The 60,948-nt window shown below is 32.5% G+C and overlaps 1 protein-coding gene across 1 annotated transcript; it reads left to right on the top strand.

The window, feature by feature from the left end:
• The first annotated feature begins 1,444 nt into the window (after nucleotides 1-1,444).
• LOC129234544 (cytochrome P450 18a1-like) lies at nucleotides 1,445-30,097 on the top strand. Its single transcript, XM_054868559.1, has 8 exons — nucleotides 1,445-1,644; nucleotides 7,624-7,751; nucleotides 8,439-8,545; nucleotides 13,369-13,670; nucleotides 18,077-18,192; nucleotides 21,686-21,941; nucleotides 26,863-27,053; nucleotides 28,694-30,097. The coding sequence occupies exons 1-8, from the start codon at nucleotides 1,451-1,453 to the stop codon at nucleotides 28,870-28,872; spliced, it is 1,473 nt and encodes a 490-aa protein (XP_054724534.1). The 5' UTR covers nucleotides 1,445-1,450; the 3' UTR covers nucleotides 28,873-30,097.
• Nucleotides 30,098-60,948: the final 30,851 nt, after the last annotated feature.

The raw sequence follows: 60,948 nt of genomic DNA, 5'->3' as shown, positions 1-60,948 counted from the left end.
TGGGGGAGGGGAGGGGGGTACAGACAGACTGACGGACCGACAGACACACATTATCCCATCTCAAAAAGGTTCTTTCCAAGTTTTAAGTTTTTGATATTTTTGAAATCATTTTATTAATTTTTATTTTATTTTATTTATTTATTTATTTATTATTTTTTTTTTTTGTATTTAGCGATATTTTTACGATGCACTAAGCCACCTTTCAGGTCTTTTTTCCCTTTTTTTTTTTTGACTTTAACGATACAGTAGGGTAGAAAGGAAGACAATACCGCTTTTTTTTTTCAAGCATAGGTAACAGGTAAATACATTTTAAATTTCAATAAATTTCACCTCAAATAAATTTCTTAAACAAAAACCTTTAAAATAAAACATAAAAAACGCTTTTAATTCGAAAGACTATTTCTTCAGTCTACAAGCTTGGTTCGCACTAAAAAGTATGAAATAAAATAACTAAATGATTTCTTGATTAAACCATCCAATAATTGCAGTTAGTCTCAGTATCTTTTTATTTGGATGAATTCTAAAGCAGTGAATGAAATTTAAATTAAAAATTGGAAGCAGAAGAAATATAGGTGGTACAGTAATAGTTATTCGTACAAAGCTGTATACCATCTATTTGTTCTCTCAACTTTTCATCTAAAATTTTATTGTCTGCTTTAGAGTTAAACCAAATACAAAGATATTAAGATTAACTGCAATTTTTGAGTGTTGCAATCAAGAAATCACAAACAAATGTCATACTTTTTAGAGCGATCCAAGTTTATAGAAATAAATCTTTAGAACTAAAAATATTTTTTATATTTAAGTGACGTTTCTACCTATTTCCTTGCTATTTCCTTACAATTAACACAGCAGAGGCTCCCGTGGGTTAAATGTTTGGGAAGGAGGAAACTCTCAATTTTCACCGAATGAAACTCCGAACTTTGTCGAATAATGATAATTTTCCCGAATCGTCCGACAAAATTTGCCAAATAAGGAAATTTTTGGGAGGTCCCAGTGACTTCCCGTGACCTTCCATCGGAGCGCCTGTAAACTAGTCTGCAGCTAGTTTTTTTTATTTTTTTTTTTTAACAATTTGAAAAGACCTGGAGCAGGACGGTAAGTGATACAATGTGTTTCAAATCAAAAAGAAAAAATCCTAAATTACATTTTTTTTTCATATATTTTACTTATGTTTAGGGATCAGGTAATAAAGGCTGGGAACAGCCGCAAATGATTTATACGAGAAGGGATACATAAAAGTAAAATTATAACACAACCTATGAAAAAAAAAATGTTCCATCACATTAAAAACATAAATTGACAATCAGTGTTTTATATAACGGTTAAAGGTTATCAAGTGACGCTTTGATAACGAAATTCATCTGCATATAAGATAACGCAGTAGAGGGAGATATCGCTCTTAGCTCTAAAATACAACAGTAGAACATCAATCGAAGGAAAGACGAAAATGGAACTGACAACTATTATTCTTGTTTCAGCGTTTCTAGTGTTGGTGTCGTTGTGGTTCACATTAAGGAAAAAACACCCCAATTCGTTACCAGGCCCAGCAGGTTTACCAATTGTGGGTTATTTGCCCTTTTTGACAAGTAAACCTTACAAAAAGTTCGCGAAATTAGCAAAAAGATATGGCCCTGTCTATAAGTGAGTATTGTATTGTTCATATTATTGTATCCATTAAGTTCTCCTTTTTCTTGTCTATAAAGGGTGTGGAGCAGTAAGTTACCATCTCGAAGCCAGGGCTAAAGCAGAGCTACATGCAATACACCTACAGCCAGGTTATGCCATCCAGGGACAGATACCCGGTTGTCCCTCTCAGCGCCAGTGAAATGACATCTGCCTCCAGCTCGGTTATTCTGGACGGATGAGTCCCAAACAAGGACGAAGCTGCTGTCTCTTGGTGGTATAACCGGACTGCCGGTATATTGCATGTATAGAGGGTGTTGTTTAGGGGAAACAATGTAAGCATAAAATTCAAAATTGCTTCAAGTGAAAAATAGAATAAATTATATTAAATCAAAAAAAGGTCTAATGGCTGGAACATATCACGAGAGTGAGTGATCAAGATTCTGAAAAGTTAATGGCAAGGGCAACGAACGAGCAGGAGACCTAGGAAGATACAGCCGGACGAGGTTAGAAGGGAACATAAAAAGTATGAAAATGAAAAAATGGCTTTCTGAAGTACGAGACAGATTGTAAAATTTTTTATCCATCAGGTGTTTTTTTTTTCTGGATTTTTTTTTACAAATGGGACTTTAGGGACAAATACCATGAGGCATGAGGGGGTGTAATAAAAATGCCGGAGGAAACTTTATTGAAAACAACGGAATTTCAATTCAATGTAACATGTTCAGGTAGAAATGCATACGGGGCTGATTTGCGTAGTCCGCCAAACCGCCCCCATGCATGGCAAAGATAGGGCCTCTTTCTCCCATTCTTTATCTTTTACATTTCAGAATTTCTTTGCCGCCGACACGTTTCCTTGACTGAAAGTAGATTTCTCTTTTATACAAAACAATAATAATAATAATATGCGCATTTATTAATGTGCAAAATGAGGAGACCTTTTTTTATATCTGTATGCTTGATTAACCTAGATTTCATGCTATTAAATTTGTTGAAATTTTTAAATACATAATTCCTTTATTTAAATTTGCCGATGTAGAGTAGACCAACGCATTCGTCAGTTGAGGCAGTGAGAAACAAAAGGGGATCATTCTACGTCAAATCGCCTAAATTAAATAGTCGGCCGTGCCATCATGTTTCAGATTTTGTCCATTATTTTTTTACGAACAGATATCTATGAGAAAAGCCCAAATTAATTTTTTTTAGATTTTTTGAATGAAAATTACGCTTTGGAGAAGGTTTTTCAAAAATTCGATTTTTGATCATTTTTCGGAGTCACCGTTTTGGTAAGAATTCAGAAAATCTCTCTAATCTCTTTATTTTTCAACCAATTAAGTAGAATTTGGTATCAATTTCAAGCTGACATTTTTCTCTTTCAGTGTGAACGACAGAAAGTATTCTATGAACAGTTGGGTGTTGCCACTCTTTATCTAAAGTCAGATTTTATGTTTTTTCAATTGGGAGATTAAATAAGTTATATCTCCAGAGTACCTACTACGATCTGCATCAATTTTTTTTGTAACATATTTAAATCATTCTCTTGCTATGTAGAAAAAAGTAGAAGGGTGTTTTTTGTTGTTTTGAAATAAAAAAATAAAGTTTGTTTTGCAGAAAATACAAGTTTTCTATTACTTTAAAGCCCTTTTAAGCTTAAAAAAGGCCAAAAACGTTTCAGAACAATTAATACTGGACTCTCAAAGGATTTTTATCAATAGTTAATCGCTAAAAAGTTGTTTACTTTTGAAAATAATTGTGCACAAAAACCTCCGTTTCAGACTTCGTAAAAATAAATAAATAAATAAATTAAAAACCACTTTTGATTGAAAGTGTACTAAACATTAAGAATAATAATTTGAAGAACAGTATAAAAATATTTTTAATGAAATTATTTTGCTTTTTTTTTTTGACATTAAAGGATGGAAAAGAAAAATTACTGTTGAAAACTTTCCTTAGCATAATCTTGTTTGGATTACGTTACACCTGACAATGAAATTCCACACTTGCAGTAAATACTCCACAACTCTAGATTTCCCTAACGAAGATTATTTTTGCTGATTTAAGTATATTTTAAAACCTCTTTGAAACTTATTGATAAAAATTCTGACTTTTTCATCTTCTAATACAAAGGAAATAGTAAATTAAAAAAAAAAAATGCCGTCCTCACAAGCATGCCTTTCATTTCACATTTTATAATCGACGAAAGATATGTGTCGATTAACTTTCAAAGCGAAAGAAGAATGATGCATATTGCATGAGTATTGTATGAGCGGAAGATCATTGTCAGGTGTTACGTAATCCAAACAAATTTAGACTATGAAAACTTTTCAATAGTAATTATTCTTCCCCCCCCCCCATCTTTTATTGTCAAAAAAAAAAAAAAAGAAAAGAAAAAAGAAAGGCTAAATTATACCATTAGAAATATTTTTTATGCTATTCTTCAAATTATTATTCTTAATATTTGGTACACTTTCAAAGGTGTTTTTTATTTATTTATTTATTTATTTTTGCGAAGTCTGAAACGGAGGTTTTTGCACAATTCTTTTCAAAAGTAAACACCTTTTTAGCGATTAACTATTGATACAAATCCTTTGAGAGTCCAGTATTAATTGTTCTGAAACGTTTTTGACCTTTTTTAAGTTTAAAAGAGATTTAAAGTAATAGAAAATTTGTATTTTCTGCAAAACAAACTTTATTTTTTTATTTCAAAACAACAAAGAACACCCTTCTATTTTTTTCTACAAAGCAAGGGAATGATTTAAATATGCGACAAAATTTTTTTGATGCAGATCGTAGTAGGTACTCCGGAGATGTAACTTATTTAATTTCCCAATTGAAAAAAAAAATAATTTGAATTTTGACATCTTGAATTTAAATTATGTTTTTCGCAATCACGAGTGTGTGTATGTAGACGTGTGTGTTTGTGTGTGGGGGTATGTGTGTTTGTGTGTAGGGGTATGTGTATGTGTGTGTAGGCATATGTGTTTTTATCTATGTGCAGACATGAATGTGTGGGTAGTTGTGTGTATGTGTTTGTGTGGGTAGGTGTATGTGTGTGTGTGTGTAGTTTTGTATGTATGTGCGTGTGTGTAGGATATGGATGCAACCTGGAGATGGCTTTCGCTATAGGAGCAGCATCGTGAGGACCCGGTCGACGGTGATGCTGCAGAGGGTGGCGGTGGGAAAATAAAATCAAAGGACATCAAAACAGTCAAGTGAGAACAATAAGCAATCGGGATTGCTCAATAAAAGCTGACTTTAAATAAAGAGTGGCAACACCCAACTGTTCATAGAATACTTTCTGTCATGCACACTGAAAGAGGAAAATATTAGCTTGAAATTGATATCAAATTCAGTTTAATTGTTTCAAAAACAAAGATTTTCTAGAGAGGTTTTCTGAATTCATTCCAAAACGGTGACACCGAAAAGTGATCAAAAATCGATTTTTTTAAAAAAATCTCCAAAGCGTAATTTTCATTCGAAAAATCTAAAAAAAAAATAATTTGGGCTTTTCTCATAGATATCTGTTCGTAAAAAAATAATGGACGAAATCTGAGACATGACTGCACATGGTATTAGACGATCAGACGTGAAATGACCCAAGGATGTTAGTGCCAAAATTAAAACCTTGGATGTAATCAGTACAAATGGTAGGTAAACATCTCCTCTGTTATAAAGCTATTGCTGCTATAACAGTTGCAGCAGAATGCTGTTATACAGCTTGATTTAGGAAAAAAATTCAATGAAAGCCTACCTAGGTCTGTAATTTTTAACGCGTTTTACTCAAAGCTTAAAAATGTCCACTTAACTGCCACCCTTTGCTTCTCGCTACCTCAATTCACCTTTTGCATGAAAAATAGAAATTGCTTGGATAATGATGTTTAAAATCTATTATACCATCAAACGGTTTGATTTGGCATTGTTAGGATCTTTTATATCTCGAATTGCTTGCACCGCTGAGCTCTAAATATTTTTTATCGACCATTGTTTCATTGGTGTATGAAATAGTTTCTCACTTTTCCCACTCTCCTCACTCCACTTATTGTTACAATTATTACATTATTTTTTTTTAAATGAATTATTAATTTTCTATTGACAGAAAAACCATAACTTAGTTAACTGATTTTTAATAAGCATCACTAAAACGGAAGTGGAAAAAATGTTACTACTTGTGAAGTTAAAAATCCCAGCTTCGAATGTAGGAGAAATCATCCACATAAGAATCCAAAATATAATAGCTGCTATAATTTATGAGACAAATGAAAAATAGGCCGTATGGAATGATTGATTTCACTTTTTGAAAATACGTTTTCAATATAGGGGAGCCTGACGAGTTAGAGCCGCTATATAAATATATAGGGGCCTTATGACGAGTAAGTGAGTATTTAAGCATAATTTCAGTTTTAAAAAATTAAAATTACTGTTAAAAACTGCAGCATTTGGTACGAGACGTCAAGATCATTTTTTATTCATGCATATAATGGGGTCGTTTCCAAAATCAAAAAGTATTTTTTTCTGAAAGAGCATGCTTAAAAACATAGGATCTGACCATTTTTTAAATAGATTATTTAAGTTTAATATTTTTTAAAAATTACTTAAATCGGTGCGCTTTCATTGTTTACACTTATGTCGTGTGACATCACAAATGATGAAATGCCATTCAATGTTGCCATTCACAGAAAAAAAATTAATTCGCATCTTTACTCACGTGCATTGGCAACGATATGGTTGATAGCAAGCGTAGAGCGCAATTTTATTTCGCTGCTTGATTATCATAACGTGGAACCGTAGTAGAAAGATGCGGCAAAGTGCATCATTTGTGACGTCATCAAGATCACGCCTTGTTTGAAAAATCGGACATTTTAAAAAATTAAAAAAAGAACTGTTGGGTAAATGAAAGTATTTTCTGGGTCCATGTCATTTTTTTTTGCTCAGTCTGTCCATTTCAATGACTAAAAGTAGTACTTTTGGCCGAAGGAAACCACCCCATTATTAAATTTTGAAAAGGAGAATTTTTGTGGTTTTGCTAAGGTCTTTTCGGGGTTTGAATGAAGAAAAGTGGAGCAGCAATCTAGTACCAAGTTTCTACATTGCAGGAGTTTTGGGTTATAACGGAACAACAATACTTACACGTATAGATTTTAACATACTAGGTTTCTAATGAGTCATTCCCAGAAAAAGTCAACCGCTTGCCCCGCACGTGATAGTTTATATATTTCACTGAAAAGTAATAATTTTAAAGAGTAATGACGAAATTTATTGCTTAGGACATCATACATAAATTTGTAATTTGTTAAGCAGAAAATATTTGCTCATTGATATAATAATGCATTATTTTTAACTAGTGGTTCCCGCACGGCTTTGCCTGTAGTAGAAAAATTAAAAGGTCTTTTTGTTCGCCTGTATATTTACAAATAATGTATGGTGAGTTTTCTCGCCAATTGGCTTGTACCCATGTTAGGGTTCCCCGTTATGATACTTTCGTAATTTACTCGTCCATCTTATGATAATTTTGTTCTTAAAATTGGAGTAGAAAAAGAACCACATCGAATTTTTGAAAAACCGCTTCGAGGTGCACACCCCCATGCTACAAACTAACTTTGTGCCAAATTTCGTGAAAATCGGGAGAACGATCTAGGCGCTATGCGCGTCACAGAGATCCTACAGACATCCTCCGGACATCCAGACAGAGAGACTTTCAGCTTTATTATTAGTAAAGATGACATAAAGGCGTCACGTGCGAGACAAAATGACCGTTTTCCATGGAATGACCCCAATACGGTTTAATAAAACGTGTTTGGGGGTTGTTTTAACCCTAAACCCCACTGTTGGCTACACCTTGGAGTTGAGATATGTAGAAAAAAGTATTTACGTAAGTTATTGTTTCAAACTTCGTCCACCACTTCACATTTTTGGGTACCAAAATTTTCATCGATTTATGTCTACAAAATGTATAAAAGTTATAGAAAAATGATAAATGAAGAATATATTGTCTTACAGGGTGCGGCTCGGAGGCATTGATGTCGTTATTCTGACAGATTACAATTCGATCAAGGAAGCCTTTGCAAGCGATGCTTTCATGGGAAGGCCTACGGATAGCCCTTTCGAGTTTAGCGAAGGATCAATAAGTACGATCAAGGACATTTTCTTTCTCCATTTGTTGATACTTTTAATGTTTATTAAAATCAGGGGGATAAATCAATCGATAATCGGGGGATATAAGGATCAGTACGATCAAGAACAATTTCTCTCTTCATTTGTTGATACTTTGAATGCTATTGTTTCAATAAAATCTGTATAAAAATATTACTGAATAAAACGTTGGATATCTTACAAAAGTAATAGAAATATTACGAAAAAAAAATGCATTTACCCCCGCACATATATTTTCGCTTCGTTATGGAGACATGTTTAGAGTCACACTGTGCATATTACCGGCAGTAAATGAAATGCCGGCGCTTTTTAGAATGCCTAATATCTGTACCTCAGAGTCAGATTAACGCAAGTCACATAACCGCTACTTTACAGGAAAGAGGGAAACCGTTAGCCTGTCGCATACAAAGGATTAGACTTGCGCTCTTTAACAGTAGTAAATGATTACAAAGGATTTTTTGCGTAGTATTACAGATATGAGGTCTTAAACTCGGATATTCTGCAGAAAGTCTAGACACTTTACAAAACGTCGTATTTCATACATTGCCGGTACTGTATGTAAAATAAGCTTGAGTACTTGCATGTGATACTTTAAAAAACATATCTGAATCTAATAAACTGAGTTTAACAGAATTTTTTTTCTAAAAATTTGTTTTCTTTAGGAACTGGTGCTTTTACGGATATGGCATGGAGAGACCAAAGGCGCTTTGCTTTGAGAATGTTGAGAGATCTAGGTTTCGGGAAAACGAAAATGGAAGAGCACTTAAAAGTGAGATATACTGCATTTTATATATAGCTGAACAGAAGTATTTTTTATGAAATGTTTCAAATTAAAAATTACTTCATCACGTTAGAAAATGGGCCTTTCGCAAATAATTTTCGTTAAATTCAACGCAGAAGTTGCCATGTTCCAATACGCCAATAAATAACAGAAGAAACTGGGAACTTTTATTATACGTGTATGGAATTTTTAAAGTTTATGTAATAATCCTTTGTCTACACGAAGCTATCTAGGTAAAACGGAGTCACTTTACCTCTTTCTCTCTCTCGCTAGTTTTAATTGGACTCACTTCATATCGCACTACAGCAAGATATAAAACTAAAATCCAGGAAGTAAAATTACCCTTAAAAATTTATCTCTTTTGCAAACCTCAAAACCACTCCAAGTTTCGTCTGTATTTATCTATTAAAAGTCATGAGGAATTTTCATATTTATAGCTTACTGCAACGGGCAAAGTTTGACGGCATCTTATGTTGCAATGTTTAATTTGTCGTATACCATATCATTTCCACCGTTTATACTGTATAATATAAAGTATATATTGTAATATAAGGTACTGCCAAATTTCGTATAGCTATCTTAATACACAAGTATCAAAATAGTTTATTGCTTCATTAACACTAAACATATTCAGGGGGGGGGGACACCAAATAAATTTCGTGCCCAGGGCCATTCCACCGTCACGTGCGGGACAATTGGATTCCAGTATTTTACCAAAAATTTGTTATAAGGCTTAATATTTTTAACAAACTGGAGATATCACATGTTTTTATCTTTACCTTTAGCACAAAGAGACGTCAGACGTAGTTATAATTTTATTTTACATATTTTTGTTGCTTGAAAAAAATTAATTTGCAAGCTTCATGTGCGGTACATCTAAAGTCAACCTCTTATCATTTGTTACAGGATTTAGTTAACATTTCTGCTCTAATAAAAATCTGATGGCAAAACAAACTAAAGGTATTAAAAGTCAAGGCTCCAATATGTGTATGAAACACATATAATTTCCTAAGAAATGATAATTTAAACTGTTGAAAAAAATTATGATGCATAGCGTCACGTGCGGGACAGAGTTGTCACGTGCGGGACATTTGCAAATTTTATGCAAGAGCATATTTTTTGAATGTCAGAAACTGAGTCAATACGCAAAATAAAGTATTTGCTAAACACTTTATTCGAAAAAAGTATTTTAGTGAAATGTATTTATAAATTAACTAGTGGTACCCGCAAACTTTGTCCGTAATGGAAAAATTAAAAGGTCTTTTGGTTCGCCTGTATATTTACAAATAAAGGATGATGAATTTTCTCGCCAATTGGCTTGTACCCATGTTGCGGTTCCACGTTATGATAATTTCGTATCTCGCCAATTGACTTGTGCCCTTGTTACGGCTCCACGTTATGATAATTTCGCAATTTACTCGTCCATCTTATGATAATTTTGTTCTTAAAATTGGAATAGAAAAAGAACCACATCGAAGTTTCGGAAAATCGCTTCGAGATGCACACCCCCCACGCTACAAACTAACTTTGTGCCAAATTTCATGAAAATCGGTCGAAAGATCTAGGCGCTATGCGCGTCACAGAGATCCTGACAGAGATCCAGACAGAGGGACATTCAGCTTTATTATTAGTAAAGATAAAGAAGATAAGCTATTAAATGAACTACTAATGAACTATTTTGAACATGAAATGGAATATATTCTGAAGATTTGCTCATGTAATTTCACCGGCATTTATACAAAACTTCACACAGAAGAATGGCCTAGACGGAACTTCTTGTTATTTCATTAATACTTTTATTTTCTTCCTTCTGGAAATTTTATTTTTCTAACGCAGCTTTATTTCTTACTAGTGATACCCGCACGGCTTTGCCCGTAATAGAAAAATCAAAAAGTCTTTTGGTTCGCCTGTATATTTACAAATAATGTATGGTGAATTTTCTCGCCAGTTGGCTTGTACTCATCTTACGGTTCCACGTTATGATAATTTCGTATCTCGTCAATTGGCTTCTGCCGATGTTACGGTTCCACGTTATGATAATTTAGTAATTTACTCGTCCATCTTATGATATTTTTTTTAAAATTGGAATACAAAAGAACCACATCGAATTTTCGAAAAATCGCTTCGAGGTGCACACCCCCATGCTACATACTAACTTTGTGCCAAATTTCATGAAAATCGGCCGAACGGTCTAGGCGCTATGCGCGTCACAGACATCCAGATATCCTCCGGACAGAGAGACTTTCAGCTTTACTGTTAGTAAAAAGGATTATTTTTCATTGTCTTTGCACTATTAGATTTAAATTCTTCCGTCTCGGTTAAACAAGTAAACTTCGTTAATATTTAAATATTTTGTTCTAACTTCATAACAATAATAATAAAGTCATATTTTGAAGAATTCCATTGGGATAATGAAAACAATTCCTCAAAATCCCCGCACAGCTTTACGTATCCTATGCGTTGAAGGCTTTTCCTGTAATCGAGGAATTAAAAATCTTTCACTTTTGTTTATTTTTCTGCAATCTGTCGAGGAAATTTTGCAGATTTTTTTTTTTTTTTTCAAGGCTGATTATTGAACATGCGTCACTTGACATAAATTTTATTTTTGCGACAGACCGTGCAAAGCTGGGAGACGGAGCTAGTGAATAATAAAATTATCGCCTGCCTTCTACAGAAACAAGTATTAAGTAGCGAAAAAAAAGAAGAGGGAAAAAGGAAAACTTATTACAAAAACTATATTTGTTCCACAAGAAGTTCGTAACTAGAAAATATAAAAATAATTTTATTTTGTTACTATTATATTCATGCAGAGTTACATGTATTTTTGTTTTAAATAATCAATTCCTAAAGCAAATAACTATTAAAGCACTTCGAGTACTCCGTAATGAAGTTTTCAGAAATAAAAATATGTTCCTTATGAACGGTTGATTAGTTCATAAAAATAGTCGTACTTATGTAAAAAAAAAAAAAAAAGAGTTCTTACTCCAGAATAATATATTTTAGAATCTTTAACTATGCGGAAAAAAGTTTCGTTCAAGATTTTTAACTTGTAAATGTTTATCTTACACTTGTTTGTTTATCGCGTCACGTGCGGGACAGTTTTGTTTTCAGAATTTTCTCCAACTAAAATTTATTTAATGTTCTAAAACTGTCATAACATAAGAGTACTGCAATAATTAGCTTTAGAAATAACAAGTACACAAAATAAATGACTTTCCTTTTCATTCAAACTAAAAATATTCATCTTTTGCGTCACGCGCAGGACACAAAAATGAAGGTTTTTGTATGTGTTAGTATAGTTATTAGGACGTATCTTGGATCTTAACATTTAATAATACGAAAACAATAAAGTTTAGACTTGCCTATAAACTTGACTTTAAAAAATTCAATTGATTTTTTTAATGAAAATCACAGCTTCAAATTTGACGCTGAAAGGCAGCATGCTTGTTCGCAACTGGACTATTATCTTTAGAATAATGTGTTGCTATTCCAGAAAAAATAAACTTTGATATCTTACTCAAAACATAAAATTTAACATTTTAACTTTTCAATCACACCAAAAATTTTTCCTGAATAAAGAGTTTTAAAATTTACCATCGAGTTACCTGTTTTCATGGAATGACCCACCAGTGTCTTCAAAAATCATAGTCGCGCTATGCTCAGAACTATATTTTAAAATGCTTTTGGTTAAATACTATTTTCATGGTGTCGTACATTGCGCGTACAATTTCCTTTGCAAGTGGAGACTTCACTCTCATCTTACGTAAAAATTATGAGTTTAAAAAGTATAACTTCTAACAAGCATACTTGAGTGTATTTTAATTACCGCCTATTTTAAAATATTTGAATTTCGCTTTAAATAGTTTTAGAGATATCTTCTAACAGGTTTTTCAAAAAGATAATAATGAATTTCTTACCAACTACTTTCTGGAAATATTTTCCTTTACGAAATTTTGGTTACAAAAATACGCTAGCATTGAAACAAATTTTTCAACTCAGAAAATTAAACATTGATAAAATAAAAGTATTTAAACCGTATTAATAAAATTCTCAACCATTTATTATATACTCAATCTATTCAAACCTCCTTCAGCCACCTGGACCACCGAATGAAACCTTCTGATTGATAGAATGCTTCGACTGGTGGTTTGAAAGTCCGACCAGTCTGACGAGGTTTCAAAACTGTTGGTGAATAAGGCCGCTACTGGCCGGTAGACGGTTCAAGTGGCTGTTGGTTAACAAAGGCTCAGATCGGCTGGTGAATATGACCGTTAGATGACGAAAAACAAAGAAAAAAAAATGATTATTCGTACAAGTGCCGCAAAAAAGATTTTGTCTCTCAAGCTGCGGTGTATGATTAAAACGTTAGGTGTACAATAAATTTCTCATTCAAAAACATTGAGAAAAGTACACAACTTTCTTTGTTGGGCAGTTTTGAATTATATCTTTATTATTATTATTTTTAGTACTTAAACTTGTTGCTACGTGCACAAAATAATTAGAGATAATTAAAGTAATGATTAAGCCACATAGGAAACGATTGTGATAAACTAAATAAAAGTGAAAAATTGACTAGCTATGGCCAAAAAAAAAGAGAGAGAGAGACCCGAAAGAAAATTCTTGAGAATGCCAGGTCCCACCCAGAGCTGTCGTGCCTGGAAGGGATGAGGAAGGAGGGAGGAAGGAAACGATTCTACAACGATGGGAACGCTATGTTTTGCGGGCAACAAGATGCTAATTTATGTCTGTTTATTGTAGGAGCTATGATCTTCATTACCTCATTTATCCCCCCCCCCTTCTGTTTATTTCAGGATGAAATCCTTGAACTGTTAGAGCGCATGGATCAGCTGGAAGGAAGTCCGACCAAAATGTCTGACATCTTAGCTCCGAGCATGTCAAACAACATTGCTTCCTTGTTATTTGGCAGACGTCTTAAGTACAATGATCCTAGAAGGATCAAACTTGATAAGATGATCAGTGACGTCGGAAAAATAGCTGGATCAACTATATGGCAAATGTTCTTTCCTTTGATCAACTCTATACTTAAAAAATTACAAATAGGAAACAATGGAAAACTGACCCGTGCAAATAGGGAAGTGAAGAAATATATAGAGTAGGTAAAAATTCATTAATAATTTCACATTAATACAGTTCAGTTAAATGTGTCTAGGATGTGTTCACTCTCTTCTTTATAACAAAGTATTTTTACATTTTTAGTTTAATGACTGTCACATATACATTAGGGGGGGGGGCAGAAAAAATATTTGTTCGATTAGCAACTTATAATAGCAAAAACAAAGTTGTGTATTTCCGTCTTAAACATAGAAAAAATAATGAAAAAAATAATAATATTTATGTCTTCAGATCACGCATTGGCATTAAAATTTAATAAAAAGGTAAAAAAATAGTCAATTTTCAAATACTTTTTTATAAAAATCCAACGGTTTAAAAAAATCTAATGCTGTTTAAATGCTTCCTTTTAATACTCTTTCCATATATCTTTAAAAATATTTACATTCCTTTACAGTTTCGAGTTCACGCAAGAGCCGCAAAGTTACGTGACACTAATCAAAATTCGACGTCTTTAGCTTAGTAGCTTTTACCCGCGGCTTCGCTCACGTTGAGGTAGATTTTTTTTTTCTAATCGATTCAGGTTAATAATCAACACAGGCAGGGATCAAATAATTACTAAAAATTGGTTTGTCCCCAGTCAGTTTCGCCGACATATCCCCCTCCCCCATTAATATATCGAAAGGTATGATTAAAACTGAAAACCGAAGGGGGGGGGGGTAAATAAAATGTCGGCGAAACTAGGGAGACACCCAAAAAAGTACGCAATACAAGTCAGGAAAACGTATAGGAGTAGTAATGAAGTTAGTAAGGGTAATTCTTAAAAATTCCAATTCGAGTGAAGTCAACTATTCTTAAATAAAGTCAAACATTTCCCTTATAATCTCGATCCCCGTCCCATGGTGTCCAGCACTACGCTGGCTATCTAAATTATTGCATATTCTCCTTGCCGGAGAAAGGACCGGAGCTCAGGTGATGCATCCCTCCTGAATGAAGAAGGAGAAATAGGCCTAAAATGGCAATCGTCCCAAAATACGGTAAACAGTCACTACAAATGCTAATTTTCTAATAATGTCCCTTTAAAGTGAGAACATCAAATCTTTAAAATCCCCATCAGAAGGAAATCAACTGTTTCTAAATAACGTCAACGGTCCTATTTAAAATACCAAAAAGTTCAGATTAAAAATATATGATTAAAATCAGAGTAAGCACAAGTTTTTTATTTATTTTTATTTTTTAAGTTCCTATTTCAGTGAGGACAATAGTACAAAAAACTTCACATTTCGGAAAGAGAATCCTTTCCTAAAACTTCTATCAGAATGGTGATATCAGCGTTTTCAAATAACATCGACCTCCCTCTGAAGATCTCCGTCATGATTGATTCCAAAAATCTTCATCAGTAAAAGGTCAGATAGTATTAAAAAAAAATTTTTTTTAAGAACAGTATTCTCCATTGTTGCCATTCAAATATGGGCATTAATTCCACAAAATCCTAATTCGCATCCTTAATTTAAAAAAAAAAATAATAAATAAAAAAATAAACGTTTTGCAAAAATTTAAAATAATTCGCCAATGCGCTAACGTGGTCGCTAGACTGGAGATTCAAAAAAAAAAAAAAAAAGGAGTTGGCGGATTAATTTACATATTAATAGTAGCTTTAATGTTATTTGAGCATGTTGTTTTACTAATTTTGCGAATTAATTTTAACTTTAATACCTTACAGTATTTAATGATTTTTTTACAAAATTAATTTGGCGGAATTTTTACATTTAAATGAACATTTTGTAATGACTGTAGCGCCAAGATTTTTGAACACTCGTCATGACCACGTTATCGTAACACTGTCCATCAAATAAGTTCTAGAAATCCTTTCATTTAATTTCCTTTATTATTTTTGCAATGGGGTCGTTTCCAAAATTTTAAAAGTATTTTTTTCTGAAAGAACATGTTTAAAAACATAGGATCTTACTATGTTTCAAATAATTTGTTTAAGTTTAATATTTTTAAAAAGTTACTTAAATCGGTGCGTTTTCATTGTTTACATTTATTGCCGATGACATCACAAATGATCAAATGATATTCTGTGTTGCTATTCACAGAGCAAAATATTTAATTCGCATCTTTACTCACGTGTATTGGCAACGAGATGGTTCATAGCAAGCATAGAGCGCAATTTTAATTCGCTTCTTGATTATTATAACGTGGAAACGCGGTAAAAACATGCGCCAAAGAGCATCATTTGTGACGTCATAAAGACCACGCCTTGTTTGAAAAATCGGACATTTTAAAAAAATTGATTAAAAAATAACTGTTGGGAAAAATGAAAGAGTTTTCTGGATTCATGTTTTTTTTTTCTTTTTCTTTTTCTTTTTTTTTTTTTTTTTTTTGCTTATTCTATCAATTCAGTGACTAAAAGTACTACTTTTGACTGAAGGAAACAACCCCATTGGCAACAGTAAGAAAGATAAATCGTGATCAATCGTGATAAACTTTCATCTGCGCAATTGCGTGATTTTAATTGTTGAAAAATGACAAGAAAATCGCAATGATTTAAACTTTTTAACTGTTGCCATCTTGTGTTTGTTAACAAATAAATGTTTGTAATTATTTTAAGTAAGGCTTTTAAAATAATTTTCAATTTTTATTCTTTGCTTTTCTTTTGAGATAAATCGGGAATTCGCAACTCCAGCGCTCCAATACGCTCCCTTGAGGTGATTTATAAAATTAAAGAAAAAGGTAAAACATTGCGTTCCACGTATGTCTGTTGGTAAACATAGGCAGTTTGTTTATGAGTATTTATTGACGCATGTGTCTTAGATTGCTTTCAGCAACAGAAATTGTTTCCTCCCGTAATGGTATTCTCGAGCATCTCAAAATAATGTTAGTTTGCATTATTTTCCTCTAAAAAGCGAGTTGATTGTCGTAAACGGCGAAATCGTAAACACAAGAAAACTCTGGACCAACAAACTTTGCATTTGTATGAAATTAAAAACAAATATGCTGTTCGAAGCTTAGGGATAAACGTTATACCAGGTAAAATTTTTTATTGTTTTGTGTGAATTTTTAAGAATAGGGGGTTTTTTCCCCTTAAGCTCGAAAGAAGGATTTAATAACATCAGCATAAGAATTCGGGTTTTCATCTCCACCTAGTTTTAAAATAATTAAATTAACTAACCTTATTTTACTGCAGCATTTGGTTGGAATGGACAGTATGCAAAATATTTTCTTGAATATATTATCGTAGAACGAAATGAAAAATGTTCAACCGCGAGAAAGAAACTTGAAGAAAAACAAATGCCGAGAATTTTTATCGCCAAAATAGTGTGCCAACTTTACTTTATTGCTTTCATTCTCAGCTGAAAAGTTTCACCAAAAATTTGTTTAGAATTATAGTTTTAGCGTTGTCTCTCCTTGGCGAGAACTCGCGTGTCAGTTAAATCATTTACCGCATGTTAAACCGCTACGGCATGCGTTTGTTTTACCTTTTTCATCCGCCATTAGACGGTGGCTGCAGTGCCCCCTATAGTTTGTTGGAGTTGCGAATCGGGATGGTCGTCAAGTTTTGGCTTGTGTAATTTTATTTTTGTTGAGAATATTGCTTCCTCGTTAAGTATGGGAGGGGGGGCTCAGAATTATTAGAAAGATATAGAAGAAAGTTTCGTGAGAGAGATGGCCACAACATAGTAGTTTCGTACACTCAGATTTTCACTCAATGTCACAATTGCCTGCCTCTTCCATGGAGAAATATTCATGGCTAACAAAAAGATAAAATATGACCGCATACAGAAAAAAACAGCAAAAATATATAGAAATTTATAACACCTAAACAAAACACAATATTTATGCCAAAAAAAAAAAAAAAAAAAAAACGTGAGGTTATAGCGCCTAATCAACTGGTATGCTAAACAGCTGTTATAAACAAAGATTACACAATCTGAAAAATTTGAAAATTAAAAATTCCCATAACTTGATTCGTTAATTCGGGTGTACTTAATTCTGTATTTCAAACGGTGAATCAGCCAGAATATATACATTTAATGAACTATTTAATGGATAAAAGATGCAATAATAGACAAAGCGATGTCTGTACACAACAGATAAAACGTGTCAGATTGAAAATGTTCGTACATGCCAGTAAAACTGTACAGTTCAGAGCTCAGAGAGTATTCCAGTTGAATCCCTCCCCCCCCCCCCCCCCCTGTTTAACCCTTTTGGAGTCAAGAGAAAAGCTGTGCAAAGACCTATCATTTTCTTCATGGTCACTTGACAGGGTTTCAACCCCCCCCCCCCCCCCCCCCCCCCCCCTTGGTAGCCGTATTAAGCTGGCGTTTCCATTTCAAAAGAATTTACTGATCAAGTAGTCTTGTATGTAAAAATGAAAAAAAAAAAAAAAAACACTGCTGCTTGAAACTGGCTAGAATATCATAAAGTTCATAAACTATTTTTCAGGGATGAACTGGTGGAACACGAGAAAAGTCTAGACGTCAATAATATCAGAGATTTTATGGACTGTTACTTGCTAGAGATACAGAAGAAGGCGAACGATCCAACTACAGCTTTTCAAAGTAAGATGTTTTTAAATTACCACGAGGACTTTCCGAAAGATTGATTCGAAAGGTTCATATCTTGCTTACAGTAAAAAAATCCCTTATTCTAGAACATTAATAGCAATCGATATCACACAAAACACGTATAGAAAGCGCTGAAGTATAGTTATGAACTAGCTCAGAATGTGCAGTGTATAATTTGTTCAGGAATAGTTAAGACTTCTGAGCAAAATCAGTACTGGTTATTAGCAACAGAAAAACAAATAATAATAAAGGAAAAAAAATAGTTTTAACAATCTTTTTTTTTCTTTTTTTTCTTTGAAAACTGTCTTTAGTGACCGATCGATGATGGTATTGAAATTATCTTTAGATGTTCATCTCTACGTTAGATTTTGTTATAAAGTTAGCAAATTGTTCAACGAATTTGGTGTTCAATGAATATTAATATTGATTTGTCAATGTATCGTAATCGTGCTCTGTCGGAAAAATATTAGGTTAAATGTCGCGCACAGATTGTTATTAAGATGTTTTTTGAGTTAAAAATATAGCTGGCAAAAAATATTTTTAAGCGCAATTTTACAATTGTGTGTTTTGTGTGTTTAACAACGTTAATTTTATTTTTAAAACAAACTGTTTGAAGGATATAATAGGAAATATAATATATGGATATAATTGGAATAGGAAGGAATAAGGGGAAACTTGTGATTTCGAACTCTCGAAACGCCCTTTATAGTAGGAGCTATTTCGGATCTTGTGCAGCGCCAGAGGCGGCCAGTGGGGCTTATAAGTGCGGGGGAAATTTTTTTTTAGGAAGTTGAAGACTATTTTTGGCTATCTTGAGTGACTGGTGGCAGGGGGGAGGGGAGCTTCTGATGTTCTCCCGCGTAAATGTTTTTGAATTGTAGTTTTAAAAGCGCCATTTTAGTGCAGTTTTGTCAACGTTTGGAGAATGGAGAGGAGTTTCCGGGGTTGTTCCCTAATATTTTTTTTTTTTTTTTGAAATAAAGTCTAGTTAATAGTAATAATAATAATACTAGGGGCTCCGTCACCTGCTCGCTGCCGCTCACCAACCCCCGAAAGATTGCTTCGCAATCTTATTTGTTTCGCAAAGATTTAAATAGCCTGTTTAGAAGAATCAGTTACAATGCGCAAATTTGTAAATAAGAAAGAAGAAACAAAGGAATTTAAAAGACGTAACTATAGCAACGCCAAATAAAACATCAATAATTTGAATGGAGATGAGATTTTTCGCGCTTCATTAAAACGACTCGTAATTGTTTTTCCTTTGGAGATAGAAGATTAGTTTTTCGACCAAAAGTCGAGATAAATATGAAGTAAAAAATGTCGCTTTTTCCAATGATGTCAAAAAGGAAACTGTGGGACAGTTCCTTAACTTCTTACTGATAAATTTAATGAAGAAAGTCGTACCTAAATTTTAGCTAAGCCTAAAAAAATCCAGCTAAAAAAACTATTTGAAATTTGAAAAATAAAATCCGAAGCGCAAATCACCGGGGCTCGAAGTATTTTTGTACAAAATGTCAAGGCTGTAGGTGCTGTGGGGTGTCCTGGACGCAGACCTGACACAGACTTCCTTTCAAAATTTCTTTGACCTTACTTTTTTTTTTAATATAGAGAGATTAAAAAAGAAGAGGTATAGTCTGTCTTTGGTAATGTAAGGGTAAGGAAGGCTCTTCTTGGAAAAAAAAATCTGAAACTGATGTCTTAAAGACGCAAATTAAAGCCATTTTTAGCAATTTTAGAGCAAGGGGTTTGGGGTTCTTTCCAAGAAATTTTGCAAAGTTGTAAGCATTTTTTAAACGTCTTTTAAAACATTATTTCAGACTTCTCTTTTATTGACTTAAGGAGGAACGAAAGGGTTCGGAGGTTCTGAAACCCTAAGAACTGAGTCTTGAACTTTCTTTGGGGACTTCAAGAAAAAAATCTTCGGATTTGTTTCTTTCTTTTTTTCTAAATTGAATTCGTAAAACGCAGTTTTACGCTATTTAGAGGGATTCTCTTCCTGATTGTTACCCCTCAAACTGGCATCTTTATAAAGCAAATTTAGGTCATCTTTGAATTTAAGGGAAGGTGAAAGTGCGTTCGGGGATTTTCTCCTGAAAAAATTTCAAAATTGAAGTTTTAAAACAGAAATTTAAAACAATATTTGATGAAGTTAATTTTTGAGTAATCTCTCCCAGGATGTTTTGACATTAAATCTTAACGCTGCGGCAATCTTTGATGATGAAAAAAAATGCAGTGGCGGTCCCCCCTCCCTTGTCCCCCCCCGAATCGCCGCCACTGTGCAGCGCTGTGTGTTTTCAAATGGTCCGCGAGTCCCCTATCGCTCTTAGAAGTTCTGAAACATCCTGCATTCATAATTATTAAAACTAGCAATGGTAATAATAAAACCTCAAGAAATCTTGCAGCTGTTCTTATTAACCTGTTGCGAGTCCGGGACGCTTCAAAATATTCTTTCAATGACGACTCCATTCTAGTAAAAAACACAGTTTTTTTATTTACAAATATGAACAAGTGGATCGCTAACAATAAATATAAAATATCTATAGCAATTAAGCAAATATCATTAAACACCGTAAATACAACGGTAAACGCGTATTTATATCCAAATACGCAAAAACACGAAATCAAAATCACATCTAATTGACTTTGAAATAACAGAGCTAAAACAAGCTCTCTAGCACACAGCTGACTGTCAACAAGATTGAACTCCCATTGACACAGCTGCTATTTTTCCTGCGAAAGATTTGAAGATTAATCTAAAAATTCCTAGCACAACTTAGCATTTTCTATTCGAGAATATTCTATTACATTCTAGACGTTACAGTTGTCCATTTATTATTAGCTTTAAAATATTAATTACATGTTAGGTTCGAAATGACGCCAATTGTTGACACTTTGCAATTTCTAGCCAAATTTGGCAAAAAAATGTGGCCCAAAACGATTCCAACTTGGCGGTATCTTTTAAAATTTTCGCTGATACCACAGGCACATTGTTAAATGACGCGTAACAGGCAAAGTCAAGATAAAGGTAAAGTTTCAAGAACTACGGTAATTTTGTACGAAATTAATGTAATCAATGTTTTAGCAAGATTACAAATTCAGTGCATAAAAACGCTAAAAAAGACTAGTTACAAAATTTGTAACACGCCTAATCCAAAATAAACCAGTATAGATAAAAAATTAAGGCATGCCACTGACACGTGTTTCGTGGTTACAAGGAATCCCTGCTTCAATGCGACAATAAAGAGAGCTTAGGAATAAAGCTTTATCGGATGTCTTTATGTCCATTCGCTCACTTCTTTTTCATTGAAAAGCAATCCCTTAGACCCCCGAAACACGTGTCTGCATTTTTTTTTTTGCGAATTTGTTCTTTTTAACGTTGTTTAATCGTCTTTTACAAAAGTCTGTAGATATGCATAGACTTCGGATTCTTTTGCACTTGACTCTTAAATTTCGACTTGGGTACAGGTAATATTTGTTCTGTTTCCAGGGGATGTTCTGATCGACTTGTGTGGAGCCTTTTTCGGTGGTGGAAGTGAAACTGTTCGAATTTCGGTCGACTGGTTGTTACTGATTTGCGCACATTTCCCCGAAGTTCAAAGGAAGATTTTCTCCGAAATTCAAGAAGTCCTCGGACACGATCGCTTCCCCTCCCGAGCGGATCACGTGAACATGCCGTACACGGAGGCGGTCATTCTCGAAATGAACAGATGGAAGACCATCATTCCACTCAATTTGATGCGATAGTAAGACATTGAGTTTTTAAAATTGCTGGTTGGCGTCGGCGTAATTTGGTACATACCTAGTTATTTTACTATGAGTACAGCTATAGCACGGTTCTAGAAAAATCTGAATGTTTATATATCGATAAACCGAATCAGGCCCGGATATACATACCCACACATTCGGTAATGCGGGTGAGCCCACACCACTTAGGAGCCCACGGCCCGAGGTAATAAAAAGAAAAAACGTTTAAAGAATAAATAAAAAAAAAAACACTCAAATTTCAAAATGAAGAAAATATTTTTGCAATGTTTTAGTAAAAACGAGCTTACTACCCGGCGTTGTCCGGGTGCTTTTCAATGCAATATGTCTTCAAATGAATTCTGTCTAAATGAGCGTAAAAAATTGCGTTCACATCGCTCTTTAGGCTCAAATATTCAAAATACTTTAAATAGCACAGAAAATCAAGCATTTGCCGTAAAAGTAGCATCAAAACTTAAAGCGAAAAAGTATGAGGCATGTTTTCTGGGCTCTGTAGTGTCCACTGGTACGTTGTCTGAGGTTAAATCAGACGGGCGGTATATAAATTGTCTTAATGCAAAGACAAACTATTGTCTTTTGCACATCTTGTGGGACAACTTTTTACTTGATATTTCGAAAGAAAAGCGTTGTGCTGTCTTTGTTGGTTTTGCTTTCCCCAAGACATCAAAATATGCAACAGTATTTTTCACATACATTTTATTCGGAAATAAATCATTAAATGTCTCCTTAGAAAGAGTCGTGAGCTTACCAAAAAATAAAAGCCAATCCCTTTATCAGGCACAAATATATCAAAATAGTCTTCTTATACAAAAATATATGAAAATAGTTACAATATTTTCAGATTAATTCAAAATCATCCTCAATGTCCAAACGCTAAACAGACAGTCCATCGTACAGAAAATAAAGAATTCAGTCAGTGTTGTTAATAGATTGTAGCACTCCGTTTTACCGATTTTTTGGCGGTGTTTTTCGAATGAAGGTGTCAAGTCTTAGGCTATTTTGTATATTTTCAGGCAAGCACATTTCGCAGAAAACGTTTGCTTAGAATAAATAACTTTACAAAAAGTGTCTGCTCACTCTTTCCACGGTGATTTAGTGCCATGCCGTAGAGTAAAATTGGATAAGTGTAACTTGCTTAAAAAGACTCACGTCAGCTCCATTTTATTTTCTTATATTGACGTCAAATTTCTATTTTCGTATGTAAAATGACAGTTAGACAGTAATATTAATGTCTTGTAATGATTTGAAATTTGTCCAGATTTAAGTTCTATTTCAAATTTTTAAAACCTAATACTTGCCGTAAATGTTGTACATGATATCTCACACTGATGCAGCTAGAGAGAGCACGTATGTAGACGTCCTTTGAGAACATAGAAGTTTTAATTTATAGCGACACAGTTGTAGTGAGAGATGGGAATGGGTCCACTGAGTATATTACAGTCATTATTTTGAGTTACGTAAAACATTAAAAATGGAAGTAGGTGGACGCGAATTTTTGGAACGATCTATTTAAAAACCGTCAATTATACTGAGTTATAGAGACAGAAGTAGGCGTGCGCATTTTGGTCACTATCCGTGTTAGTTTTTTTTAAATTATTTGCAGGTAATGACGTTAAAAAAAGTCGTGTTTGTACTTAGAACTGTTTAATAGACAAATCTTTCGTTAATATTTTACAGAAACTTGTTGCATATTTTGTTCCCCTTTTCCACATCTTAAAAGCAAACGAAATGTATTTTCACGCGTAACGTAGTCTAAAAATTTAAAAGTTAAATGACTCAAAATTTTCTATTCCATAAATTTAATTCAAATATTGCTCCTAAATAATGTTCTTAGTCCCTCCCAGCAGCAAGAAGAATTACATTTGTGAGTGAACCCAACCTTGAGCAGGCAACATAAAGCTATCTATATCGAAAATAGGTACATTTTAAATACATTTATAGTTAGGGAGTGCGGGGCAAAGTAAAATGGTTAATATGACTGAGTTTTTTCAAAATGAACAAATCGGAAATTTTTTTAGAAAATTACAGTACGCAAAGAAAGAGCATTGTATTTTATAATAAAACTTGCTTTGAAACTGTTTTTTTATTTTTGGCATTAAATTTGAGTCTTCAAAAAAAAGTGGAAAATTTTTCACTTTTTTTATGGGGCAAAGTGAAAAATAAAATATTTTTCCAATGAAATGTATTCTATTCGATTATGAATCATATTTTTGATCAAAAGAATCAGTAAATGAAAGGTTGAATGAACAAATGAAAAGATAATGAAACAATAAACGAATAATTAAATGAATAAATCAATTAATATATGAAGAAAAATAAATGAGCGAGTAAAAGAATGAACGAATAAGAAAGTATGTGAATGAATGAACAAATAAGTGAATTACTAAATAAAGGAACATAAATAATTTAATTAATAAATGAAAACATAAGTGATTTATATTAAATGATTGAGTGAGTTAAATGAAACAAACTATTTCACTTTGCCCCATCCACTTTGCCCCGCATGTACTTGACTAATTCTACAATTTATTTAAAATACAAACAAGCTTAATATTAACTAAATAATACTGCATTGAATATTAGTAGATCTCAATTAGTATCTAAAATCGTTACAACAAGAACTTTATCATTTTATAGTAATAAAAATAATTTTTGACTTGCAGGAAAATATTACAATATGAGTACCAATTTTTAAAATTGCCTATATTACCAAATGCTTTAATCTTCAGAGGTATTTTTTTCTGACTGGAATGGACTACATATGTTACAATGTAGTTAAAATAATACCAGATAGGTGGAGCTAAAAGCAGAGTAAATATTTCAACATTTCACTTTGCCCCGCTATCACTTTGCCCATATTCCCCTACTTAATCGACTGCCCTTATGACTTGTTGATCGTGACAGAGAACGGAAGTCTCACTGGAGATTGTAATCTCTTGAAGTTTAAAGAAAGATCCATTGGGGTTACACGTGAGATACAAAGTGTTTCAACTCATCTCTATACTGTTAAGAGAGTTTAAGATATAACAGTGATAATTTTCTATTCACATCTTACTGCACTTCTTCAATGGCGGTTGAAATGCTTAATGGTAGTTACAAACGTTCAATATTTTTCGATTGTTTGCAATAACAGTTACCGAACTGAGCTTTTTAATAGGGAATGCAGCTTTGTTCAACTTATTTCACGATGAAGACCAAAAAGAAAAAACTTCATATTGTGGCGCAATACTTCATCATGCCCTTTTTACTAGCAATCTCTGTGTGTCAAAAGTTGCATCAAACCCGCTTACAGGTTTAAAATTGTTGCTAGTCGGCGAAGAAGCATCATCAGGTGTAGTTTTGCTCGAGAAACGTCATGACCATCCCCTCTCCCAGTAGAAAGACAAATTCCAGCTGCGCAACTATGCACAAAAGTGATTATTTTGTAATTTGTTTGCGAAATTAGTATTTTTTACCCCTGTTCTTTGATAGCCTAGAGCGATTTAACTTAGTTGAAACGAATGAGGTAAAGACCCGAAGTAAATCATGGAATAGTATAAAGAGCATATGCATATTGTTTTAAGGATCATCCAACATTACATTGTTGAAGATTGTACATGGATAATGAATGAATTATTGATATTTAACTAATTTTGGTATTTTCTGTGCTGTTCATGTGGAAAATACTGAGCTATAATTTCGTTCTTTTATTGCTGCTACGGAATTACCAAAAAAAAAAAGAGCATGCAAAATAAACAGATCCGTCGGAGACCGCAATGCATCCCTGCTTTGCAGGATGCAATTTTAAAAAAGCTGAACAGCAGCATTTCTTTTTCGTTCGGCTTTCTTGCCAAATGTGTTCTACGCTAGTCACGAATCGGCATTAACGGCCAACGTTGAAAATACATTTAGTGTTGATAGTATTTAAAATATCCCCTGGCGGTTATAAGTTGCTAATCATTTTCATTTGCTTGGAACCAATGTTCACAAATTTAACGATTCTTAATCTTTGAAGAAACTTCATTTGGGGCAGTTTTTACACCCAATTTATTCAGATCGAATTCATAACTATACGAAAATTCGTTCGAGTAGAAAAGATCCATTTTATGGTTAAAAACATAAACTTAAACCTCTTTGGATTTTTTTTTAATTTCAAAAACCAGCTTATATGAATTCCTGAGCATCAATTTACCTCTGTGTAAAATTTGGAAGAAATTCGACTAAAACTGGAGATTTGTATAAGGAACATACACACTCACAAACATACATCCGTTTATATATAGATATAGATTTAAGGAAAAATAGAAATTCAACACATTTTATTTAAGAATCTTAATCAACAGCAATAATTTTCCAGAAGCCACCAAAACGGGAATTTCAAACATTTTTTTTTTTTTTTAATAGAATAAAATATGTACAGAAAGCATGAAGAATCCCGAAGAAAGTTTGGTAAAATGAAAGATACTCCAGTTCTAAAAGATTGAAGGGTAAAAAAAAAAATAATAATAACTTCATCAAAAGATTGAAGTTCAGGCATTAACTCAAAATGAATTCAAAATTTAAATAAAAATACTGAAGCTGTAAAAAAAAAAAAAAATCACCATATGTAAAAAAAAAAAAAAATATTTGGGGTGTGAGAGGGGGGACAATTTAGCGGGCGTTTGGGGCCATGCTGTTTTTTTTTTTTTTTTCAGGGGGCCAAACGTTTATAGATCCGGGCTTCATCGGATTGTTTACTACCCTAATTCTGGCACCTGTAGGAAATCACTCTGCTTCGAGTTCACGTCATACTCCTCTCTCAAACCATCTCCGCGAGGAAATTCAGCAGATGGAGACGGTCTGAGGAAGGAGTTACGCCATCAATTCGAAGCGGAATGATCGCGTGGAGAAAACAACGTTTCAATATGTTTTGCACTTTTCTAGTACTCTGCAAGATACTGAGTTGAATGGATACTTCATCCCTAAGCACACTAATGTACTGTCAGTCGTTTGGGCTGTTCACAACGACCAAAAGCTGTGGGGAACTGATGTTGAAGAATTTAAGCCTGAAAGGTTCCTCAGCGAAGACGGCAAGAAAGTGCTGAAGCCCGATTTTTACATTCCATTCTCAATAGGTAGGTATTGTTACACTTAAAATGATCCGATAATTTAATGTAGAAGGAAAAACATAGTTCTTTGAACTCAGGAAGACATATAAAGTAGGGATGGTAACGGTTCAGATATTAGAAAAAGTTCTGAACTTTTTTGCCCCTCAAAGCCATTGTCCAAAAAACCTTCAAATCACGTAGTCTTAACATGAAGGGAAATGATGTCAATAAGGCAGAAATTGTCATAAAAAGTGCCTATACACATTACAAAAATTTCATTACGAATGCGAAGTGATGGAGTTATGACAAAACTAAGGTTTTTTTTCCCTCTGTCATATACTTCTATATTTTCGAGCAAAGAAACCTCACATTACTCCTTTAATAAAAAGTGTAAATCGCTATTGGAACACAGGAGGTATACTGTTATTTATATTACTGATCCTGAATATTAAATGGTTGAAAAAAAAAGTATCTTTTGACGTCTAATCTAGAATTTGGTTTGCTACGAGACTAGAGGAACAAAGATCTGTATATTTTGTAACTTTACTAAACTTTCACAGCTCGAAATTAATTCTGATTAAAAATTCAGCTTCAAAGAACGCGTCACTTACCTACAACAACAGCGGTACTTCTCCTTAAAAAAAAAACATAGGGGAAGAACACTATCACTTTTAGCCAATTTATTCTCAAAAACTACAAAACGCGAAAAATATTTAGGATGTTATGCTTACTAATTAAATTTAGTAAGTAAATTTAAATCAATAATTGTTAAGTTTTAAAAAGATTTTGAGCTGCGTCACTATAGTCCTTGGTGAGGATGTTATTATTAACTAAAACACTAAAAGTAATGCATTTTGGATGATTAAAATTCAAGAGGATACGTTCCATTATCGGAAATACAGCTTATTTTCCTTCGGCCGTTTTTGTAGCTTAGTGAAAAATGGTGGTTTTCTGTTGTTTAACAGAGCAACAGTGTTGTCGTAGAAGTGTAATTCTGCGACGTATATACAATATGTATTTTAATTTTTCTGACATTTAATATTTAGTTTTTCTTGAAACTGGACAATATAGCTATGAATAATCCAACAAGGTATGAAAAATGCACTTAAAAGTCTAAGAAAATGATGTTTGATGTTATTTTGTTTTCATTTTTAAAAATATTTTTCAATATTATGTTAATAATTCAACTGAAAGAATTTACCTTTTACTTAAAATACACCATCAGCTCAGTTATTCCATCCGAGGACTGCAGTTTCGTGCTTTTTAGCACTCATAAGCCCGGAATAGGAATCACATGAGCTGGTGGCGAAAATCCTCTTAAGGGAGCCAAGAGAGCCAAACAAACTGGTAGCTAATGTAGAATTAGAACACCAGATGAGTGACCGCAGCAATGGTGCGGTTCAACTCAAAGATTGATGGCAAGGCATGGTATTCTAATGGTGTTCTAATTCTACATTAGCTACCAGTTTGTTTGGCTCTCTTAAGAGGATTTTCGCCACCTACTCATGTGATTACTATTCCGGGCTGATGAGTGCTAAAAAGCACGAAACTGCAGTCCTCGGATGGAATAACTGAGCTGGTGGCGTATTTTAAGTATTTCTGCCTTAGCCCTGGCTTAGGGCGGTAACTTACTACAAAAAAATTTACCTTCTGTTTCCTAATTCCAGGCAAACGCCAATGTCCCGGAAAGGCCCTCGCCGAAGTCGAAGTGTTCCTCTACATAGCCGCCATTCTCCAGCGATTCGAAGTTTCAATGCCGCCGGGCAAAAAGGCAGACTTGGAAGGAGAGTTGGGAGCTGGACTTCAACCAAAGAGGCAGGGCATCTTATTCAAACGACGTTCATAGATTTCGTCCAATTTAAATGGTCAAATATTGGCCTAAATTCAGAGTTTCCTTAACATCTAGTTCGTCAAAGTTTTCATGCAAGCAAGTTACTGAAATGTGATAAAGCCTGTATAAATTGTTATTTTTTTTTCTCATAATGTTCACTCCTTTTCACTATTGTCTTTTGATATACTACTTATTACAGATGAATTCATAGACTACAGTTTAAAAAGTAATTTGTGTTAAGCAATCTTCTTTTTTAAAATTAAAATTAACGTATAAGTTAGCTAATTAATTACGTTGCGAGAATTGTAACCAACAATTTCAAATCAATTTTAACACTAATCATTTTAAGTAAGATTTTTTTAAATAAGTTTACTCTCAATAGATAAGCTGAATGAACTGCTGTTAATACTAGCGTCTTTAAAAATTTTATGATCTCTCACCCTATTTTTTTATAATTTTAGTTATTTATTTATTTATTAATTTATTTTTCATTTTCTGAAGCGGGAGCAGCAGGGGAAAACAAGAGTTCACATCAGCAAATGGTATAGTGCACCTCATGCTTTTTGGCATTCGTCTTCAGATAAATCTAGTCATAGTGTGGCAATCATAAGTTGAGGCATAACCTTGACAATGCTAGCCTTTTTCCGGAAAGTTGAATGAAAAGGATGCGTTATTGACACGGGTTTGAGTTGGAACACCTTTGCAAAACTAGTGAAAAAATAACCCAACTCACTTCAGCGCCAATCGTCCTTCTCAATTACCCCCAAAAGAATGAAGTATTTTCAATGTCACGCCTCAACTTATAAGAGTCACTCTATAAAAAGCAATTGAAAACAAAAGAAATCAAGGTTGCTGATATCAAGAATTTTCGTAACGAGTTTTCTTCGTGAAGCATCGTTGCTTGTTTATAATTTTTCAAGCGTCAAGTCGTGTATATACAATAATCAATTTTTATAGGTTGCCATGTGCCAACAATGATGAGGCGGTCTATATACTAGAAACAGAAATTCTGATATTTGTTTTCACTCCCAAGATCTTTTTGCAAGATCTCTTGTTACTGCTCCCAACGATACTAACACTTATAAAAGAAATCTTATTGATTTGGTGTATGTTCATTAATTTTTGTCTCTCTTTGAGAGGAATGAATACATTTTTTTCCTTAAAAAACTGAGAAAAAATAGTGGTATTTGGATAATTGAAAGTCAGTTCGATGAAGTTCGGATGAGCAGCGCTCCTAGTATTTGCAGCTCTTCTAAGAGTTACACCAAATTCTCACAAATTTCTCACCAGCAAGCATTTGAGCTTACTGTAGTTGTTATAATAATCGAACGGCATATTCACAGTTCTACAACCTGAATACGTCACATAGCGGTGATTTGAGAAACTAGGCGTAGAGTTAAAACATCTTTCGCGTCGACGAGGCAGAAATTCATTGGACAGGTCATAACCTACGTAAGTGGGTCAATCTTGGTTTTACTTATTTCAGCTGCCATTAGCCAGAGACTGTGTAACGCCTCTTATAGTATATTTGAAATGAGAATAGCTGACAAACGTAATGAATTATCGAATTGCTGTCTCAGACATATTCTCAAACTTTAATAGGTTTTATTATGAATTTTATACTTTACTAGTGGTACCCGCACGGCTTTGTCCGTAGTTGAAAATTAAAAGATCATTTGGTTCACCTGTATATTTACAAAAAATGAATGATGAATTTCTCGCCATAATGCTACGTGAATTTTCTCGTCCATGTTATGGTAATTTACTCGTCCATTTTATGGTAAGTCGCTCGGTAAATTGGGCTTAAAATTGGAATAGCAGAAGAATAAAATCGAATAAAAAAATCGCTTCGAGGTGCTCCCCTCTATGCTGCGAACTAATTCTGTGCCAAATTCCATGAAAATTGGCCGAACAGTCTAGGTGCTATGCGCGTAAAAGAGATCCAGAGATCCAAAATTCCATAGGCACTGACTTTCAGCTTTATTATTAGTAAGGAAAGAAAATACGCTTGCTATAATGACGAAACTTTTCTTGATGCAAGGGAAGATTTTTTAAGTAAATGATTTAAACTATGTTGTCGTACTGTTCTGTAAGTAAGAACTACGTTCGTTTTCAGAAATTTGCTTTCTAATCTTTCTGTACTAGTTTTAAACTCAATTCATTTTATCCTCTATAAATTATGCCTGTGATATCATATTCATTGTTATAATGCCAATTTTGTACTGTTAAATGTATAGATTAATAATAAAATAGTTTATGGTTCGTTTCGTGTATGTTCTTAATCAGGAATAATCATTCCAACATTAGTTTTTTTCTTTAAAAGTTTTTGCAACAAGAATCTGTGTTAACTTCAGGGATGCCCATCCCTCGCTAGAACCCCCTCCAGAAATGCCATGAAGACCCTCCAACATCAAGAGCCCCCTCCCCCAATAAAAGATAGAAGCACCCCTAAAACCAACCCCCTGTCCCTAAAATTTTCAATGATACAGTTGTCGCCGTGACCTCCCTCCTCCACATGTAGTTTGGCACCCCTGCCAAACTACATGACTGGTATTAAATACCGAATCCCCTGGTTTTAATGTACTGCACTACTAATAAGGTTCCAATCCTGATCCCGAATACCGCGGGAGCCCGCATAATATTTAGTGGGATTCATCCCGCGGGATTGAGAGCGAAATCCCACAAGTTTTCCAATCCCGCAAAGGTTTTCCAGACAAAGTTTTTCTTTCTTTTTCCGTTAATAAAATGAGTATTTCACACAAGTCGCATCTGAAGTTGCAATCACCTTCCTCATATATCTGCAAGAAGAGCAAGAAAAACTTTGTTTCTTATGATGAACGGTGGATTTACCATTTAAGAACGCAATAAAAATAGAGTATGTTTTCTGAGAAAGAATTGGTATTCTCATTCGAGGTTTCAGTTTTCACAGGTTCAGCAATTGAGAAAGGCGAAAAAATTATAAACGTTTCCACCATCACTAAAATTTGAAAGCCAGAAAAATGCGCTTAAAAAAAATGAGAAAGTGCTCTACAGATGGCAAAACCCGCTGGAGTAGCCTGAATGCAATGCAGCGCTTCTTTACGTCTAAAGGAATGCACGTAAAACCTTTAACTTACTAAAAGAGCACAATATTTTCTCTCCGAAGAAGAAAGCAATGAAAAACCTGGCATTATTTATGCTCTCTCATGTGTAGAAAGTGCCTACTGATGTCTTTATCACCGTGAAGCTATATAATAAATGTGTGTGGTATCTTGAAAATTATGTTGGATGAATTAGCTGAGCAATATTCGGCACGATTCTAAAGAGGTAACAGAAACTTGGATAAAACACAGGAAGACTCGAGACAGGCGTGACAGTGCAGTACGTTAAGGTGCACAAGTTTTAATTGTCCCATTAATGTAAGAGATAAAATTAGCGAAGTTATCCAAAAGCTTTTATTGAGACTGAGACTTGGTGAAACCAATCAACGTCCCCACCCCCCTCCTGCCGTAATGAATCAAATTCACTGATACAAGGACCAACGTTAACGTAGTAACATGGGTATACTCAATATAGTTAAGTTACAGCAATACACAAATCAAATAGACTTTAGTGATGGTTTTCCAAAACGTTATCACTTTTTCCCGAACTTTGCAGTTCTTGATCAAAACATGACAGTGGCGTAGCCAGGGGGGGGCCCACCGGGCCCGGGCCCCCCCCGAAATTTTCGTTATCGACATAGTAATATTTCATGTAAAAATGATTTTTTAAACCAACTTTTTCGTGGTGAAAAAGTTGGTTAAAAAAAATTCTTTGTATGACAGCAGTGTAGACGGGGGGGGGGGGGGGAGGAGGATGCAAAAAAAAAAAAAAAAAAAAACTAATACCAGACACGAACAAAGTGCATTATGTTTCTGTAAGTCAAGGAGAGAGGAGGCAATTATCCCCACCTAAAGTCCTCCCTCCCGAATCTCCGAGAAACCAAGGCTAGGAAGGACAAAATTTAAAGTGCTACGCCTTTGATATCAGCGCTTCAAGTCGCCTGAGCTATCCGTACTGGATCTTGTCGGATGACTTGTTGACCCCCCCCCCCCCCCGTCTGATGATGGGGATTCTTAATCGGTCTAGCCTGGCGTACTGCGTACTACCAGTCCAGTGTAGTGTAGAAGGGCCCTAAAGCGGATTCTTCAGTCTTCTATTGTAAACAACGGGGCCCTTTATGCAATGTATGCTCCAGGAATGACGGCGTCTAGATTGATAATGGCCCAGTTTTACTGCCCAGTTATCTGTCAGATTGTCTGCGCCACCCGCACTCTGTCCTCGAGCTGGACAATACAAAACAGATTGTACTAATCACCAGACCACAATACGGACCCTGCCCCTACCATGGAAGTGCTTTCGGCTCTTATGAAAGCGCAAATTACCCAAATCGACAACAACTTGTCACAGAAATCCATTGACACTTTCCCTTGAAGATTGATGCCTAATAAAACTTCCAAATTGTTCCTTCTTGGCTCGGTCTTTTTGTCCTGAAGCATCTACAAAAAGTATCCAGTGGAGAGGGATCGTTTTTCAGAAAACATTAGTTTAATCACTTTACAATAACGGAAGGCAGAAATTTATTTGGATGCAGTGGGATAAGAACCAGTCCGTTTTCGGTTCTCTACCTAAACACAAGTTTTATTTTTGATTCCGCTGTACGTTCAAGTTCTCTTTCAGTTCAGAAGGAAAAAGTGTGTACAAAGAGAAATTTTTGATGGATTCTACAAATAAATGAGGTAAATTATCCTGCAATATTTTATGAACTGCTAACTTTTTATTTCACATTTCATTGCTGTTATTCTTAAAAAAGAAGGGGTTGGGGGGGGGGGGGGGGATTTGGTTTCAAGAAAAAAATCATATGTTAAATTTCGAGAGGAGATTTATTGTTTTAGCTACTTTTACATTGAAAAATGCATATCCCATCAAGATTGTCACGAATAAAACATTTTGCAGTTATGCTTGAGGATAAGGAAAAAGATTCTTTAATTTTTAAAAAAAACCGACTGTTTAAAATTATTGAGCTTTTTATTTATTTATTTATTTTGAATTTAATTATTTTATCATATTTCATTCTTAAGAATGAGAGTTTGGTTTTGTCCCTCTAAGTTCGCAATTTTTGTACTCCTTATTTGCAAATAGTCGACAAAATGACTTTTTTTTTTTTAAGTATCGTTTTAACAAGTAACTAATTTTGCTATTGCCGATACCGCATTATTCAAAATTTACATAAACTAAAAAAAAAAAAAAAAATAGAATAAGTAAAAAAAATGGTTGATTGACACAAAATTTTTTTTCTGGCAGATGTGAAGCCATACAATAGTTTAACGTACCAAAAATGAAAATTAGGTTTAGCTAATAATTCTAGTTAGCTTTACTATTCAATAATTGATAATGAATTACCTTTCAGATTTAAAAACAAACACAATTTTTTTTTTTACAAACCATACGACAATTCAAATAAAAATGAATAGAGCTGCACATTTGACCAAACAGTTATTTTTTTTACTGGGGAAGTGGAGTGAGAAAACTTCAGACAAAACAATCTAGTGACGAACAAAAGAATTCATTAACGTATTACATAATATTTATAATTCAGTTTAATGTGAGTTTCTTTTCCCTAAATTTTATTTAAATACGTCTAAATATTTTTCTTAAGCATCATAAAATTCTTCGAAATATATTTTACCAATTCTACACTAACAGCGAAGTAATTAATGGTACATAATAGCCCCTGTTCTGTTTATTTTAGTTTTTAAACAAATATTATTTTACGAAGCTTCCTTCTTCGTCAGCTCTCCTCTAACTAATGAGATAATTAAAAAGATTAGTTTCTTTAGATTTCAATTTAGATATCAAATCTAAAGTTTTCTTTAGATCTCTTACAGGATTCTAAGAATAATTATAAAAAAAAAAAAAAAAAAAATTGAACTGCTGAATGAAGCCTTCTCGATATTTCCTTAGTAAACTAAACTATTTAATTTTGATCCGAATCTTGTTTCAATTGATCAAGGGTACATACTCATGAATATAGTTTTTATTTAATGCATGATGAAAATGATTTTAAACAATTTTATGGAACACACGCACACACACACACACACACACACACACACACACACACACATATATATATATATATATATATATATATATATATATATATATATATATATATATATATATATATATATATATATATATAGTATCACTGCGCTACCTGTGTACAGGGCCGGATTAGCCATAGAGCAGAAGTAGCAAATGCTACGGGCCCCGCGCTTCGGGGGCCCCGCGCCATGAGAAAAAAATTCCAGAAAAAACTACTTTTCCGTACTTTTACCCGTTTACATTTTTCTATTTAGATCTAACTTTTCTAAATGTTCAAGCAAATTAAAATTTTTATATTTTTCCTTAAGGCGCAGACTTGTTATGGAATAATACCATGTTGACCAGTATCATTGGTGCAGAGAGGAAAGTGGGAGGGGGGGGGGGGGGCTTTTTGCGTCATTTAGAGACGGTAGGTAACACTATCTTTAGTCACGTCAAAGGAAGCACGAAGGGGATGTGGGGGATCGCTGATTGCTTTCCAGAAATTTCTCTTAATTGAAGTTTTAAAACGCAATTTTAGTTAATCTTTCTTAGTGCTGGGAGAAAAAGCTCAGTTGGGTTAGAAAATTTTAAAAACTGACCTAAAAATTACAATTTTAGGCAATGTTTGGTAGTTTTATTAGAACGGATAATAAAGTTTTCTCTTAGATTTTTTTTTTTTTTCAAAAAGTATTTTATTAAATTTAAGGAATTTAGGGATCTTTCCTGAAACTTTCAGCTGTTCAAGCCTAAAAAAAGCAAATTTAGGCTGTTTGATTAGAGTAGAGGAAAGAGGATGGGGTTCTTTCCTGAAATTGTGTTCAAAACTGAAGTCAATTTCAAGCTATCTTTGGAAAGAAAGGGTTTGAGGGATCTACCTATAATATAGCTGAAAACAAAGTTTCAAGCTATGTGAGAAGTTTAGAGAAAGAGATGAGGAGCTGGAAAAAATTCTAACTTAAATTTTCAAATCGCGATTTTGGATTATCACTGGAAATGTTATCGGGCTATCTTTGGGAGGGGGGGGGATACGGATTTGCTTCACAAAATGTTGGAAACTGGAATCTTCAAGACGCATGCTATCTTTAGTTCTAACTTTAGGTAAAGAGTGGTTGTTTGGATCATTTCCTCCGAATATGGATAAGCTAGGGAAATAGGTGGCTATAATTTTTTTTTTAATCGAGACGGTTCAAGGATTCTCTTCGAAATTTAGTGCCTAAAATGCAACTTTAAGCAATTTTTTGGTGGGAACGCAGGAGAAGGAGGATTTTGAAATTCCCCAAGCACAAATCCTAAAAACATTCTTTGGGGCGATATTAGACAAGGAGGAAAGGGTTACCATCCAGAAAATGTTTGAAAGTGTCTTTCGTCTTAAAGCTTTCGAAATTGGTGTCCTGAAAAGGTAATAATTAGCCATCCTAAACTCTTTGCTCGCTTAACTTCATGTCAGTTTGTCGCCCTCAAAAATCGCCGCTCACGACACTACAAGGAGCAAAATTAAGAGATCATGACAAAAGAGAAGAAAAGATTCTTTGACTGTTTACACGTATGCTGAGCAAAATAAATAAATTGTTAATAGAGTATAATTTGTTGAAGAACTAAAATAATTGTGCGTGGAAGAAAGACTTTAAATCTCGTTTTTAACTATTTTCCTCTGAGTGGGAGGGAACTAAAAAGCTGCTGCCAATGCCCAGAACCAAACCCATTTCTTTTGCATCACCAAAGGAAGCTGAAAATTTTTTATTCGAACTTAAATTTCAGAAAATTTCAGGGATAAAATTATTGAACATAATCGAAAACCCGCTAAAACTGCTTTCTGGAACTTCAAGTTTTGAAAAATGTCCATGGGTGAAATCCCAAGCTCGATCCCTTCCTATAACATCATCTAAGGTGATCTAAAAATGCGTATTTTGGACTATAATTTCAAAAAATTTCTTTGGGATTGTACCTCTCTCCCTCCAGCATTGTTAACGATGGGCTAAAATGTACTTTTAAGGCATCAATTTTGTAAATTTTCCGGGTTGCGTTGGAGAGTGCCTGAACTCCATCCCATACAAACGTAACCAGCGATGGTCTACAATCACGTTTTCAACACTTCGATTTCAAGAAATCTCCAGGGGATGACTTTCGTGAACTAACCACCCCGCCCCAAACTCAGCAAAAATCGTATAAAATTACCATTTTAGAGTCTAAAAATGTTCTACCTAAAACTTAGTTTTTAGATTAATAATGGGTAATAAATTTGAAAATTTTCCAATGGGGCTTCCTTGGACACCCCTCTCTCTCTCTACAATATCATTAAAGATAATCAACAGTTTTCTTTAAGATTTCAATTTTAAAAATTGCATGGGGAGTGTCGCTGTAAATCCAAATTTTTCCCTTTAATTTTACCTAAGATGGGATGCAATCGCGTTTTTTAACTTCAGTTTCAAAAAATCTCCGAATAAAGAACTCTGAACCTTCTCTCTTCCAAATGTCATCAGAAGTCGTTAAAAATGAGTTTTCAGAATTGAAATATCAAAAATTTTCCGGGGGCAAGCCCCCGAACCTGACCCCCCTTTTTTTTATATATCGTTCAAAAATTGCGTTTTTGGAATTTAAAGCTAAAAACATGTAGTGATGGGAAAGACGAGGGGCAATATTAGTCGAAAAAGTGTTATAACCCTCGTAAAGCTCTAAAATCATATCCATATTTATGTATTCATGCGTGTTATAAATCCATCTCCCGTATCCATGAAGAAGTGCACAATTTTTTACTATATCATGTAAAAACGAGGGCCCCTTGGAAACATTTGCTACGGGCCCCGCGCTGGCTTAATCCGGCACTGCCTGTGTATGTGAAACCACATACTTTACATTAATCTTGATGTTATTTATCATCGAAAATATCCAGCACCACAAATATGAGTGCAATTAATTTTTATTGATTTTTAATGAATTATTAGTAATAATCTATAATGCGCATAATGCATGATGAAGTCTATTTTGAATAACGTAATTCGCGATTTAATGAAAAATAGTTAATTTGGTAGTACATTGATAAAATCGCCTGGGCCCCCCCCCGAATCAGAATCCTGGCTACGCCACTGAAACATGACCCCAGTAAGAAAAATATGTTTTAGAAGATGATGAAATTTATGGGGATCTTTTGCTAAATGATCACTTATAAGTAAATCTCAGTAAAACCAACTACAGTGGATCCACAGCACGCAATTTCATCAAACGGATTATTTTTTGAGCAAAAATCCCATCCCATTCGAGCGATGCGTTGTTAAGACGCATTGAACTTTTTTTAGGGCACATTTCTGAGTACCAAACGGTAGTAGCTAATAGAGATCTGACTCTACAATTGGTGTGCGAAACACGAATAAACTACTAATTCAAGTTAATAATAAAAGCGCAGTCCGTCCTTCATAAAAAAACGCAACTTTTTCTAGTTCACATTAAAATGTTTTGGAAGAATCCCGAAAGATTAACACCTTAAAATCTCTAAATCACGCGATATTCATTTCGGTACTAAAACAATTCTGTTCTAAAAGCAACTCTGTTTTAAATTTGCTCGTTTCGTGGAGATGGCAAGAAAAGCTTCCTTGAAAACTTACGCAGAATGTGTAACAGTTTTATGAAGTAATGCGAAAAACATTAAAATTTCATTTATCTGCCATGACATGTAAATGCCGTTTGTAAAACCTTTCTTAACAATAGCAGGGAGACACTAGACCAGGAATCGTCTACCTTTTCATGCCAATCACCCACTTTTGTAGCTATGTTAGCAACCAAATTTTCTTACCATCCTCCTGTTCCACAGTGCTGGTGATTCATAAACTTAGAGAAGTATCTCTACTTCGTGAAATTTTTCCTGTAGAGTTATAGTTTATGATTAATGTGGAAAACCAACGTAAATAAAGCACAAATTTTGAAGAAATTTCTTCAAAATTTGTGCTTTATTTACGTTGTTTTCACTTTAACCATATTGTAGCACAAAGCTTATATGATAATTTTTCATTTAGAGTTATAGTTTGTTATAACATACAATAGTTTTAAGTACTTACTAAGCCCATAACGTCTGATAAATCTTTTTATTTTAACTTTACATTATTTATAAAAGCATGATGAAGTCTGATGAAATTGTATGTGATCAGTTAAATTAATGAGATCCCTGACTTTAACGCTGTGGAACTAAGCATTGGATATCTTACTCAAGTTTTGTAAGGAGCAAATAAAGTTCTTCTGTTTCGGAAACATTCAAAGGCCGTTTCTTTCTTTGGTCATATGAATGACAGCATTAAAAATTGATTCAACAAGATATGATGGATTAAGGAAAGGTATTAATAAATTAAAGATTATTTTCCACGTATTTGAATATAAGACAGACGTTATTTTTTTATGTTGCCCCAATATTTCAGATTTATTTTAAACAAATTTATGTTTATTTTCTTCCACATATCAAATGTCTAACAGATCTTGGCAAGCTGCATAAACGTCTTCAGTATTTTCGGTGTAAGTTTTTTTTTTTCTTCTAGTTATACGACTTCACTTAAAAAGTCATTTTTCCGTGTTCAATTAAAGTTCGTGAAAGAAGCAAATTAGAATCATTAAATATTTTGAAAATAATACCTGTGAAAAAAAAGCATCATTCTTTAGTTGTTTTTAACTGCTGACACAAAGTTCTATTAAAAATTGCTATTAAAAAATTGTGTGCCACATAATAATGCTTCAAAATGAGTCAAAGATGTACCCATTGAAAGCCATCGAACTTCTGCTTGCAAAAGTAAAGTCTAAGAAAATCTTCACTGTTGTCCTAGCAAAGCTATCGAAGCCATTTATCATTTTTCGCATTGGATTTGATTTTGATTTGTTTACGACTCAAATTATTACATCAAACCTAGTTATTTTTTAATAATGTAATCGTTTTGAAAAGTTTTAAAACAATAGTTGTTTTTTTTCAGTTTAATGATTTTAAAAAGTCAATTAAATTGTGTGTAAAAAAATGGAAATTCTTGGGAAAATGGGACAAAACACTACCGCCAATAACAGAAAAACCCAAATAAAATAAAAATATGGACAGTAGGAACCAGGTTGACAACCACTGCAAATTACACTAGACACAAACATGGCTAGCATTACCAAACGTCTTTTGATTTTGAAGTGATAACTTCTTATGGGAGGGTAAACCGATTTGTGACATAACGCGCGTAACGGTGCAACTCTCGCCTGGCATTCCTTTCGTTCGCGCTTGCTCGGGGAAACTTTGTTTCTTTACTCTTTGGGTCAGCTTCAGGCGTTAAGTGATAGTAGAAAAAGTAATGAAACTATCAGAAGATAGATGATCGCTACAACATAACGCAATCTCCTAACGAAAGGTGAGCTTAATAATACAATGTAATACGAATAACATTGTAAACAATATATATTCAAAACAGCCTTTAATCTTTAAATTTATTTTCGAAGCAAAAACATTTTTGCGATTAGTTATACTAAAAATATCTCGCTTCATTTAGGGTTTTGAACTGTGATAAGGTGTACATATTTTAAACGAACTTCATCCCCGCAGACTCCGCAACGCGGGGGTTGGGGACGGCCGAGAAAACGAAAATTATAAATAAACATTTAATTTGTTCATCACAGAGAAAAATCTAAAATGTTTCGTAAGTTTGAGTGTTTCATCAATTAATTGTCAATGCCTTAATGCTCATAGTCTCGATTTTATTGATTCGGTCTCTCAACGCTGTAATATTCTTTTATTATGTGAAACATGGCTTGAAAATGATGATACCAAAATTATTCCATCTTTTAAACGTATTGTGCAATTAAAGCGTCAAAATATAAGAGCATTAGGCGTAGCAGTTTATCAGAATTATCTTGATTGCATAAATATTGTCACTCCAATTATAGAATTACATGTTAATAATGCTACAAGCTTTAATACGGCTACACAAAACGATATTGGTGAAATGTGTATAGTGGAATGTCTCAATGAAGCAAAGCAACAAATTATTATTGCCAATATATATATATATATATTTCCAAACAAAAGTATTTCAAGTATTATTCAATTTATTCACAAACAGCTTTTAAATTATACACAAGAAGGTTCTGCTTTAGTTAATGTTAATTTTTACTTCTCATCGAGCTAGAAATTTAGTATCGTTTCTACAATCCAAATTACAATTACAAATGATTAACAAGCCAGAAGAAGTCACTATAAGTCGTGGAAATTGATGCAGTCTTTGCAAGATTTTTAGATAACATACAATGCAAAAATTTCGCTGCTTATTATAGCTACCATAAGTCAATTGTTACTTTCATAGGATTAAATAATGATAATAATTTAATCCTATGAAAGTTATCACTTCTGCCGAGCGTCCCGTGACGCATATTTTTTCTTCTTTTTTCCCGCAAGAGCGACACATTCGGCAGGATATTTTATTGTTATTTCTAGGATTAGATGTCTTACTGTTGCTCTGAGGTGACGATATAACAAGAAATTTGAACTGTATTTTTACATTTTTACGCACCTTTACCATTTGGGGGATATATATTTTTCAACTTGTTCAATTTTTTGTAAAACATGAAAATAACTCATATTTTTTATTTATTTATTTATTTTTTACAGTTAACCAATCCCTTATAGTATTTCCAAAGCGATAAATATGTACTTACTTTTCCCAACAGAAGCACAGTAGAACAAATGACTTACATTCAACAATGGTCATATTGTTTTCTATTCTGTGTGAAATTATCTGGTGGGGGAAAGTGGTCAATGGGGTAAAGTGGTCATAAATCAAATAAAGAGTTATATATTCGAAATAAATGAGAGAATGAGTGTAAGTATTTTATTTTAGATTTTAACAATTAAGAACTATATTCTGAATTTGAAATTTTGAAACTAACAGTATTTTATTTAGTGAAAATATTTGTTTAGTGTGCTCATGAAGCATTTTAAAATCTGAACCCCTCTTTTAACTTCTTTGTAAAATTTTGTTTATTAAAATTTTTAGCAGATAGGTTGTATTGGCAGCCTCCCGAATGTCTCTAGAACACGTCTGCATAAACAACTAAGCTGGATTTATCTTATATAATATTTTAGAACAACTTAAGTAAGACTGGTTAAAGCAGTCATAGGTTAAGCTTAAAATATAACCTTCATTTAAAATCATTTAATCTTAACTTATAAGGCATGTATATCAGCTAAATATTAAATTTCCTGACCATTTATTGTTCCTAAGGTAAACTGAATTAAATACAACTAAGTTTGAATTTGATGTAGCATATTGAGTGAATTAAAGAAATATATCATAGAATTTTTTCTGCAACCACAGCTTTCAAATTTTTTCAGTAGAATAAATTATGCCACCCCCTTCCCCTCACACATACACAAAAAAATCATTTGTCAAATATCAGTTGAAAGTAGAAACTTAGAACTAGAAGTATTTTGCAAAAATTGAATAAATAGATAAAGCTTGATCATTTTTTCCCTTTTGTTTTTAATAAAGTAATATTTTTTTGGGAACTCTATTTCAGTGTAATGTTTTCTTATTATGTAATTTAGGTAGTTTTGACATTATTCAGACGCTATCTTTTATGTATTCTTAAAGAAATAATACATTGAAAATTATCACACCTTTACTGATGATACTGATGAAATCCAGGAGTGAATGTGATTAAAGCACCATAGTTGACCATCAAAAATGTATTTAAATAAAGTTAACATTTTCAAAAGAACTAGATGTGTTGAGCATTAAAAAAAATTACGGTTATTTATGATGGTTTTAGATCATTTTTTTAAACTAGGACGACTTTACCCCAATCCAGGTCATTAACACACACGAAAATGAAAATGCCATTGGGCTATTTAAATTATTTTTTTTTCTTCCAAAAATTCAGTGGAGCGTGTTCTTTATTAACGTAATGTAAAATAACTACAAACAATTTTGAAGTTTTAATAGAAATTCTTGTGTTTATTATTTACCTAAGCCAAAAAACCTGTATTTTAAGACCACTTTACCCCACCAGTCCCTACAGAACAAAAATTGCGTTTCAAAAGCTCTTTAACGTCTTTGATAGTGAAAAGTTACTCGGCAGACGATCATTTACATTACATTTTAGTAGCCGCTTGGAAGTAAAAAAAAAAAAAACGTTGAGAGTTCTGTAAACAAAAGTATTTTCTCTTCAGCAAGCTGCGAATACTAATTTCCATATATCCATATTGCTTGAAATTAAAATAAAAATGATTTGAGACAAATGACTGAAAAATCTAAACCGCGTACATATTTGGTCTAGCAAGTTGCAAATGAAATCGCTTATGGGACTTACATGATGAAGTGGAATCCGAAATATTAGTACTTGATTGAAAAAAATGCTACAACTTTTTTTTTTTGAGCAATCACATTGATTAATGTTCTCATTTGACTGTCCTTGACGTTACGCTGATTTTATTTTCCACCCGCCTTGCTCTGCAGCACCAACCGATGCTGCTTCTCTAGCGAAAACCGTCTCCAGGTTGCGTCCATATCCAACATACACACGCATACATGTACACACACACACCTACACATACACACTTGTGATTGCGAAAAACACAATTTGAATTCCAGATGTCAAAATTCAAATTTTCATTTATTTATTTATTTATTTATTTATTATTTATTTATTTATTTATTTTGAGAAATTACGCAGGCCAGACGATAGGCCATGTTTAGTAAAATCGGAAACTGGGGACCCGGTCCTTATGGAAGCCTGGTTTGCAATCGGAGTAACGTAACTTTTATAACTGTTATAAGGGAGGCGCGGGAGGAGGACCCGGGAATCAAACTGACAAAGAGCCCACCTCGACTCTCGGCGGCCATGCAATTACGATTGCTTATTGCTTCCACTTGACCGTAGTTCATGTCCTATCCTTTTTGAGGTCCCCGGCCTCCGCGCGCGGGTGATCCTCCAGAGCGGGAGCTATGACTCCTCCGACTCCTCGTTCTCGTTAATTGCCCCTAGTATCTACTTTTTATACCCGATTATCTCAAATTGCACACAATCCTCTTTAGATAGAAACAGCACCCAGTACACAAAATTCAGATTCCTGCTCACAACATCCAACACACAGCATCTAGCATCCAGCATAGAACATCTAGCGTCCTACCTTTGATTTCTAATTATGATTGTGATAGGAGTTTGTTATAGAAACAAGGAAACCAATGAGAAGGGTCCTACCGTAACTCGTGTTTGCGAAAAACATAATTTGAATTCAAGATGTCAAAATTATCCCACACCTATTTTTCCCTGTCCAAATCGATCAGCGCTTGGAAAATATGCGAATAACTGGAACATTACGCGTGTGATGAAAGTTGCTCGCTAGCATATTCAAATATTTGACTGAAGAAACATTTCTTCCATACTAATTCTCTAAATTTTCTTCATAAGTAATGCTTTGCACGTGCTGTTCTGTGATTAGTGCTTCTATTACTGTCGAACCCTGTGAATTATGCAAAGATAGAAAAAGTTCCTCGTGTTGACGTCATCGCTGCTCTTTGCGTATGCTTTACGACGACAGTTTTTTTTTTTTTTCTTTTACTTTTTTTTTCACATGCCAATCGTTCCGACGCCCTTTGTGATTTTCTAATATGCAGATCCATTTGCACAAGGAAAAAGTGGGTGTTACCTGTCGAAAATTTCCATCCCATTATCCGTAACCGTGACTATTGCGTTGCTTAAAATCAGAGCGAGCTTGATAATAGGAATGCCGGAGGGGGATTGCGCCGAAGGCTAGGACTACCCATGGAGTTAATTAGCACCCCCTGCTGCGCAAGTAAGTTTTGGGGTTGCATTATTTGGCGTATTCTCGCTTAGCTGGCAATTTGAATAAATCTAGTTTTTAATACAGTTAAAGCATGGGTTGAAGTTAAAATACACGAAGAGTTCAATATAGTTAATGACGCAGTTAATGCAGGGCTCAGCTACGTATAACAGATAACTCTAAAGATAGTTCTTTTTAATTTAAATCTGCAATGAACTTTCAAAAGTACTGCTGAAATATTAAAATTAAACGGTTTAGATGAAATTTTCACTGTTAACTACTTATTTTAATTGGAATATCTTAGCATGTTTAAAAAAATTGTGTATATCTTGAACAAAATCGATGCATTTTAACTGAAGGAAAGTATTTTCAGTGCAAAGTATGTGAATTAATTTTTAATGAATTAAATCATTGAACTTTTTTTGAGCTTCCTTCACATTTGAAAGTTTTAACTTCTAAGGTCGTGTTCGAATAGAGCAGCCAATTAACACTAGCTCACTGAGGACTATCCAGATACGTTCTATATAACATCCCTTTCTTATATACAGAATTTCAGGGGAGAGGGGGGGTGATAGGGCTGACTGCGCCACTGCAATTTTTAGGGGGCTTGTTTTAAGGGGTATTTTTTTACTTTTTTCGGGGGGCTTCGTGATAATTAGGGGGTGCGCCCTTGCTCCTAGGGAGTGAGCACCCCTGAGAATTTAGTTCTATGGAGTTACTGATTATCAGCGATCATATATGAAAACATTCTACAAACACTCACCGCATTTAATGAAATCAACCCCCCTGGTAAACCGTTATTTCCTTTCGAACACAACAATAACTGTGTCTAAATGTTTAGCAGAGACACCACTTCTATAGGCGTGCATTTCTTTATGTAAATTAGTTGTGATAGGGAAGTCAACCCCCCTTCCCTCAAAGAAAAAAAGAAGGAACAAGTTTTTTCCCATAATTTTAATAAAAACAAAGAACAATGGTGTGGGTTTGAACATAATACAGCCAGATTCAGAGGAATAATAAGCCATGATTATAGAAAACGCAATTTGCAATGCAACATGCCCACCTCTCTCCCTTGTCTCTTTCTTAAAAATTTAGGCGCTTACAGTCGAGCGTCACTGACGGGTACTATGAATCGAAAATTTTTGGGATCCCCTGATAATTGGTGCACTTGTCAATTTTGATGTTTTCGAAATGAAGGGGGAGGGAGGGGGGTAATTCCAAATTTTTCTTTAAAATCACATATTTCGGACAAATTATGTTCATAGAATTACCCTTGTGGTCAATTAGCCAGCGCCTAGCCCCCCCCCCCCCCGCCACGGAAACCCGAAATGCTTTCCAATTTAAAGAAACTTTACATTTTAAAAATAAGCCAATTCCCCCCCCCCCCCCCCCGAAATTTCGTAACTGCATTGAATTGAAGGAATCTAGAAATGCCAAAAAATGTGAGGACATTTTTAAATCTAGACCATCATCATGGGGGTGTCGGGGTGCGAATAATATTTTCTGGGGTTTCTCTATATATACCTAAAATGAAAATTTAATGCTCAAACAAATAAAAATAAAGAAAGAAAGAAGTTTTAAACTAGAAGTCAACTATTTCGATTTATAAGAAACAATAAAACCATCTACTGCTATAAATTATTATTATTTGAATTAAACAAAATCTATCAAAAACTCTTCCTATCCTAATTCATAACTGAAAGCGAAACCTTAAATTGCTGTTGTAATTAATTCTACCCAAGGGCGCCCATATACGGGGTAAGGGGGGCTCAAGCCCCCCTCCCCTAGAAATGAGAATTTCCTTGCTTTTAGTGTTTTTTTCTTTGCAAAAATGTATAAAAATTTCTTTTCCAATCATAAATGAAATAAATTATTAAAAATTTCACATTTTAATGTCTCTAATCTGTACAGAAATCAGTTTCCATGGGGAAAATATTCTGCTAAACCATGGGGAACATTTTGAGCCCCCTTAAAATTTTGCATATGGGCGCCCTTGCCAAAGACCAAAAAGGACCACCCCCCCCCTCTCCTTTTTTTAAATAATCGACTATATAATCTCGCAGTATAAATAATTCTGCCTATATTGTTTATAACTGCCACAAATAAGTAAAGTAAATTAAATTATGAGTTTGAATTTTTATTTTATAAATGATTGAAAAAATTCCATTATATGATCAGCATGAAATTTAAAATAAATAATGGTTTCTTAAATGAACCTATAACTATAGCTCCCTCTCTTCTGTTTAACAATAATGAACATACTATATTGCTATAGAAATGGTACGATTTGAATTTATGTTCTGTCAGCTTTTATCACATTACTGAATATTAGTCGCCACCTTTAGTTTTTGCATAGCATACATTTATGAGGCCTCTTTATGTCTAAAATGAGTTTTGTGCAGGGTTGGTATAAAAACCGGTTTTTTTGATAAAACCAAAAGAAAAACTTTTTTTTTTTGTTGTTGTTTAAACCAGATTTTTTTGGTTTAAACCGGGTTTATTTGGTTTTTATTACTATTCGTAAGAAAAGCAATTTTACTTTAGGAAAATCAGGAAGGTTTTATACATTGATTGTTAAGGACTGTTTAATATTCATATTTGTAACTAATTTCTTTGTAGTTAATTAAACAATTAAGAGTAAAATCTTGTAATTTCATTTCCTCATACTTAGAGATTTCTATAGGAGAATATTGTTTGATTTTTTTTTTTAACTGTTATAAAAAATACGATACATAAATGGGTCTTAATATAAATAATTAAAGAAATAATTTACTGTGATAGTTCAGACATTAATTACAAATAACCATTAATGAATTTTTGCAAATTAATTTCCTCTTAATCATAGCCATCTACTATAAATAAAAAAATTAACGGGTCACAGTACCTTTCAAACATTTTCTTTTAATTTATATAAATTTTATATTTCTTTGAAACCATAACATGCATACTTAATTTGTAATCAATAATTTATTTTCAAAATTTAAAAATATTGCCTACATTTTTTGAAAATTTAAAAAATTGAGGAAAATTTCAACTTTTTAAAATCCCTAAGGTTTTTTTATTTTTGCACTAATTTAAAAAACGTTTTTTGCAAAACGATCACTATAATCATCTCTAAAAATCTGTGCATTCATTTGCCTATGAGTTCATTAAAAAATTTTCTGTGATTAATTATGTAAAAAATCAAAGTTTTTTTTTTTGGTTTTTAAAGGTTTAACATGCTCTAAACATTAGAGTAATTTATAAAATGCTTATCCAATGCACAGTTTTGTCAAATATGTTATCCTAATTGCAAAAAGTATCACTTTAAAGCTGTATCTTCAATAGAAAAAAATCCTTAGGGATTCTAATGACATGAAAACACAAAAAAAACATCATCGAGAAAAAGCAATTTGAAGTTTTTCTTTTGCATAAGAACACATAGGGAGCATGGCCTAAAACCACTCATAACTTTTTAAATATTTGAACTAAAGCATTGAAACTTTTCCCCTGTGTTCAGAATAGTTTTTTGTTTTGAAATAAACAATAAAAATTTTTTTGCTCGTTTCATCATTTTTGAGGTACTGTAACCCCTTAAAGTAAAATCACACACTCTTAAACATGGAAAGTATTTTCATGTATCTATACTTAATACAACTTTAAAAATCAAAAGATCAACATATATTTTGTTTAAAGATTTAAAAAAGATAACAAATCATGTAATTTATTTATTTAATGTATCAATGACAACAATTATAGAAACAGGACAAGTAGGTTTTGAAAAAATTATTATGCTTCCCATTGCAGTCAGGGTACTCCTCAGCAATGCATTTATGAATACAATTTTTTTGGCAACGAAAAAAATTCCTTTTAATTAAAAGCCTTAGTACAAACTTAAATGAAAATGCTCTTTTAACATATTTTAATAATGAAGACTGTCATAAAAATTAATGTTTATTGATTCATCCACCATTCACAAATGAGGCTTTCATAATATTGGGATCAAAAAAGATCTTTAAAAAGTAAAAATGTAGCATTTAATTATTTTTATTTTTATAAGAGCATGGATATTTTCTCAGAAAGACAGACATGGATATTTTCTTATTCAGAGTTACATGGATATTTTCTGTTTTCATAATTTTATACATCTTCTTTTCTTGTCTTGACTGCATTGTCTATCGGGGATGCAAAAAGCGTGCATGTATAAATGCAATTCTATGCCTGCTAAGTTTTTTTTCTTGTCATTTAAATATTCTAGTGTTAAGATATTTTTACACTATGCATCGCTTTAATGATACATAATCTATCTCCATAAATCTTAAGTAATCAAGCAAATTAGGTAGTATATGAAGTTTTTGTTGAAATATGCTTTTTGGACTATTTTGAAATGCAAAAGACTGAATAATAATAATAATAATTAAAAAATTATAAAAGAGTTACTCGGATTTTTTTCCATGTAATTTTAGAAAAACTTAGTTGGTCTGCCTTGTATATTTATGTACCTAATAGAAAAGCTGCATAGATTTAAAAGAAGAAAAAAAATAATAATAATAAAAACTATTTAGTAATTATCTTAAAAAATATAAGTTTCTAAATTTATTAAATCTGAGATTTATTTATAAAGCTTTGCTAGTTACTTTGCATTAATTAGATTTTACTTTTTGCAATAATATGCAAAATTTATGAGAACAAATTGGGGCAAAAAACCAAACAACCATGGTTTCGTGTTAGGTAGGAAAGAGGGAATTTTCAACAATACTTACCTAGAGTTGTTTAAGTTTCCTCACCGGATATGTACAAGTGCTTTTATCTTTTTGGACAAAAAATTACCATGCCATAAGAACTAATATTCAGAAATTACCGTCTGTGAGATAACTGACTATTGCAGCTAAAATGTTTTATTTCAGTTCTGCATGACCGAATTGATAATTTTATTGCTAGTTAGTTAGAGGTAACAAATACAGTAGCATAAAAGTGATTGAGTCGACCTTCTCTATAAAGCGCAAAGGTGCAAGAAAAAATTTAGGGCCCTGTATTATTCCAAAAGTTATAAAATTTACAAAAACATTAACTAAGGCATGTTTATTTAATATAGGATTTTGTTTTTGATGTAAAGCATTTACTACTTCAGAAAATTAAGTTTTTTGTGCTTAATATATAAAATGCATTTAAGATTTCAGCACACATGTTTCACTGACAGTAATTATTTGGCAATTTTTATTTGCTGAAAAGAGCGCTCATTTACCATGGTACCAGAACACATTAAGAAAAGTTTTAACACAGCAAATACATTCAGGAATATTTAATGTATTATTTAGCATGTATAGTATAATGCCTTGTGCATCATTTGCACCCCTTTCGTTAGAGTAAAATTTCGTAGCAAACCAATTTCCAGAATTCAATCTTTGTTATAAAACTATTCAAAATTTTGGAACATTTTTCGAATTCATTTTTTTTTCTCTATTTCAATTATTAATGTGAAATCAAAAATAATATTTGGTCTACTTTTCATATTCTATTCGTACAGGCAGGGGTGGAGTTCCCTGAATCAATAACAAAATATAAGAAATTGCATCATCAAAAATCAGTTTAAAGATAGTCGAAATTTAGAGATCTTCAATAATATTTACAATAAAATAATCTTTACAGTATACTGACAACGATAGGGATAGTCACGTTTTCATGTGTAAGAGTAAAAGTACATTATTTTAGTTCCCCCGTCAGGTTGAAGCTCCACTGTATAACATCCGCCACACCTTCCGGATGGTGTGCAACAATATGATTATATAATAAAATGATCAGGATACATGGGTTATCAGGTCGTGTTAAGAGGTCTTTCCAGTCTTAGTCCCCCCCCCCATACAAGAGCATGAATATATTCCAGTTCAGACAAAAATGGCACTAGTAAGGTAACTTTTAATGTTCATTGTTTTTCAAACCTTATAAGTGATGGAATACAATTAGTACTTGTAACAATCAATTATAGTATTTAAAAAAAAACGAGTAATGATGTTTTTAAATTTTTACATGTGTACTACATTTTGTTTCGTCATTTATTGTTTGTGAGCTTAGATTAACATTTTTCCCCATATTTTTATTGAATTAATAATACTTGCATTGTAACTACTAATAATGTTTTTCAAAGGTATCTTTATTTACATATTTGGTTCTTCAAAGTTTTGATGATTAAGAATAATTTAATTTGAACCATACATTAATTTTTAAAAACTTTTTTAATTAGCTCATTTGCAATGCTAAAAATGATTACAGAAAACACAAAGACACATTGTAGTTCCTTTATTATCAATTTCTTTAGAAAATTATTATTTTTCTCGAACTTGAAACAAAGTAACATCCAATTTCCCTTAGCTTAATAAAATAATTCAATTTCTAAAAATTACAAAAGAAAATAGGATATTTTATAAGCACTTAATTTCCCTGTAGGAAAGCATTCAGTGCACAGAAACTGGTACATTAGGCACCACAAGAAATCAAACATTAAAAAAATACATACTACAGCAAATATCTTTAGTGGAGGATTTTAGAATTGCAGAGATTGACATTCACACAGCCTACATATAATGAATATTTAAATATCACAAAAGACCACAATATAAATAAATAATGAATAGTGAACATAAAACTCAAAAAGATACGTAGTTTACAATGCTTAACTTTAATTTGATTCTGGAGTAAACATCAAGTTAAACAGACAGAAATCAATAAGTAACAAAACCATTAAAATTCAAAAATTGAATATCAAATTAAGGAGAAAAGTGAGGTTGTTTCAACTGACACAATTTTAACATATTGGGGAAATTCTTGATGGCTGGAGTCGAATATTAGGATCAGCAGCTAGACAGCTTCGGCATTTAGTTTCGGTAGCTGCATGAGCTGAAAATCCAGGTTCCCGGTTTTCGATAAGTTTTGGCAATTGAAAGTTGATTTTAATGTTGAAAATAGGTAAACATATTTTTATATACAATAATACAAATAATGAAAGTTATAGTATAGTATCATACTGCAACTAATATTAAAAATGCAAAGTAATGACCCAATACATAAACCCTTCTGTTTCGCGAAGCTTGATCTCTGTGAATACAATGGGACAGCGAAAATTTAAGCTGCATGAAAATAAGTGCTTTTAAACATTATAATCAAAATGATAATCGCAAGTTATGCTGCAGGAGTATTAGGTATTGTACAAAATTATTTCTTTATTACATGCTACCATAATAATCATTTATATCGAATCATGTGTCAAAAATAAACTAAATTTCAATTTATGCATAATTTCAGAATCATTTACTATATTAATTTGCTTTTGAAGCAACCTTATTTAAAGTAATAATTATTTGCATTTACATTTCACAAAAGACATCCATTCTAAATTGGCATTAACAAAAAATAAATATTACAGTTTAAACAATGTCAGATATACAGTATTTCTCTACTTTAAAATAATGAGGCAACAATGAAATAACAAGAGTGTGTTCTTAGCAATGTGATTACAACAAGAAATGTAATACGTATAATATTTTCAAGTACAAATATTTTGGAAATTTAATATTCTTCATACTTAAAACTAGTGCTTTGCTTTCTTGTTTTTACTTCGTAACAATATACATTTACTAAATTTGCAAAGTAGTTAACTTCCAAAATGCAGATTAAAATTTCATAGTCATAATTCACAAGAAATATTGTTGGAAATTAGCAAAAAATGTGAAGAAACACAAACAGTGCTGATACCATACATTAATTTTCTTTATAAGACCTGTATAAGAGGATAAAGATGAATATTTAAAAAAATAAATAAATAAAGCAGGCTTTAGCCACAATATACTGCACACTTTTCAGGCAAGATGAAAATGCCATTCATACAGCAGGGTGTAGGTAAGCGTAGAATCTGGAATAAAGGTAAATTTCAAATTTTTTGGAGCATAAACAATTCAACTTCAAATTTGTGTCGTAGCAATCAAACAACTGAAAAGTATGCCAGTATGTAATGCTTATGTTAGACAAAGTTAAAACAATAATGGCACACAATTCAGTAAAATTAGCAAAGAAATCCTAACTCCGTCCCTCTATTAAACAGCATATCTTAGTAGATACAAACGGTAGACCTAAAAAAGTTAATGTTTAGTAAGTCAATAAATTACATAATTGATAGTAAAATATTTAATAAAAATAGAAAATCACAGAGATATATTCTAAATTGCAGACTATTAGACAACTTAATATTAAACTAACGATTAATAGTGTATTCTTTATTCAAATTTTAAATTTCTAATTTACATCAAAATCGGATGAAGTCTGAATTTTGCCAACTGTAATGCTTTATGGAGTACTCAAACCAAAGTTTATCTATGTACTTGGCCAATACAGGTCAGCTGAAAAAAAAATATTTTTAATTGTCGACAGCGTCTGCCAATATATATAGTAGGGCTGGAGATGTAGGAATTTCTACATTGTAATGCATCAGCAACTTTACATTGCGATGCATCAAGATGTAAGGTTTTTTTTTTTTCAAACTAAAGTTGCAGGTTTAAGTTTTACAAAATATATACAAGGTATAAAAATTATATATCATGCCAGGTACAAATTAACAAATTTCAGCACCAGAAATAAATTCATTATATTATAAAGCAGAACCAAATTGTGAAAAATATGGAAGAGAAATTTTGAGATTACGATGAGCCTATTTTTTCGATGCAAAAAAGATGTAAATGCAAGCTTTTATTATGCCACAAAAATAGAACTAAGTTGTTTCTGAAAATTAAAATATTTCATACTTGCATAAAACATTTATAATTGTTTTTTTTTTTTTTGTTTTTGTTTTTTTTTTGGGGGGGGGGGAGTATCCGCCCTGTGTGCATTTCTTGTTGCTGTTTTGCTGTGTAATTTTTTTTCAGGCAAGTGGCTATATGATAAACTTACTAGTACATCGGCATATCTTTCGTCTATAACTAAGAACACATGTGCAATTCTTACATGTTTCAATAGAAATGATAGTCTAACTTGTCCCACCTTTATTGTTAAACTAGATCAGATTGATACACTTCTAATTAAAATTAGAGTGAAAAAGCCGAGGATTAAACCGGAAGCAACTCTTTACCGGGTCTGTACTATATTTATATTAATATATCAGTAATATGCAGTCATACAATATATATTTTGAAAATTTTATATTTATAAAAATACTAATTATGTAACATCTTTAATATAGCTTCAAAATAAATATCCTGTTAAGTTGATCAGAAAAAAACGAAAATGTCTCACGACTGAGCACAAACCTATTTTTGAGTTATATAAATTTAAATGTAGCAAACTAAAGAAAAGTAAAGCAGTTAATGGTTAATTATGTCAAGTAAAATAAATAAAAATTTAAAGCAAAATATTCTAACAGGACATATTACAACAATCAATAAACATATGGTTTCAAATAACTTTTTCAGGTTTTAATTCAACATTTTTTTTTTGTACATAATAGAATGATCTTCGTGTGGTTTTTACCGGGCACATACATATAATCCAGTTTTATAGAGCAGAGCATATGATTAAAATAGTAATATACATCCAATATTAATAATAGTTATGTTACATTTTATTTTTGAAACATTAAATTATCCTATTCCATGTATGATTGTAAACATCATTTATACAATTATAAATTAAAGTACTTATGTTTCCATGAAAAGTACACTTTATTATAAAAAAATAAAAAACTGTGAAGATTTTAAGAATGTTGTTACTATTTTTTAGTTTGTGCTGATTAAAAGTATCAGATATTTACAAACCCTGAAAATAATAACATGCGATCATTCAAAATTCAAGTACATAAATTAATGTTGAATAAAGGTTGGCTAAACATTTACTATTTCTGCCAACATAATAATACTCTCAGTCATGCTCTATGTTCTACACATGACCCGGGGAAAGGACTTAATACTTTTTGAATTCACTATAAAAGAAGTTTTCTTCATTAATACGTTTTTACTGCAAATTAAATTTGACTGGTTTGTTCCCCTAATAACACTAAATAATTTTGAACAGCAACTAAGTATTGAATATAGTAAACATATTTAAATATTCTACAATTGCGCAACACATCATTTTATACAATGAATGAAAGTTGTAGTAGAGTATCAAAATACAAAAATAACTTACTAGTATCATAACATTCAAAAAATTTTTGAGGTAAAAATAACATGCAGATATTGAATTAAATTTTTTTTCCTCATTTTTATTTTTATTTTAGGGCACAATACATTAATCTTACTATCACTAACTCAATAAAATATGAAACAAAATCATAATGTTAAGTATTCATAAACATGTAAAGTCAGGTAGATGCCATATTTGAACCACAATATGGCACTATGTTGACTATCATGTTAAACTCGAATACTGTCTATATTGCAAACTATCTACCTCAAATTTACGGAATGAAACAAAAGAAAAATATCGGAAATGCATGAGAAAACATATTTTGCATGATTACAGTCAACTCAAAATATAGTGCTGATAAATTTATTTTATTTAGACCTATATAAGAGGATTAAAAAAAATTGAAATAATAACTAAATAAGACTTATTTTAAGGACTTACTGTGTTAATTTTCAGGTAAGACAATTCTAAGCAGGTACATAAATTCTGGAACAAAGGTTTGCTGGTTGGATAATCCAACTTCAAAATCCTGTTGTAGCAGTAAAACAAACACTGAGAACCGAAAAGAATGCCACTACGTAATGCTCATGTTAGACAAAAGTCATAACAATAGTGGCACACCATTCAGTCAAGATAGTGAAGAATTTCAAATGTGTCTCTCTGCATCATTTTTTCGTAGACCATTTGTAAACCTGAAAAAGTTATGATCAGCAAGTCAATAAATTACAGAAACAGCTAAATACTTAACAAAAGTAGAATATCAAATAAATCTGTTCAAATTTGCAGATTATTAGCTGTTTAGAAAGTGGCATTTCAAAAAGCAGTACCCTGCCCTTTTTTCCCTTTAGTAAAAAGTAAATGTAACATAATAATTCATGAAGTTGTAGCAAGCACAATGAAAAGAAAAAAAAATCTGCAGAAATATTTGATCATGAAAATATATATTTTTAAATACTTCAAGATTATTTAGCTCATGGTCACAGTTAAATTAGAATCAACAAAGCACACAGCTTAAAAGTAATTGTTTTATAATTGCATATGTATGTGCAAATGCATTTTACACTAAACACCTAGTTTTAATATAATTTTCAAACTAATTCAGAGCTTTTCGGCATTATTGAAAGAATTACATTTTATTTAAGATTTAAATTGCAGTTGAACTTAACTAGAAACAATTTTAACTGTGAACTGCTTCACAGGTTAACCACATGTTGAAAACTGGGAAGAAAAAAGGCTCAAGATTATCCAGCATTCAAAGTAATAAATTCATTACATTACACAATACATTAACTTCATTATCACCAACTCATTTAAATATTAAAAATAACCAGAAAAATGTTTATAAATATATAAAGAGGTAAGTGGTGTTTTTATGCTACACAAGTTAACTACCATGCAAAACTCAAATAATGTTTTTTATTTAAACAAAGTAAAAAACATCAGAAATGCATTAGAAAACATATTTTGCATGATTAGCCAACTTGTCGAAAATTTAATGTTGAGTTTTCGAGTAATATCATGCTTGTTTACATTTTATTTAGGTTAGTTTTTAAAGTAAATAACATTTTTTGCATGAAATTATAGCTCAAATAAATATACAAATTATCTGCCACATGTTCAAGTATGAAAATATATTTATAGATATGCATATTTTTAAAAGCTTTAACAAAATTTAGCTTATGGTTACAGTTCAGTTAGAATTAACAGAGTGCATAGCTCACAAGTAATTATTTTATAATTACATATGTGTAAATGCATTTTACACAAAAAACCTAGTTTTATTATAACTTATGAAGTAATTCAGAGCTTTTAGATATAATTGTTTTAAGAAATACATTTCATCTAAGATTTAAATTGCAGTTGAACTTAACTATAAACAATTTTAGCTGTTAACTGCTTTTTGTGCTACATAGTATGTAAAACTCAAAAAATGTAGTACTATCTTAAATTTAAGGATTTAAACAAAATAAAAAACATCAGAAATGTATTAGGAAACATATTTCACATGATTAGCCCAACGTGTGGAAAATTTAATGTTGAGTTTTTGAGTAATATCACGCTTTGTTTATATTTTATTTAAGTTAGTTTTATAAAGTAAATATTTTTTTTTGCATGAAATTATAGCACGAATAAATAGACAATTTATCTGCCACATGTTTGACCATAAAAAAATATATTTATAGATATGAATATTTTAAAATTTGTTTAGAATATATTTAGCTCATGGTCACAGTTAAGTTAGAATTAACAGAACGCATAGCTTCTAAGTAATTACTTTATAATTGCATATGTAAGTGTAAATGCATTTTACACTAAACACCTAGTTTTATTATAATATATAAACTAATTCTGAGCTTTTGGGTATTTTTTTTTTAAAGAAATACATTTTATTTAAGATTCAAATTGCAGTTGAACTTATATAAACAATTTTAACTGTTAACTGCTACACAGGCCACATGGTAGGATACAAAAAACTAGAAAGAAAGGCCCTAGCTTATCCAGAATTGAAAGCAATATATAATTTTAATTTACTTTTTAAAAAATATATTAATACACAGAAATACAGCAACACTAGTACAAGCAATGTCTAAATCTTTTCCACCCATTATTATACAAACTTGCCTATCAGAATAAAATTTACATTACAGCTATGAATGTATTCAATCAAACACAAAATAAAATTTAAAACATTTCTTTCAAAAACATAAACCCCGAATTACTTCTGCTGGATGTACAACACACTTCAATTAAAGACTGGCCGAAGGATTGGAAAGAGATAAGTCAATTTCTTAATGCAGCGATTTTTTCTAGTTATAACTCTGGTTGAATTATTGGATAACTAAAGCGAATTTCCATTCTATTTTTAGTGTTTTATACAAAATCTTTCAAGCTGTGTGTGTGCGTTTTTTTTTTTTTTGGCTCATTTTATTTAGATAGGATCAATACAAAGAAACATTTTATTCATCATTTAAACAATTTTTCTAAAGATGAATTTTGAAGTCATTGAACCTTAATGATTAAAACAATCATTTATTTTTTTTAAATGTTGCATACGTGAGTAGTTTAGGACTTCAAGGGTTTTTCAGTGTATTAAAAATTTTGAGTGTTGTAGAGCAGCAATTGGGATAATGCTTGTTGAGCCTAGAACAAAGATGCTTGTATATTGAGAGATTTGCTTGAACACAAATTTACAGCAGGAATGCTTGACTGCAAGTCACACAACATAGAAATTTTTATATATCAAACATTAAGATAAATAAAGCTAATATTTGTTATGCACTTGTAAAGATGACTAAAATGGAAATTGTCACTGCTCTATTGTGTTTCAGGGTGCAAAATATATTTTTTGAAAGCCCCTAACTAGATCAAAGTGATATTTTTCCCTACATTTTGGGATGCTGGAGTTAAAATAATTAAAATCACTAACTAATAAAAAATATATGCATGGAGGAATTTATATTTATATGCTAGATGTCAAGGCTGACTAATTTTAACTGTACAGGGTGTTCTTTTGCAAGCATGTTTGCATCGACTGCTTACACAACAACCCATACCATCTTATAATGCTTGTTGGGGGAGGAGATTCAAAACCAGGGTATTTTCGACGAAAATCAAACTAAACAGTTGTTACGGGCTCGCACTTTGTGAAAGGTAGACACAATGATTTTTGGGATGCAGTCGCCCTTTTCAAACACTGAAATGGTGGGCGAAGGAAGAGTTATCGCTACCTGTCAGCAACTCTGTGAAACCTGAGATGTTCCCCATTCTAAAGATATCTTTTTTGAATGAAATGGATTAAAATCTGAATAGATATAGTCTTTTGATCTGAATTTTTCTTTAAAAAAAAAAACTCATGCATTTCAAATTTAAAAATCCGAGCCGTAAACTCGGTTTGGGAAAAATTGTGGCTCACATTGAAGGTTTGGAAAAAATGTATTCACCTTCTGGTGACATGACGAAATTTTATACTTTTTATGTTTATTTTTTTATTTATTAAGATATACTTCCAGTAAAAAGAATAATAATAAAAGTAAATACAGTTGGCCCTTAATAATCTTAAAGTGCAGGGGAAAGGAACAAAAGGCAAAGTGTCTACTTAATAAGATTTGGCAGTTTGAGTTATTGAAATTTGTCCCCCCCCCCATATCAATTCTTTCCGGGAATAGTGCACAATAGACTATAACCCCTATCGTTTGGACAAAATCAAGTTTTAGTACCTCAAAAAACATCGTCACAGAAAATTAAAAAAAAAAAAAATACTTCGAAGCAAATAGTTATTTTTGACTTAAAAACATTGTATCTCAAAAAGTCCTTCAGCTTGTAAACAAAATTCGACTTTTCCACCCTTTTGGAATTTTCAATTTACAGCAGTAAAATATAAGAAAATCTGATACTTGCTGATTAGTTGGAGGTGGTACAGATTTCTCAACATCAACTTCATTAGAATCTGCACAAATAGACTCTCAAAGAAAAGCTTCTATAATCACTCTGCAGAACAAGGACTCACACACCTATTTACTTCTTTCTCAATATTCAAGAAAACTTTCATGCCTGCCCAGTCCTCATCAACAAAGATGCCTCTTAATGATTAGCCAAACTTTGTCATTACACACAACAAAAAGGCGACTTTTGGCTACTTTTCCAGCAATCTAACTACACTGTGCGCATGAAATATTGTAAATAAACCCTTTCATACAAATTGATACGCAAAGCAATAAGTTCAAGGCAAAAAAACCTTTGACTTAAAGGAGTACATTCCAGATATGTAGAATTTTGTATTGAAAACATTAAATTATTTTAGAACCAAATGAAAAAGCTCTAATAAATACTAGAATCCCATGTTCAAGGAATTTCGTTGTTTTAATGATAATTTGAGAGATATTTGTTATATTAGAAAGTTGGGAGAAGGTATCAAACTCCAGGAATCTCCCCAACAAATTCGTAGTTTTGGCAGCTATGGCAATGAAATTTAGTTTTATGTGTAGCAAGATACTACAGTCGGTCAGACATATATTGAAGTAGCAAATTGCCGAGGGAAATTCAATATATCGAAACAATCTTAGTTTATCATGAAAATCTGCTAAAGCATTAAAAATAAAGCTAATGGTTGTGTGATGCTCAATTTTTAATTGATACAAGCATCTGATTAAATGAAAGTTGATAGTAAAAAAAATTCATTATCTACTGAGTATTTTACTGCATAGTTTCTAAAAAGCCACTTTAAAGCTATTATTACGGCTTTCCGATTTCTCATAATAGCAGGCCCTCTGCTTGCGGAAATACTAAATTTTCTAAGAATGACATTTCGGCCTCTTCATACATCCTCATTTTTTGGTAATTCAACTTGATGCGCAACATCAGGGGACTTTCGTTATGACAAACATCAGGGGACTTTCGTTATGACAATGTAATGGAAGAAAAAATCAATTTACTTAACTTGAATGATTTTCACTGAAGCTAAAAGGACTAGGAATGATAATTAACAGACAAAAGGGGTAACTTAAAACTGAGTATACTGTATTACTGGTTGCAACTAAGATTTAAGATGAACTTGAGGGAATTTAAGAGAATGGAACAACGAGCTATCCACACAGTCCCTGAACCCCAAATTCTTTCTGAGTTGCATATGAACTTATAGTGAACATAATTTTTTCCACCATCCTTCATTTTTTATAAGACAAACAGTCGGAACTGGAAAAAAAAATCTACGAATATCTGAAGTTTTTTTTGGATACTACATAGAGACTTTTTCGATGTATAGAAACAAACTTTCTATGTAATGGACATGGAAATTTGCTGGGATTTCGATATATAAAAGTTTGACTGTATTAGGGAAATTGATGAAAAATTCAGGGAAATAGCCATTTTTCAGGAAACTCTGGTTCTACGACATTAAAATTTAATAAAAACACAGGATACAAATATAAGCAATGCAAGATAAAAAAAAATTCTATACATGCTTAACTTGCACCATAACAAACAATCAGAAGCTTTAGGTAATCAGTCAATTTATGCAGTGGACTTAAATGAAACATGATAAAATTTTGAAC

The sequence above is a fragment of the Uloborus diversus genome, chromosome 1 (genome assembly GCF_026930045.1).
Source record: "Uloborus diversus isolate 005 chromosome 1, Udiv.v.3.1, whole genome shotgun sequence".
Classification (NCBI taxonomy): domain Eukaryota; kingdom Metazoa; phylum Arthropoda; class Arachnida; order Araneae; family Uloboridae; genus Uloborus; species Uloborus diversus.
This window is presented reverse-complemented; position numbering and strand designations above follow the sequence as displayed.

Coding starts and splice junctions, on each gene's coding strand:
- LOC129234544 (XM_054868559.1), top strand. CDS start 1,451: ATGGAACTGACAACTATTATTCTTGTTTCAGCGTTTCTAGTGTTGGTG. Junction 13,671..18,076: donor GAAGTGAAGAAATATATAGA/GTAGGTAAAAAT, acceptor ACTATTTTTCAG/GGATGAACTGGTGGAACACG. Junction 27,054..28,693: donor TTACATTCCATTCTCAATAG/GTAGGTATTGTT, acceptor TCCTAATTCCAG/GCAAACGCCAATGTCCCGGA.